The following is a 72,089-nucleotide window of genomic DNA, read 5'->3' on the forward strand; positions in this document are numbered from 1 at the left end:
GGTTTCCACAAGACAACGACGAAATATAAATCATGTAATTGGCCCACTGGCTTGTCACTTTGTCACAAATCTTTGAGTAGCAGCAGCGCTATAGAGAGAGATCTCTCTCTATAGCGCGCAATGAGGGCCTCTACAACTCTTTTTCCCGGGCTGAATCAGGGGCCCAGCATGTTCCTGCATACATGATTAAAACAAAAACATCCTATTCATCAAGGTCTACATATTAGCCAACAGGGGTAGGCAACCTTGGGCACGGGTGCCAACATTGGCACAAGGGAGGGTGATGACTGGCAGTCTGGCACACTGGCATAAGTGTGAGAGGTTGTGACGTCCACTAACATCTATATACAAATTACATCCTAGACATAATTCTACATCTATACAAACTCCAAACTCTGACTGGTGGGGAGGGAGTCTGGGAGATGTGAAAGAAAACATTTCTAAAGAAGAAGAAAAGGTTGTTATGTATGTATGTATGTATCAATCAAAACCAATTGGAAATATTACCATTTTGATGTGATGTCATAATTAAAAGTAGGCCTAATATTTATTTGGCACACTGACCAATAAGAACATGAAAACATGGCACTTTGTGTCAAAAAGCTTGCAGACCCCTGGCCTACATCATAATAAAGCAATAGGGAGCATGTTACAAAAGATCTACAAGCTCACAGTATGTTACATGGCAACATGTGGATCTGTTTTGGATTGCAGTGTGATCAAGGGTTGTACAAATAAACAAAAGTTCAAATAAAAGATAGAAGTAAAGTGAGTGCACATGTAATTGATTGATTGATTGATTGATTGATTGATTGATTGATTGATTGAATACTTTAAACAAAAATGTAAACATCACAATACAGTAAACTCTTACTAGGCTAAAAAAAAAGAAAAGAAAGAAAGAAAGAAAGAAAGAAAGAAAGAAAGAAAGAAAGAAAGAAAGAAAGAAAGATATAACGCAGAAAAGTCCCGGGGACCTAATAGGACCACAATTCATCAACAGAACATAGAATATAAAGGCTGTTAGAATAGCTAGCCACATGACATAACAGCCATTAGGGCTGTGAGAAAATAGCCAACGCGCACACGCACGAACACGCACCAACAGAGCTCTTACCTGTCCGGTCTTGTCCCGTTTGATTCCACCGCGGTTAACCTAGTGACCCAATTTCACATGTTTTGGCACCAGGTTTTTTGCTCCTCAATATCCTTCAAAAAATCTCTTAAAAACACATTTAAAATAGACACTGCTGCAGCCTGCAACCCAGAGAGGAGGAGGTGAGCCAGACAGACAGACAACCTTAAAAGAGCCTCTGCACCCAGAGAGCAGCAGAGGACACTGACACACTGTCTGACAAGAAAGACAGCGGTTATCAGTCCCTAAACATGACGTCACAAGTGGGTATGCAGATGAGATGGCCGCAGCTGGCGCCCCTTTCTCTCTCTCTCTCTCTCTCTCTCTCTCTCTCTCTCTCTCTCTCTCTCTCTCTCTCGCTCTCTCTCTGGCCCTACAAGGAAACACACACTTCCTGAACATAACTTTCATAACTTCCTCGTCCTCCTCTATTTTTATTATCAGCTTGGAACACAACAGGTCTGTCTCTGTCTGTGTGTCCTTCCCACGCATGTACACACACACACACACACACACACACACACACACACACACACACACACACACACACACACACACACACACACACACACACACACACACACACACACACACACACACACACACACCATCCATCCCCCTGCCCTGGCCCTATCCTCTCTTGCTGTGAACTGCAAGTGTGCATCTCTCTCTCTCTCTCTCTCTCTCTCTCTCTCTCTCTCTCTCTCTCGCACACGCACACGCACACGCACACGCACACGCACACACACACACACACACACACACACACACACACACACACACACACACACACACACACACACAGACTTGCGAGGCTTTTCAGGAACCTCGTTGACAGCACGTGAGGTTCATCAGCTGTCTGCTTGCCTTTGCCGCCCCCTGCAGGAATGATGAAGAACAGCATCCTCATTTAGTCAACATGGAGAGTTGCCTGGCGTTTCCAGACACCACTACCGCCAGGGGGTGTTGTTTTTCGGTCTGGTTTACCAGGCAACATGGAGAGACTATCATTATTGTCAGGTGGAAACCTAGTCCAAAACTGTTTCAGGAAACAAAAGAAAAACAGCTGTCTTTTTTCTGGTGACTCATACTACCCTCCTAAGTCCTAATACTTGAGCTGGTCATGTCTTTTTTTATTTAAAAAAATATTAAAAAGTTATCAAAAACATGGCCAGCTCATGTATTAGGAGGGTAGTTAGTATGAGTCACCAGAAAAAAAGCAGAGTGTTATTTTTGATGGCATTATCATGGTTAAAATGGAGTTTGAAGTTACAATGGGTGTGTATGGGGATCGGGGCCCTGGATGGTCTGGTCTGATAAAATCAAAATCAAATATCTGTAGGACCTATTGACCAAATGGTGTCATTTGGATAATAGGGCCTAACATTTTAATAACTCCCCAATCATTCCATGTACCCCCCTGCAAGCTGCTCAAGTAGGCCTACCCTTAGTTGGGAATCATTGCTTTATTAGACCAGCAGTGGTCCAGGGCAGGGACCACCATGTTGAACTGTTCAACTGGTGGTCCCTGCCTTCAACTTGTCCCTGGTGTTCAAGTTGAACACCGCTGCTCTAAAACATTTACACCCATAATTAAAAAGCCTCTACATCACAGTGCTGTGATAGGAGCTGCCATGTGTGCATGTGTATTGAAGTTAATCTTTCCTTGTCCTTTGGAAAGCAAACATAGTGGTGTTGAAAAGCAGAGGCGTCAATTGGGTATGGCAAGCTATGGCAGCTGCCATACCTTGGCTACATGTGGGGGTATAATAAAAATGTACTTTTCATTGTGCCTGTTGCTAATGGCAACATGACTGCATGGTGTCTTGACACCAGTCATGTTGCCATAGCTTTTGCTGAACTGACGCCACTGTTGAAAAGGCTACGGTCACCAGAACAATGTCCTTTAATGTTTACACACACACACACACACACACACACACACACACACACACACACACACACACACACACACACACACACACACACACACACACACACACACACACACACACACACACACACACACACCATAACCTAGCTTAATTCCTGCACACAAGGTTAGACTTCAGCAGGTAATGTTAACACACACACCTGCTGTCTTCTGTAAGTGTTCATCTTATAAGTTGGATTCTTAAACATATTTCAAACAAGTGGAATTTTCTGACAGCTGTCAATCAACAAGGATTCACTTCTGCAGGATTTGAGTGACATTTTCACAAGACCAAATCATTGAGTGAGAACACTTTGAAATGTAAGCTAATTATACAGGTAGGCCTGTCACATACAATTATCACATAATCACCTCCTCGCAATTATTTTTTTGCATAATCGTCATAATTGTTTCCATGTTAAAAAAAATCATATTTTCAATTTTAAAAAAAAGAGTAGCCGAGACATAGCAGATCTACAAGCTCCAAACTTGTCGCATCAATCTGCTATTTCCACTATAAAGCTTATTCTAAGTATAAGGGAATTACATGTTATTTGTCATATCTGTCCTGTGCACCTTTTGTTTACCAGGCCTAAAAGCCTGCCACATGTAAAATGTATTCATAATGTTCCAATAATGTTCAATGATAGAAAGACAATTAAATCATTAATCACAATTATTATTACACATTAATATTAATATTAATATTAATATCAATAATGTCATTGTGATAGCCCTAAGGCCTACATGTACACAGAAAATCTTTAGTTAATTGAAATCCATTTTTCTTTTCTTTTTTTTTTACTGTGGTGGATATTTAAGATTTGTAGGCCATGGCCATCTTTACTTTTTACATTGTCATATTATTTTATGGACTTTTGTGAGGAAAAAATTACATAATAAATAAAAATAAATTATAATCCCCACATATAGCCTATAGCTAATACCAGCTGCAACATTAAAACAATGTCTTACACTGCACGTTACACAACTACAATCCAATTATGTAATTGTCTAATGGAACTTTTTTATTTAATTTAATTTTTTTATCTTCGTACATGAGTTGGGACTGAGTTGGGAACCATTTTTTGAGCGGTGGTCACAACGCTCCTATACGTGGCCGTGTGTGTGGGTCTGTCTGTCTGTCTGTCTGTCTGTCTGTCTGTCTGTCTGTCTGTCTGTCTCCGGGTATGTAGCCTGCAGTAACCTTTTCTGACCACACATGTTAAGGGAGGGGCGCTGTTGTTCAGGATAGGCCAGGCATAGGCCAGGCACACTCACACACAAACACACACAGGGGGCACACACACACACACACACACACACACACAGGGGGCACACACACACACACACACACACACACACACACACACACACACACACACACACACACACAATCACGCGATTTGCGTGATTTTTGGGCAAACATTTTAGGAGCAGTGTCCATAAATGTGTTTTAAAAAATTGGCCTTAAGGGGGCGCTAAATGGGATAGATCCATGTTGATGACATGACTGTAAACATACTGTGTGATTTGCGTGATTTTTGGGCAAAAACTTTAGGAGCAGTGTCCATAAATGTGTTTTGCAAGAAACGGCCTCATGGTGGCGCTAGAAGATAGAGGGTCATGTGAGAATTGAGGGTGGAGGTTGTGGTTTGGCAGGCAAGGAGTGTGTGTGCAAAATTTGGCTTGGATCGGGGCAACGGTTGCGGAGATATGAGCAGGGCAAAAGTGTGACGTGTGACAGACAGACTGACAGACAGACAGACAGCTGGTCGAGGTTTAAGTTCCCGCAGCGCGCTGTGAGCTTGTATATCTGCTATTTTTCAATAGCTAAAGTATAAAATAATTAAGGCCCCTCCACCTTGGGGGCTTGGGCCCTAGTAACTCAGTCCCACTTTTCCCCCCCTTGTGACGCCCCTGCGTGCCTGCCTTCAGCAGGATATGTCGTCGTGCTCCTGTTGCTGCGTGCCTGGTTCCTCTTGGCTGTGCGCCAGCGGTGGGGCGGAGGACGCCAAGTGTCTGGTGAAGAGGAAGCAGTTTTCCTCCAGAAACACTGCTTCTGCTGCTCTGGAAGACCCACAGCCTGGACCCGATCTTCTAGAAGAAGAACCAGCCGCTGCAGGACCACAGGAGAACCAGCAGAACAACAACAACATGGACATAGAAGTTCTGAGGGAACAGTACCGCTGGACCAGAGCCCAGCAGAGAACCGAGACCAGGGTTGTGCTGTTCAGACAAGGTGAAGGCGCATTTATACACAGTTCCTCAAAGTAGTGGGGTCCTGGGTCCAGGTCACTTACAAGGACCAAGGTCTATAGTAGTAACTCTGACAGTGTGTTACTTATATAAATAATACATTATAAACCAGTGTAAGAACAGCTAGTCTAAACAAACTGTATGCCTGTATAGTTTCGCTGCTCACCTAGCTCCTTTCGAGCTACTGCTCACCTGACCCAAACAAAGAGGCGGTTATTTTAGGACCGGGGTTGTTGAACTTGAAACTTAAAGCATTGTTTATGGTTTTTCCCCGTTTATCTTTTTCCGCATTGGGAATAAGCCTATAACTCCCAACTGTTGTTGTGTAAAATCCACTTTTTTAAAGCATCAGAATATAAAATGACCAGAGAGAATCTTTGATTCAGACGGTAATATATAGGCTACCACAGTGATTTAGATTTCTTATCACTCTCACCTGTGTCTAATGTTAGACAGGGGTCTTCAACAGGGGGTCCGTAACCCCTAGGGGGTCCGCGGGGACACTACAGCGGGTCCCCGAAATTGTAAAAAAAAAAAAAAAAAAAAAAAAAAACACATATATTTTTTTTATTTAAAAAAAAAGAAAGAAAAAAATAATAATTATAATTTGTCTTTAAATATAACTAAAAACATGATTCTGTCTCTTTTGAATAGCTTTTATACATAATTATTGTGCAATTGACAGGTTGTTAGTGACAGATTGATAGTATTGACATTGGTTCTCAGTTAATAAGGTATGTTTATAAATGGCAGTCAGGCAGTGGTACGGCCTGCTCCATCTCCCCATCAGTTTGGGGGTCCCTGCTCCATCTCCCCATCAGTTTGGGGGTCCCTGGCCTGAAAACTTTGAAGACCCCTGTGTTAGAGTATAGTTATAGCTATAGTCAGCCAACAGTACTGAGTCATATGACGCTAGCCGAAAAGAGCAGATCTAGAAGCCCACATTGTTTGTTCAGCTGTTTTGTTTTGAAGTTTTGGTTCATAAAGCAGGTGTGTGGACGTTTTATTTTCATTTTACCATGGTAAAGTTGGTTTCAGGTTGGACATATTATTCACCCTGCCGGATATTCGAAAATCTTAGTGACCGTCAATGAATTAAGGATTGCAATCTTTTTAAAATGGAATAGACAAAAGCACTTGTCTTGAACAGACCAAAATACATCATAATGTTCTTGCCCATGCCTACATGATGCACACCATTTATTTTGAAATAAATAAATAAATACAAAATAAATGTTTTTTTTTTCTTGTTTTTTTTCCTCCGGGATTTCTGAAATTCAATAACCTTTTGGTCACATGACTTTGACAACCAATTCTTTGTTCAGATTGTCTGTCAGCCATGCCTACATTCTGTAAACCCCTTATTTTGAAAAATGTCTTTCAAAAAACTTTTTTTCATGAATTTCTGAGATTTAAGAAATTCAATACATTTTAGTTCACATGACTTTGACAGCCAAATCTTTGTTAACATTGTTTGTCACCCATGCCTATTGTCAACATGATGCTGATGCACACCCTTTATTTTGCAATTCTTTCCTAAAACTATTTTTCATGAATTTCTGAAATCTAAGAAATGTATAGTTTGTCCATCAGATGTTCAATGTTATCCCCTAAATAGGAATGCTATTTAAGTGGTTAATTACACCTGTAAGGAAATATTCAGGGCTGCGGGTAATACCCTGGCGCCCAGCCACATGGCAGAGCTTCTCAGACAATCTGAACAAAGATGTGTCTGTCAGTCATGTGACCTAAAACGTTGAACATTGAATTTCTTAGATTTCAGAAAATCATGAAAAATAGTTTTCCTAAGAAGAATGGTCAAAATAAAGGGTGTGCATCATGTAGGCATGGCTGACAATATGAAGAAAGATTTGGTTGTCAGTCATGTGAGCTAAAACTTCGAAGAAAAATGTCTTACATTTCAGAAATTCATGAAAAATATTGCAGGCATGGGCAAAAGAACAGTATGGTCTGAATATTTTGGTCTGTTCAGGTGCTTTTGTCTAGGAGAGAGTTCCCCCCCCCCCCCCCTTTCCCCCCCCTTTTTATCTATAATTTATTGACGGTCCCTAAGAGTTTTGAATACAACAGGGTGAATAATATCCAACCTGAAACCAACTTCACCACATTTTTAATGTTCCTGGTGCACTGATGGTGGGAGGTGCGTTTTAAACACGCACGCACACACAAACGCACATTCTGAACTGTCTGGAATTCAGTGCTGTGTACAAATGAAGAGAGATTTGTACTTTTTCTTACACAGACTACACTGACTGGGGGCAAATAACTCAAGAACCTCTTGAGCTATTTTCAGAAAATATACCTTTATTTTCACTATTATAATATTTTCACTACTTGTGACTGTATAAATAGTGAAAATAGGTGTACTAGCTCATCACGTGTCACATCGCAGTGAGGAAGCCACGCAAGGGGGCACCAACCTGCTCACCAGAAACGGTTAGACGCACAGTTTCTTGCAGTTTCCGGCTGTCATTAACCCAGTGGGGGACTGGGAATCAAACTGGGAACATTTCCGATTCCCAAGCAGCTAGCTGTTAGATTGGCTATTTCCCATTTCTTTACATCTGTTCTCGTTTAGTTGTCATATCTGACCCGTGAAATCTTTTACTTTTTATTTATAGGTTCCAAAGTTTCAAAATGTCAATACAGTGTTCCCGATAGGGAAAGTGGGCTTTCAACTCCCCAAAACCGTCTTTGTGAGCAGTGAAAGTGTAGTTTTCATTTTTACTAAGGCTGCAGAGCCTGGGGTGTGAGCGCAAGGGCTCATCGTCCCATAGCATTAACCCTTTCAGTGCCCAGAATCACCACTAGAGGGCGCCCAATGGCCATAGAATCCACCATAGACATATGCTGTATATGCACAAGCCCTGCCTGAACACTTTCCTTTGTGCATGAACAGGAACAGAATGAAGTTAGCTTGAAGTTAGCTATTGGCTACCAAGCATTTTAGAAGCCCTATTTTCGGCGATTTAGCCGTGATTAAACCTTGCACACCTCATGGATATGCATGGAACAGAGAAAATGAGCTCTAAAGATCCTGGATTGCATTGGAGTGGATGGCAAATATCGGCGGCGCGACGCTCTCGCGGGCCGTGTAAACAGATGACGGCCGGCGGCCCGGCTCAATTATTATTATTTTTTATTTAAAAAAAAAAAAAAATCGAGCTAGTTCGGGATTGGCACCCTGGACGTTAATACGGTCCAAACTATCCCGAACTAGTTCGGGATTGGCACTATAATATAAAGAGAACTCCTTCCAACGCTATAGACCAGAGCTATATTATATATTCTGTGTGTTGGTATTGTTATGTTATATATAATATTCTACATCAGGGGTCTTCAACAAGGTGTCTGGGACCCCTAGGGTGTCCTCAGAGTTACTACAGGGTCCTCCAAATCTTCCTATCCTTTTTATATTAACAACTTGAACCCTAGTGTCCATATTCTGAGAACTGTAGCCAAAAATAGCAGATCTACAAGCTCACAACGCCTCGTGCTGCGAGGCGTTGTGAGCTTGTAGATCTGCTATTTTTGGCAAAGAGGTTTGGGTGTAGAGGGGAAAAAGAGCAGACTAAGCACAGAGTAAAGGGTCAAATTTATTAGGTAATGACAGAAGTGGTTAAATATCTGAAAACACAAATTGACATGAAGCCAAAATACACCGTCAAACAATGAAACAATATGGAATCTATGAAAACGCTTCATCTCTCTTTCAACTAAGGGGTCTTTGGCCTGAAAACGTTGAAGACCCTTGTTCTACATGTTGGTATTGTAGGATAGGTTATATATAATATTCTATATGTTGGTATTGTAGGTTATATATAATATTCTATATGTTGGTAATGTTATGTTATATATAATATTCTATATGTTGTATCAGTGTCTCAGGAGCTGTGTGACGCAGCGAACATCATCCCTGTAGCCCAGGGTTTACCGGCGCCATGGAAACCCCCTGCTGCTAGCCCCACCCTCTGCGGCACGCCCCCGTTGACCTCCGACCCCTGGCACACTCATCTAGGTAACTGTCATTACTTTATCCATTACTCTCTTACTTCGAAGTGAAGCGGTGAACTGTTATTCTATGTGTTATAGAGTTATGAACTCTGTGATCTGTACATTACTTATATTCTGAATGAATGAATGAATGATTTTATCTGGAGGGCCGAATTGTCATGTGAAGCTTGACCAATCCTCAAAGTATCCAATCATCAGACCGGGACGGACACTACACACAATTCTGGACGTACGGGACAGATAAAACCTGTTCATTCTGGACTGAAATGACCATAAATGGACATGAGGTGACAGACATTTTTCTTTTTGATAAAACCTGACTGTTCATTCTGGACTGAAATGACCATATATGGACATGGGACACACATTTTGTTTTTGAAAAAACCTGTTCATTCTGGACTGAAATAACCATATATGGACATGGGACACACAAAGCCACACCTTGGAAGCGACTTTCACCGCTTCAAAAAGTCAGTGTGCCGTACCAGTAAGACGCCTATGGGCGAAAAGCGACCTCACTCCAAAGGGCAAGGGTGCGCAGGACGGAATTAATTTGCAAGTGTGATTCGAGTTGTGGTTGGTTGTTTAAGTTGGACAAAATGTGGACAAAATATTTCCCCAAATATGGATATGACTAACGTCTGACATCATAGATGTCTTAAGTTGGACAAAATGTGGACACAATATTTTCTCAAGTATGGATATGACTAATGTCTGACATCATAGATGTCTTATGTTAAAGACCACATGAGGACAAAGCCAGATGTTGGAGCTTAGTGACATAGTGAACTGTGACATCACTGTCAATATAAGAGAAGGTATGTTCATGCATCCGGTGCAGTTTGCAGTGTGTTGGTTCCAGAGAACGGTATATTAAGAAACTAAGTATACATTATACAGATAGCAATTAATATTCCGCAAACATGCAGATTTTTGTGAAGACACTCACAGGAAAGACCATTACCTTGGAGGTTGAGGCAAGTGACAACATTGAAAATGTTAAAGCCAAAATCCAAGACAAGGAAGGAATTCCCCCTGACCAGCAGAGACTGATCTTTGCGGGCAAGCAACTGGAAGATGGGCGCACCCTTTCTGACTACAACATCCAGAAAGAATCCACCCTCCATCTTGTCCTGCGTCTGAGGGGAGGAATGCAGATCTTCGTCAAGACTCTCACAGGAAAGACCATTACCTTGGAGGTTGAGGCAAGTGACAACATTGAAAATGTTAAAGCCAAGATCCAAGACAAGGAAGGAATTCCCCCTGACCAGCAAAGACTGATCTTCGCGGGCAAGCAACTGGAAGATGGGCGCACCCTTTCTGACTACAACATCCAGAAAGAATCCACCCTCCATCTTGTGCTGCGTCTGAGGGGAGGAATGCAGATCTTCGTCAAGACTCTCACAGGAAAGACCATTACCTTGGAGGTTGAGGCAAGTGATAACATTGAAAATGTAAAAGCCAAGATCCAAGACAAGGAAGGAATTCCCCCTGACCAGCAGAGACTGATCTTCGCTGGTAAGCAATTGGAAGATGGACGTACCCTTTCTGACTACAACATCCAGAAAGAATCCACCCTCCATCTTGTGCTGCGTCTGAGGGGAGGAATGCAGATCTTCGTCAAGACTCTCACAGGAAAGACCATTACCTTGGAGGTTGAGGCAAGTGACAACATTGAAAATGTCAAAGCCAAGATCCAAGACAAGGAAGGAATTCCCCCTGACCAGCAAAGACTGATCTTCGCGGGCAAGCAACTGGAAGATGGGCGCACCCTTTCTGACTACAACATCCAGAAAGAATCCACCCTCCATCTTGTGCTGCGTCTGAGGGGAGGAATGCAGATCTTCGTCAAGACTCTCACAGGAAAGACCATTACCTTGGAGGTTGAGGCAAGTGACAACATTGAAAATGTCAAAGCCAAGATCCAAGACAAGGAAGGAATTCCCCCTGACCAGCAGAGACTGATCTTTGCGGGCAAGCAACTGGAAGATGGACGCACCCTTTCTGACTACAACATCCAGAAAGAATCCACCCTCCATCTTGTCCTGCGTCTGAGGGGAGGGCAGTAAATGATTCCATGATTCCCCTGTCATGTGAATGGGGTCAGGACCAACCTGATAATCAATTACAATTACCAAAGAAAAAAATACAAAAAAAGTTGTATATTTAATAATGGTAATACAAAGTTTGATACAATTAAAAAAAATGAAAAACCATCTATTAAAAAGAGGCGGGCACGGTGTCTCACAGAGTAGTGGTAGTGCCATGATCACATGCATTATGTGCCTTGGGCAGATTCAAACCGGGTTCAGCTGCATGCAAGAAGGAAGGAAGGACTGGAGCTTTCTTTACTTTATATGGCATGTGCGCTTACTTGGTGACCCACTGAGGCACCAAAAAAAGAACATTTGCCTCTCAAAATCCAACCCTACATCCTCGCTGTGAGAGGTGGAAGCAGGTAATGCTGACTAATAGGGCTCTGGTAAAACATACATGGCTAATCACCTGTGCAGTGGAGGTAAATTAAGATTCCAAACTATTTTCAGTCCATAGACCCATTGAATCCCATTATTAGAATTTTGGAAAATATTAAACATGAAAATATATGTGTGGTAATAAGTGTGCCTACTGGTTTTCGTAAATTTCAACCATCAACTTTTCCATTGCAATTTCCTTTCAAAATAGATTCAAACCTTTAACACTGAACTTCAGTGTGTGTGAGGACCATAGCTTGTCATGTTGGTAGGTAATGCAAATGAGAAACAAGAGATGAATGATGTGGTTATTAATTTATACGCCATACAAAATTGTCGCTGATTTTGATTGTTCATAGGCTACGTAACGACCTTTACTTTTTCACTTCATCATCACTTTATCCATTACTCTATCCATTACTCTATCCAAGTTTATACACTCATCTAGGTACGAGCTATTACCCTTTACATTAATCTTTCAAATAAAAAAGAAGGTAAGTGTATTAATTTATTTATTAACAACTTCTAATATAAAGAATATTTCAATATCAATGTATAGATCAGAGGTCAGCAATCATTTTGAGACAAAGTACCATGTTTTCATTTTCTTGATAGTCAGTGTGCCGTACCAGTAAGACGCCTATGGGCGAAAAGCGACCTCACTCCAAAGGGCAAGGGTGCGCAGGACGGAATTCATTTGCAAGTGTGATTCGAGTTGCGGTTAGTTGTTTAAGTTGGACAAAATGTGGACAAAATATCTTCCCAAATATGGATATGACTAACGTCTGACATCATAGATGGCTTATGTTAAAGACCACATGGGGACAAAGCCAGATGTTTGAGCATAGTGAACTGTGACATAACTGTGACATCACTGTCAATATAAGAGAAGGTATGCTCATGCATCCGCTGCAGTTTGCAGTGTGTTGGTTCCAGAGAACGGTAAGTATACAGATAGCAATTAATATTCCGCAAACATGCAGATTTTTGTGAAGACACTCACAGGAAAGACCATTACCTTGGAGGTTGAGGCAAGTGATAACATTGAAAATGTAAAAGCCAAGATCCAAGACAAGGAAGGAATTCCCCCTGACCAGCAGAGACTGATCTTCGCTGGTAAGCAATTGGAGGATGGACGTACCCTTTCTGACTACAACATCCAGAAAGAATCCACCCTCCATCTTGTGCTGCGTCTGAGGGGAGGAATGCAGATCTTCGTCAAGACTCTCACAGGAAAGACCATTACCTTGGAGGTTGAGGCAAGTGACAACATTGAAAATGTAAAAGCCAAGATCCAAGACAAGGAAGGAATTCCCCCTGACCAGCAGAGACTGATCTTCGCTGGTAAGCAATTGGAAGATGGACGTACCCTTTCTGACTACAACATCCAGAAAGAATCCACCCTCCATCTTGTCCTGCGTCTGAGGGGAGGAATGCAGATCTTCGTCAAGACTCTCACAGGAAAGACCATTACCTTGGGGGTTGAGGCAAGTGACAACATTGAAAATGTTAAAGCCAAGATCCAAGACAAGGAAGGAATTCCCCCTGACCAGCAGAGACTGATCTTCGCTGGTAAGCAATTGGAAGATGGACGTACCCTTTCTGACTACAACATCCAGAAAGAATCCACCCTCCATCTTGTGCTGCGTCTGAGGGGAGGAATGCAGATCTTCGTCAAGACTCTCACAGGAAAGACCATTACCTTGGAGGTTGAGGCAAGTGACAACATTGAAAATGTAAAAGCCAAGATCCAAGACAAGGAAGGAATTCCCCCTGACTAGCAGAGACTGATCTTCGCTGGTAAGCAATTGGAAGATGGACGTACCCTTTCTGACTACAACATCCAGAAAGAATCCACCCTCCATCTTGTCCTGCGTCTGAGGGGAGGGCAGTAAATGATTCCATGATTCCATTGTCATGTGAATGGGGTCAGGACCAACCTGATAATCAATTACAATTACCAAAGAAAAAAATACAAAAAAAGTTGTATATTTAATAATGGTAATACAAAGTTTGATACAATTAAAAAAAAAAAAAAAAACATCTATTAAAAAGAGGCGGTGTCTCACAGAGTAGTGCATATACCATGATCACATGCATTATGTGCCTTGGGCAGATTCAAACCGGGTTCAGCTGCATGCAAGAAGGAAGGAAGGACTGGAGCTTTCTTTACTTTATATGGCATGTGCACTTACTTGGTGTGACCCACTGAGGCACCAAAAAAAGAACATTTGCCTCTCAAAATCCAACCCTACATCCTCGCTGTGAGAGGTGGAAGCAGGTAATGCTGACTAATAGGGCTCTGGTAAAACATGCATTGCTAATCACCTGTGCAGTGGAGATAAATTAAGATTCCAAACTATCTTCAGTCCATAGACCCATTGAATCCCACTATTAGAATTTTGGAAAATATTAAACATGAAAATATATGTGTGGTAATAAGTGTGCCTACTGGTTTTCGTAAATTTCAACCATCAACTTTTCCATTGCAATTTCCTTTCAAAATAGATTCAAACCTTTAACACTGAACTTCAGTGTGTGTGAGGACCATAGCTTGTCATGTTGGTAGGTAATGCAAATGAGAAACAAGAGATGAATGATGTGGTTATTAATTTATACGCCATACAAAATTGTCGCTGATTTTGATTGTTCATAGGCTACGTAACGACCTTTACTTTTTCACTTCATCATCACTTTATCCATTACTCTATCCATTACTCTATCCAAGTTTATACACTCATCTAGGTACGAGTCATTACCCTTTACATTAATCTTTCAAATAAAAAAGAATAAGTGTATTAATTTATTTATTAACAACTTCTAATATAAAGAATATTTCAATATCAATGTATAGGTCAGAGGTCAGCAATCATTTTGAGACAAAGTACCATGTTTTCATTTTCTTGATAGTCAGTGTGCCGTACCAGTAAGACGCCTATGGGCGAAAAGCGACCTCACTCCAAAGGGCAAGGGTGCGCAGGACGGAATTCATTTGCAAGTGTGATTCGAGTTGCGGTTAGTTGTTTAAGTTGGACAAAATGTGGACAAAATATTTTCCCAAATATGGATATGACTAACGTCTGACATCATAGATGTCTTATGTTAAAGACCACATGGGGACAAAGCTAGATGTTTGAGCTTAGTGACATAGTGAACTGTGACATAACTGTGACATCACTGTCAATATAAGAGAAGGTATGCTCATGCATCCGGTGCAGTTTGCAGTGTGTTGGTTCCAGAGAACGGTATACTAAGAAACTAAGTATACAGATAGCAATTAATATTCCGCAAACATGCAGATTTTTGTGAAGACACTCACAGGAAAGACCATTACCTTGGAGGTTGAGGCAAGCGATAACATTGAAAATGTAAAAGCCAAGATCCAAGACAAGGAAGGAATTCCCCCTGACCAGCAGAGACTGATCTTCGCTGGTAAGCAATTGGAAGATGGACGTACCCTTTCTGACTACAACATCCAGAAAGAATCCACCCTCCATCTTGTGCTGCGTCTGAGGGGAGGAATGCAGATCTTCGTCAAGACTCTCACAGGAAAGACCATTACCTTGGAGGTTGAGGCAAGTGACAACATTGAAAATGTAAAAGCCAAGATCCAAGACAAGGAAGGAATTCCCCCTGACCAGCAGAGACTGATCTTCGCTGGTAAGCAATTGGAAGATGGACGTACCCTTTCTGACTACAACATCCAGAAAGAATCCACCCTCCATCTTGTGCTGCGTCTGAGGGGAGGAATGCAGATCTTCGTCAAGACTCTCACAGGAAAGACCATCACCTTGGAGGTTGAGGCAAGTGACAACATTGAAAATGTAAAAGCCAAGATCCAAGACAAGGAAGGAATTCCCCCTGACCAGCAGAGACTGATCTTCGCTGGTAAGCAATTGGAAGATGGACGTACCCTTTCTGACTACAACATCCAGAAAGAATCCACCCTCCATCTTGTGCTGCGTCTGAGGGGAGGAATGCAGATCTTCGTCAAGACTCTCACAGGAAAGACCATTACCTTGGAGGTTGAGGCAAGTGACAACATTGAAAATGTAAAAGCCAAGATCCAAGACAAGGAAGGAATTCCCCCTGACCAGCAGAGACTGATCTTCGCTGGTAAGCAATAAGCCCTTTTGCAAATCCCGCCCCATTCTGCCCTGTTAATATGATAGGACATTTGACCCTGGGCAGATTGTTTTTATAGTGGCAGTGAATGGGATTTTTTTTCCCCTTCATAGCCTCATTACAGCTATATAAAGTACCAAAGGAAAAACATCTAGGTGATATTAATAAAAAGGGAAGACAAAGGTACAGTAGTTACATTGCAAAACAGGGGGTTTACCCGAAAATATATGTTTTAATTTGTTTAATCCCAGTGGGACAGAATCCTCTTTGCAGATTCTTTTATAGTGGTAGTGGATGGGATTTTTTTTCCCTTCATAGCCTCATTACAGCTATATAAAGTACCACAAAAAACACATCTACGTGATATTAATAAAAAGAGAAGAAAAAGGTACAGTAATTACATAGCAAAACAGTAGTTTTCCCCCCGAAAATAAATGTTTTAATTAGTTTAATCCTCTGGATCAGAAAGAGAATAGACCGCGCATTGCATCCTGGGTAGGAAGAGGACAGAACTATAATCCTAACCTCACATAATAGGCTGGCTTTTCGTAATTCTGCCCATTTAAAATATATGTACCCAATCGTGACTCTTAGACCATTGATATGGTCCATGTGAACTAGTTTGTTGAAGCTTATTCATTATGATGAGCGAGATCACGGCCGAGATCGCGGCCGTACCGGGCGATCGCCGTGTCGCGCACTGCGGACAGTTTTGAAAGCCACATTTAACATTCTCCACTGCACAAACTCCACCCCCGATAGCAAAAAGTGAATGTTTTTTTCTGGTTGGCCAGTCAGGGAGTCTCAGGGACCAATCAGAAGGCTGACAAACGGTCTATTGGAAGATGGACGTACCCTTTCTGACTACAACATCCAGAAAGAATCCACCCTCCATCTTGTCCTGCGTCTGAGGGGAGGAATGCAGATCTTCGTCAAGACTCTCACAGGAAAGACCATTACCTTGAAGGTTGAGGCAAGTGACAACATTGAAAATGTAAAAGCCAAGATCCAAGACAAGGAAGGAATTCCCCCTGACCAGCAGAGACTGATCTTCGCTGGTAAGCAATTGGAAGATGGACGTACCCTTTCTGACTACAACATCCAGAAAGAATCCACCCTCCATCTTGTCCTGCGTCTGAGGGGAGGGCAGTAAATGATTCCATGATTCCCCTGTCATGTGAATGGGGTCAGGACCAACCTGATAATCAATTACAATTACCAAAGAAATAAATACAAAAAAAGTTGTATATTTAATAATGGTAATACAAAGTTTGATACAATTTTAAAAAATGAAAAAACATCTATTAAAAAGAGGCGGGCACGGTGTCTCACAGAGTAGTGCATATACCATGATCACATGCATTATGTGCCTTGGGCAGATTCAAACCGGGTTCAGCTGCATGCAAGAAGGAAGGAAGGACTGGAGCTTTCTTTACTTTATATGGTATGTGCACTTACTTGGTGACCCACTGAGGCACCAAAAAAAGAACATTCTCCTCTCAAAATCCAACCCTACATCCTCGCTGTGAGAGGTGGAAGCAGGTAATGCTGACTAATAGGGCTCTGGTAAAACATACATGGCTAATCACCTGTGCAGTGGAGATAAATTAAGATTCCAAACTATCTTCAGTCCATAGACCCATTGAATCCCATTATTAGAATTTTGGAAAATATTAAACATGAAAATATATGTGTGGTAATAAGTGTGCCTACTGGTTTTCGTAAATTTCAACCATCAACTTTTCCATTGCAATTTCCTTTCAAAATAGATTCAAACCTTTAACACTGAACTTCAGTGTGTGTGAGGACCATAGCTTGTCATGTTGGTAGGTAATGCAAATGAGAAACAAGAGATGAATGATGTAGTTATTAATTTATACGCCATACAAAATTGTCGCTGATTTTGATTGTTCATAGGCTACGTAACGACCTTTACTTTTTCACTTCATCATCACTTTATCCATTACTCTATCCATTACTCTATCCAAGTTTATACACTCATCTAGGTACGAGTCATTACCCTTTACATTAATCTTTCAAATAAAAAAGAATAAGTGTATTAATTTATTTATTAACAACTTCTAATATAAAGAATATTTCAATATCAATGTATAGGTCAGAGGTCAGCAATCATTTTGAGACAAAGTACCATGTTTTCATTTTCTTGATAGTCAGTGTGCCGTACCAGTAAGACGCCTATGGGCGAAAAGCGACCTCACTCCAAAGGGCAAGGGTGCGCAGGACGGAATTCATTTGCAAGTGTGATTCGAGTTGCGGTTAGTTGTTTAAGTTGGACAAAATGTGGACAAAATATTTTCCCAAATATGGATATGACTAACGTCTGACATCATAGATGTCTTATGTTAAAGACCACATGGGGACAAAGCCAGATGTTTGAGCTTAGTGACATAGTGAACTGTGACATAACTGTGACATCACTGTCAATATAAGAGAAGGTATGCTCATGCATCCGGTGCAGTTTGCAGTGTGTTGGTTCCAGAGAACGGTATACTAAGAAACTAAGTATACAGATAGCAATTAATATTCCGCAAACATGCAGATTTTTGTGAAGACACTCACAGGAAAGACCATTACCTTGGAGGTTGAGGCAAGTGATAACATTGAAAATGTAAAAGCCAAGATCCAAGACAAGGAAGGAATTCCCCCTGACCAGCAGAGACTGATCTTCGCTGGTAAGCAATTGGAAGATGGACGTACCCTTTCTGACTACAACATCCAGAAAGAATCCACCCTCCATCTTGTGCTGCGTCTGAGGGGAGGAATGCAGATCTTCGTCAAGACTCTCACAGGAAAGACCATTACCTTGGAGGTTGAGGCAAGTGACAACATTGAAAATGTAAAAGCCAAGATCCAAGACAAGGAAGGAATTCCCCCTGACCAGCAGAGACTGATCTTCGCTGGTAAGCAATTGGAAGATGGACGTACCCTTTCTGACTACAACATCCAGAAAGAATCCACCCTCCATCTTGTCCTGCGTCTGAGGGGAGGAATGCAGATCTTCGTCAAGACTCTCACAGGAAAGACCATTACCTTGGAGGTTGAGGCAAGTGACAACATTGAAAATGTAAAAGCCAAGATCCAAGACAAGGAAGGAATTCCCCCTGACCAGCAGAGACTGATCTTCGCTGGTAAGCAATTGGAAGATGGACGTACCCTTTCTGACTACAACATCCAGAAAGAATCCACCCTCCATCTTGTGCTGCGTCTGAGGGGAGGAATGCAGATCTTCGTCAAGACTCTCACAGGAAAGACCATTACCTTGGAGGTTGAGGCAAGTGACAACATTGAAAATGTAAAAGCCAAGATCCAAGACAAGGAAGGAATTCCCCCTGACCAGCAGAGACTGATCTTCGCTGGTAAGCAATTGGAAGATGGACGTACCCTTTCTGACTACAACATCCAGAAAGAATCCACCCTCCATCTTGTCCTGCGTCTGAGGGGAGGGCAGTAAATGATTCCATGATTCCCCTGTCATGTGAATGGGGTCAGGACCAACCTGATAATCAATTACAATTACCAAAGAAAAAAATACAAAAAAAGTTGTATATTTAATAATGGTAATACAAAGTTTGATACAATTTAAAAAAATGAAAAAACATCTATTAAAAAGAGGCGGGCACGGTGTCTCACAGAGTAGTGCATATACCATGATCACATGCATTATGTGCCTTGGGCAGATTCAAACCGGGTTTAGCTGCATTCAAGAAGGAAGGAAGGACTGGAGCTTTCTTTACTTTATATGGTATGTGCACTTACTTGGTGACCCACTGAGGCACCAAAAAAAGAACATTTGCCTCTCAAAATCCAACCCTACATCCTCGCTGTGAGAGGTGGAAGCAGGTAATGCTGACTAATAGGGCTCTGGTAAAACATGCATGGCTAATCACCTGTGCAGTGGAGATAAATTAAGATTCCAAACTATTTTCAGTCCATAGACCCATTGAATCCCATTATTAGAATTTTGGAAAATATTAAACATGAAAATATATGTGTGGTAATAAGTGTGCCTACTGGTTTTCGTAAATTTCAACCATCAACTTTTCCATTGCAATTTCCTTTCAAAATAGATTCAAACCTTTAACACTGAACTTCAGTGTGTGTGAGGACCATAGCTTGTCATGTTGGTAGGTAATGCAAATGAGAAACAAGAGATGAATGATGTGGTTATTAATTTATACGCCATACAAAATTGTCGCTGATTTTGATTGTTCATAGGCTACGTAACGACCTTTACTTTTTCACTTCATCATCACTCTATCCATTACTCTATCCAAGTTTATACACTCATCTAGGTACGAGTCATTACCCTTTACATTAATCTTTCAAATAAAAAAGAATAAGTGTATTAATTTATTTATGAACAACTTCTAATATAAAGAATATTTCAATATCAATGTATAGATCAGAGGTCAGCAATCATTTTGAGACAAAGTACCATGTTTTCATTTTCTTGATAGTCAGTGTGCCGTACCAGTAAGACGCCTATGGGCGAAAAGCGACCTCACTCCAAAGGGCAAGGGTGCGCAGGACGGAATTCATTTGCAAGTGCGATTCGAGTTGCGGTTAGTTGTTTAAGTTGGACAAAATGTGGACAAAATATTTTCCCAAATATGGATATGACTAACGTCTGACATCATAGATGTCTTATGTTAAAGACCACATGGGGACAAAGCCAGATGTTTGAGCTTAGTGACATAGTGAACTGTGACATCACTGTCAATATAAGAGAAGGTATGCTCATGCATCCGGTGCAGTTTGCAGTGTGTTGGTTCCAGAGAAAGGTATACTAAGAAACTAAGTATACAGATAGCAATTAATATTCCGCAAACATGCAGATTTTTGTGAAGACACTCACAGGAAAGACCATTACCTTGGAGGTTGAGGCAAGTGATAACATTGAAAATGTAAAAGCCAAGATCCAAGACAAGGAAGGAATTCCCCCTGACCAGCAGAGACTGATCTTCGCTGGTAAGCAATTGGAAGATGGACGTACCCTTTCTGACTACAACATCCAGAAAGAATCCACCCTCCATCTTGTGCTGCGTCTGAGGGGAGGAATGCAGATCTTCGTCAAGACTCTCACAGGAAAGACCATTACCTTGGAGGTTGAGGCAAGTGACAACATTGAAAATGTTAAAGCCAAGATCCAAGACAAGGAAGGAATTCCCCCTGACCAGCAGAGACTGATCTTCGCTGGTAAGCAATTGGAAGATGGACGTACCCTTTCTGACTACAACATCCAGAAAGAATCCACCCTCCATCTTGTGCTGCGTCTGAGGGGAGGAATGCAGATCTTCGTCAAGACTCTCACAGGAAAGACCATTACCTTGGAGGTTGAGGCAAGTGACAACATTGAAAATGTAAAAGCCAAGATCCAAGACAAGGAAGGAATTCCCCCTGACCAGCAGAGACTGATCTTCGCTGGTAAGCAATTGGAAGATGGACGTACCCTTTCTGACTACAACATCCAGAAAGAATCCACCCTCCATCTTGTCCTGCGTCTGAGGGGAGGAATGCAGATCTTCGTCAAGACTCTCACAGGAAAGACCATTACCTTGGAGGTTGAGGCAAGTGACAACATTGAAAATGTAAAAGCCAAGATCCAAGACAAGGAAGGAATTCCCCCTGACCAGCAGAGACTGATCTTCGCTGGTAAGCAATTGGAAGATGGACGTACCCTTTCTGACTACAACATCCAGAAAGAATCCACCCTCCATCTTGTGCTGCGTCTGAGGGGAGGAATGCAGATCTTCGTCAAGACTCTCACAGGAAAGACCATTACCTTGGAGGTTGAGGCAAGTGACAACATTGAAAATGTAAAAGCCAAGATCCAAGACAAGGAAGGAATTCCCCCTGACCAGCAGAGACTGATCTTCGCTGGTAAGCAATTGGAAGATGGACGTACCCTTTCTGACTACAACATCCAGAAAGAATCCACCCTCCATCTTGTCCTGCGTCTGAGGGGAGGGCAGTAAATGATTCCATGATTCCCCTGTCATGTGAATGGGGTCAGGACCAACCTGATAATCAATTACAATTACCAAAGAAAAAAATACAAAAAAAGTTGTATATTTAATAATGGTAATACAAAGTTTGATACAATTTAAAAAAATGAAAAAACATCTATTAAAAAGAGGCGGGCACGGTGTCTCACAGAGTAGTGCATATACCATGATCACATGCATTATGTGCCTTGGGCAGATTCAAACCGGGTTTAGCTGCATTCAAGAAGGAAGGAAGGACTGGAGCTTTCTTTACTTTATATGGTATGTGCACTTACTTGGTGACCCACTGAGGCACCAAAAAAAGGACATTTGCCTCTCAAAATCCAACCCTACATCCTCGCTGTGAGAGGTGGAAGCAGGTAATGCTGACTAATAGGGCTCTGGTAAAACATGCATGGCTAATCACCTGTGCAGTGGAGATAAATTAAGATTCCAAACTATTTTCAGTCCATAGACCCATTGAATCCCATTATTAGAATTTTGGAAAATATTAAACATGAAAATATATGTGTGGTAATAAGTGTGCCTACTGGTTTTCGTAAATTTCAACCATCAACTTTTCCATTGCAATTTCCTTTCAAAATAGATTCAAACCTTTAACACTGAACTTCAGTGTGTGTGAGGACCATAGCTTGTCATGTTGGTAGGTAATGCAAATGAGAAACAAGAGATGAATGATGTGGTTATTAATTTATACGCCATACAAAATTGTCGCTGATTTTGATTGTTCATAGGCTACGTAACGACCTTTACTTTTTCACTTCATCATCACTCTATCCATTACTCTATCCAAGTTTATACACTCATCTAGGTACGAGTCATTACCCTTTACATTAATCTTTCAAATAAAAAAGAATAAGTGTATTAATTTATTTATGAACAACTTCTAATATAAAGAATATTTCAATATCAATGTATAGATCAGAGGTCAGCAATCATTTTGAGACAAAGTACCATGTTTTCATTTTCTTGATAGTCAGTGTGCCGTACCAGTAAGACGCCTATGGGCGAAAAGCGACCTCACTCCAAAGGGCAAGGGTGCGCAGGACGGAATTCATTTGCAAGTGCGATTCGAGTTGCGGTTAGTTGTTTAAGTTGGACAAAATGTGGACAAAATATTTTCCCAAATATGGATATGACTAACGTCTGACATCATAGATGTCTTATGTTAAAGACCACATGGGGACAAAGCCAGATGTTTGAGCTTAGTGACATAGTGAACTGTGACATCACTGTCAATATAAGAGAAGGTATGCTCATGCATCCGGTGCAGTTTGCAGTGTGTTGGTTCCAGAGAAAGGTATACTAAGAAACTAAGTATACAGATAGCAATTAATATTCCGCAAACATGCAGATTTTTGTGAAGACACTCACAGGAAAGACCATTACCTTGGAGGTTGAGGCAAGTGATAACATTGAAAATGTAAAAGCCAAGATCCAAGACAAGGAAGGAATTCCCCCTGACCAGCAGAGACTGATCTTCGCTGGTAAGCAATTGGAAGATGGACGTACCCTTTCTGACTACAACATCCAGAAAGAATCCACCCTCCATCTTGTCCTGCGTCTGAGGGGAGGGCAGTAAATGATTCCATGATTCCCCTGTCATGTGAATGGGGTCAGGACCAACCTGATAATCAATTACAATTACCAAAGAAAAAAATACAAAAAAAGTTGTATATTTAATAATGGTAATACAAAGTTTGATACAATTTAAAAAAATGAAAAAACATCTATTAAAAAGAGGCGGGCACGGTGTCTCACAGAGTAGTGCATATACCATGATCACATGCATTATGTGCCTTGGGCAGATTCAAACCGGGTTTAGCTGCATTCAAGAAGGAAGGAAGGACTGGAGCTTTCTTTACTTTATATGGTATGTGCACTTACTTGGTGACCCACTGAGGCACCAAAAAAAGGACATTTGCCTCTCAAAATCCAACCCTACATCCTCGCTGTGAGAGGTGGAAGCAGGTAATGCTGACTAATAGGGCTCTGGTAAAACATGCATGGCTAATCACCTGTGCAGTGGAGATAAATTAAGATTCCAAACTATTTTCAGTCCATAGACCCATTGAATCCCATTATTAGAATTTTGGAAAATATTAAACATGAAAATATATGTGTGGTAATAAGTGTGCCTACTGGTTTTCGTAAATTTCAACCATCAACTTTTCCATTGCAATTTCCTTTCAAAATAGATTCAAACCTTTAACACTGAACTTCAGTGTGTGTGAGGACCATAGCTTGTCATGTTGGTAGGTAATGCAAATGAGAAACAAGAGATGAATGATGTGGTTATTAATTTATACGCCATACAAAATTGTCGCTGATTTTGATTGTTCATAGGCTACGTAACGACCTTTACTTTTTCACTTCATCATCACTCTATCCATTACTCTATCCAAGTTTATACACTCATCTAGGTACGAGTCATTACCCTTTACATTAATCTTTCAAATAAAAAAGAATAAGTGTATTAATTTATTTATGAACAACTTCTAATATAAAGAATATTTCAATATCAATGTATAGATCAGAGGTCAGCAATCATTTTGAGACAAAGTACCATGTTTTCATTTTCTTGATAGTCAGTGTGCCGTACCAGTAAGACGCCTATGGGCGAAAAGCGACCTCACTCCAAAGGGCAAGGGTGCGCAGGACGGAATTCATTTGCAAGTGCGATTCGAGTTGCGGTTAGTTGTTTAAGTTGGACAAAATGTGGACAAAATATTTTCCCAAATATGGATATGACTAACGTCTGACATCATAGATGTCTTATGTTAAAGACCACATGGGGACAAAGCCAGATGTTTGAGCTTAGTGACATAGTGAACTGTGACATCACTGTCAATATAAGAGAAGGTATGCTCATGCATCCGGTGCAGTTTGCAGTGTGTTGGTTCCAGAGAAAGGTATACTAAGAAACTAAGTATACAGATAGCAATTAATATTCCGCAAACATGCAGATTTTTGTGAAGACACTCACAGGAAAGACCATTACCTTGGAGGTTGAGGCAAGTGATAACATTGAAAATGTAAAAGCCAAGATCCAAGACAAGGAAGGAATTCCCCCTGACCAGCAGAGACTGATCTTCGCTGGTAAGCAATTGGAAGATGGACGTACCCTTTCTGACTACAACATCCAGAAAGAATCCACCCTCCATCTTGTGCTGCGTCTGAGGGGAGGAATGCAGATCTTCGTCAAGACTCTCACAGGAAAGACCATTACCTTGGAGGTTGAGGCAAGTGACAACATTGAAAATGTTAAAGCCAAGATCCAAGACAAGGAAGGAATTCCCCCTGACCAGCAGAGACTGATCTTCGCTGGTAAGCAATTGGAAGATGGACGTACCCTTTCTGACTACAACATCCAGAAAGAATCCACCCTCCATCTTGTGCTGCGTCTGAGGGGAGGAATGCAGATCTTCGTCAAGACTCTCACAGGAAAGACCATTACCTTGGAGGTTGAGGCAAGTGACAACATTGAAAATGTAAAAGCCAAGATCCAAGACAAGGAAGGAATTCCCCCTGACCAGCAGAGACTGATCTTCGCTGGTAAGCAATTGGAAGATGGACGTACCCTTTCTGACTACAACATCCAGAAAGAATCCACCCTCCATCTTGTGCTGCGTCTGAGGGGAGGAATGCAGATCTTCGTCAAGACTCTCACAGGAAAGACCATTACCTTGGAGGTTGAGGCAAGTGACAACATTGAAAATGTTAAAGCCAAGATCCAAGACAAGGAAGGAATTCCCCCTGACCAGCAGAGACTGATCTTCGCTGGTAAGCAATTGGAAGATGGACGTACCCTTTCTGACTACAACATCCAGAAAGAATCCACCCTCCATCTTGTGCTGCGTCTGAGGGGAGGAATGCAGATCTTCGTCAAGACTCTCACAGGAAAGACCATTACCTTGGAGGTTGAGGCAAGTGACAACATTGAAAATGTAAAAGCCAAGATCCAAGACAAGGAAGGAATTCCCCCTGACCAGCAGAGACTGATCTTCGCTGGTAAGCAATTGGAAGATGGACGTACCCTTTCTGACTACAACATCCAGAAAGAATCCACCCTCCATCTTGTCCTGCGTCTGAGGGGAGGGCAGTAAATGATTCCATGATTCCCCTGTCATGTGAATGGGGTCAGGACCAACCTGATAATCAATTACAATTACCAAAGAAAAACAATACAAAAAAAGTTGTATATTTAATAATGGTAATACAAAGTTTGATACAATTAAAAAAATGAAAAAACATCTATTAAAAAGAGGCGGGCACGGTGTCTCACAGAGTAGTGCATATACCATGATCACATGCATTATGTGCCTTGGGCAGATTCAAACCGGGTTCAGCTGCATGCAAGAAGGAAGGAAGGACTGGAGCTTTCTTTACTTTATATGGTATGTGCACTTGGTGACCCACTGAGGCACCAAAAAAAGAACATTTGCGTCTCAAAATCCAACTAGATCCTCGCTGTGAGAGGTGGAAGCAGGTAATGCTGACTAATAGGGCTCTGGTAAAACATGCATGGCTAATCACCTGTGCAGTGGAGATAAATTAAGATTCCAAACTATTTTCAGTCCATAGACCCATTGAATCCCATTATTAGAATTTTGGAAAATATTAAACATGAAAATATATGTGTGGTAATAAGTGTGCCTACTGGTTTTCGTAAATTTCAACCATCAACTTTTCCATTGCAAATTCCTTTCAAAATAGATTCAAACCTTTAACACTGAACTTAAAGCTATACTGTGTAAGATTCTCAACTAGTGGTCAGTAGCCATATAGCAAACCGCGGTCGCGTTCGCGTCTTTCGCCCGTTTTTCGTACCTTCACACCCCCGCGTCTGCCTCCACAACGCCGAGAGCTATCTTTAGAGGGGTCCCTGGTTCCTGGGCGTTCAGGCATTCCGGAGAAACGGACGACTTCACCCTGCCTGGTAGGCGAGATTACTTTTTGAGTAAAGAGACACACGGCGACTACAAATATGGCGACCCCACTTCAAGACCAGGGCAGATAAGCTGTGATTGGCCGGTAGTGTACCATGTGTGCATGATCGGCGATGTGATTGGGCAACGTATACACAACGTATACAGATGATGCAGATTACGTCATCATGGCGCGAAATTCTCCCCCCCTCACGGCTCATAGAAAACATATAAAGAGAAGGCTTCAGAAGCTGAAAATAACGGAGTGGGTGTTCTAAAACTTTAGCAATTTAACAGTTAGGACAATTTTAAGATTTGTTTTATAAAAAAAGTTACATAGTAAAACTTTAAGTGTGTGTGAGGACCATAGCTTGTCATGTTCGTAGGTAATGCAAATGAGAAACAAGAGATGAATGATGTGGTTATTAATTTATACGCCATACAAAATTGTCGCTGATTTTGATTGTTCATAGGCTACGTAACGACCTTTACTTTTTCACTTCATCATCACTTTATCCATTACTCTATCCATTACTCTATCCAAGTTTATACACTCATCTAGGTACGAGTCATTACCCTTTACATTAATCTTTCAAATAAAAAAGAAGTGTATTAATTTATTTATTAACAACTTCTAATATAAAGAATATTTCAATATCAATGTATAGATCAGAGGTCAGCAATCATTTTGAGACAAAGTACCATGTTTTCATTTTCTTGATAGTCAGTGTGCCGTACCAGTAAGACGCCTATGGGCGAAAAGCGACCTCACTCCAAAGGGCAAGGGTGTGCAGGACGGAATTCATTTGCAAGTGCGATTCGAGTTGCGGTTAGTTGTTTAAGTTGGACAAAATGTGGACAAAATATTTTCCCAAATATGGATATGACTAACGTCTGACATCATAGATGTATTATGTTAAAGACCACATGGGGACAAAGCCAGATGTTTGAGCTTAGTGACATAGTGAACTGTGACATAACTGTGACATCACTGTCAATATAAGAGAAGGTATGCTCATGCATCCGGTGCAGTTTGCAGTGTGTTGGTTCCAGAGAACAGTATACTAAGAAACTAAGTATACAGATAGCAATTAATATTCCGCAAACATGCAGATTTTTGTGAAGACACTCACAGGAAAGACCATTACCTTGGAGGTTGAGGCAAGTGATAACATTGAAAATGTAAAAGCCAAGATCCAAGACAAGGAAGGAATTCCCCCTGACCAGCAGAGACTGATCTTCGCTGGTAAGCAATTGGAAGATGGACGTACCCTTTCTGACTACAACATCCAGAAAGAATCCACCCTCCATCTTGTGCTGCGTCTGAGGGGAGGAATGCAGATCTTCGTCAAGACTCTCACAGGAAAGACCATTACCTTGGAGGTTGAGGCAAGTGACAACATTGAAAATGTTAAAGCCAAGATCCAAGACAAGGAAGGAATTCCCCCTGACCAGCAGAGACTGATCTTCGCTGGTAAGCAATTGGAAGATGGACTTACCCTTTCTGACTACAACATCCAGAAAGAATCCACCCTCCATCTTGTCCTGCGTCTGAGGGGAGGAATGCAGATTTTTGTGAAGACACTCACAGGAAAGACCATTACCTTGGAGGTTGAGGCAAGTGATAACATTGAAAATGTAAAAGCCAAGATCCAAGACAAGGAAGGAATTCCCCCTGACCAGCAGAGACTGATCTTCGCTGGTAAGCAATTGGAAGATGGACGTACCCTTTCTGACTACAACATCCAGAAAGAATCCACCCTCCATCTTGTGCTGCGTCTGAGGGGAGGAATGCAGATCTTCGTCAAGACTCTCACAGGAAAGACCATTACCTTGGAGGTTGAGGCAAGTGACAACATTGAAAATGTAAAAGCCAAGATCCAAGACAAGGAAGGAATTCCCCCTGACCAGCAGAGACTGATCTTCGCTGGTAAGCAATTGGAAGATGGACGTACCCTTTCTGACTACAACATCCAGAAAGAATCCACCCTCCATCTTGTCCTGCGTCTGAGGGGGGGAATGCAGATCTTCGTCAAGACTCTCACAGGAAAGACCATTACCTTGGAGGTTGAGGCAAGTGACAACATTGAAAATGTTAAAGCCAAGATCCAAGACAAGGAAGGAATTCCCCCTGACCAGCAGAGACTGATCTTCGCTGGTAAGCAATTGGAAGATGGACGTACCCTTTCTGACTACAACATCCAGAAAGAATCCACCCTCCATCTTGTGCTGCGTCTGAGGGGAGGAATGCAGATCTTCGTCAAGACTCTCACAGGAAAGACCATTACCTTGGAGGTTGAGGCAAGTGACAACATTGAAAATGTTAAAGCCAAGATCCAAGACAAGGAAGGAATTCCCCCTGACCAGCAAAGACTGATCTTCGCGGGCAAGCAACTGGAAGATGGACGCACCCTTTCTGACTACAACATCCAGAAAGAATCCACCCTCCATCTTGTGCTGCGTCTGAGGGGAGGAATGCAGATCTTTGTCAAGACTCTCACAGGAAAGACCATTACCTTGGAGGTTGAGGCAAGTGACAACATTGAAAATGTCAAAGCCAAGATCCAAGACAAGGAAGGAATTCCCCCTGACCAGCAAAGACTGATCTTCGCGGGCAAGCAACTGGAAGATGGACGCACCCTTTCTGACTACAACATCCAGAAAGAATCCACCCTCCATCTTGTCCTGCGTCTGAGGGGAGGGCAGTAAATGATTCCATGATTCCTCTGTCATGTGAATGGGGTCAGGACCAACCTGATAATCAATTACAATTACCAAATAAAAAAATACAAAAAAGTTGTATTTAATAATGGTAATACAAAGTTTGATACAATTTAAAAAAATGCTAAAAAAGAGGCGGGCACGGTGTCTCACAGAGTAGTGGTAGTGCCATGATCACATGCATTATGTGCCTTGGGCAGATTATAACCGGGTTCAGCTGCATGCAAGAAGGAAGGAAGGACTGGAGCTTTCTTTACTTAATATGGTATGTGCACTTACTTGGTGACCCACTGAGGCACCAAAAAAAGAGAATTTGCCTCTCAAAATCCAACCTTACATCCTCGCTGTGAGAGGTGGAAGCAGGTAATGCTGACTAATAGGGGGGCTCTGGTAAAACACGCATGGCTAATCATCTGTGAAGTGGAGATAAATTAAGATTACAAAACTATTTTCAGCCCATAGACCCATTGAATCCCATTATTATAATTTTGGAAAATATTAAACATGAAAATAAATGGTAATAAGTGTGCCTACTGGTTTTTGTAAATATCAACCATCAACTTTTCCATTGCAATTTCCTTTCAAAATAGATTCAAACCTTTAACACGAACTTCAGTGTGTGTGAGGACCATAGCTTGTCATGTTGGTAGGTAATGCAAACGAAAAACAAGAGATGAATGATGTGGTTATTCATTTATACGCCATACAAAATTGGCACTGATTTTGATTGTTCATAGGCTACGTAACGACCTTTACTTTTTGTTCTTTAGAATTTCTGAAAGATTCAGAGCTTTTGTAAAATACTCTGTCCAGGAAAATAAAAGAAGACACATCACACATTGTTTTCTGCTGTGTTGCTTTTCGATGTGTACACTATAGGTTTGTATCCAAAGAGCAGAAAGTATGTTTGAACGTGCCAAAGTATCACAAGACTGTCCATCATTGCCAGTTTGACAACCAAATCTCACTATCGAGCCTGAAACGATACCTGCAGCAGTTCAGATGCCTCTTATCTCAGGTTGTTTTGTGGTCACTGGTTTTTCAATGTGCACAGTAGGCCTACGTCATTTTATTGTCTTCTTTTTTATTCCTGAATCGATTTATTATGACAAAGGTCACAAATGAATCGTTTAGAAATATTGTTTGTTCATAAGATGTTCCAGCCGGCTCCATTCTCTGCAATGTATTTCATTGAACTTCCGGTGCGAGTTTACTTGATTAAAAATAGACATTCTACAATGCTATTTTCATTATTTATGCCATGTTTAAACATGTTTTGTGCGTGAAGTTGATTTAAGTAAGATGATTTAATTTAAATAATCTATCAAATTGATTAGTTGAATTAACCTTTGCACCGCTACATCCTAGGCCTGCACAGACGAGCCTGCCTTCATGTTGGAGGAGGTGTTACACTCAAACCAGCTTCCCCTGAAACTGGTACCAGCTTCACCAGTTCCTCCACATGCTCCTGGTTAGTTGGATGTGTGTTTCTCCTACACTGTCTCTCCCCCTCAGCTGTCGTCCTGTCTGTCTCTCCTACACTGTCTCTCCCTCTCGGCTGTCCTACTGTCTGTCTCTCCTACACTTTCTCTCCCTCTCGGCTGTCCTACTGTCTGTCTGTCCTACACTGTCTCCCTCTCAGCTGTGAGCTGTCCTACTGTCTGTCTCTCTATACACTACCTCCCTCTTGTAGCTGTCCTACCCTCTGTCCTACACTGTCTCCCTCTCAGCTGTCCTACTGTCTGTCTCTCCTATACTGTCTCCCTCTAGTAGCTGTCCTGCTGTCTGTCTCTCCTATACTGTCTCCCTCTAGTAGCTGTCCTACTGTCTGTCTCTCCTATACTGTCTCCCTCTAGTAGCTGTCCTACTATCTGTCTCTCCTATACTGTCTCCCTTTCAGATGTCCTAATGTCTGTCTCTCCTATACTGTCTCCCTCTCAGCTGTCCTGCTGTCCATTTCTGCTACACTGTCTCCCTCTCAGCTGTCCTGCTGTCTCTCTCCTATGCTGTCTCCTTCTCAGCTTCTCAGGTCTGTCTGTCTTTGCCCTCTGAGTCTATGGAGTACTTTCCACGTGGCTGCCATCAAGTGTATTAACAAGCACTGAGCTGATGCACTACATGGGCCTAGTGTATGACACTATTATTGACTTCTATTCATCTACACTGTTATGCTGTATGTCTGCCATCTACCTATGCTGACCAATAAATACTGCTTTGCATTTTTTGTTATTGTGGCAAATCTCTCTTGCACCACATGTAAAGCGTCTTTGGGCACTCAGAAAAGCGCTATATAAATTTGAGATATTATTATTATTATTATTAATTACTTATATTTAAGTAACCTTTTCAAATTAAAAAGTACTTCTGCTGTGTCTAACATTTATGGGGCGTATATTCCAAGCTGAAGAAGCTCTATGAAGAGCCGTTATCATCATACTATTTGTTTGTGGTCTTTCTTGGCACCGCCAGATGACCTGAGCTCACTTGATGAGTGTTCCGTCCATGACAAAAACCTGAATATAAAACCTTTAAAACGTTGGTTATTGATTCTTGTTGTGTTGTGTTTGTTCAACAGGCCAGACTCCTCTCCCTCAGACACTACCAGCTCCTCCCAGCAGGGGGCCTCCTCTTTCTCAGACACTACCCGGCCCTCCCAGCTGGGGGCCAGATTCAGATGTTCCTCCGTTGACTCTGCCACATCCAGGAGCTTCATCTCCTCCTCGGATGTTTCTGCTGGAAGCTCACTGCACAGCGGCACAGGAGAACACATCTGCAGCTCTTCCAAGGTGAAGTCATCTGAGCTGATTACACCAGTGGTTCTCAAACTCTTTAATTTCAAGGACCGCCATAACTCTTGGCAAAATGGAAGACACCGTCACGCAAATACGTTTTTTAATATAGGATTGTAAAAAATGGCAGCGTTGTGAGCTTCTCCTCCGGTCTCCTCTGTGTCGTGACCTCTGTTGGACCAAACGAGAGCAGCAGCGCTGCTGGGCCCGCCCATGGGTTCCCAGAATTCAAGTTTAGTACTTCCTCAGGAGCAGGACCAAAATAACGACTGAAACTGGGCCCTGCGCTATATGGAAACAAAACCACAAAAATAGGTTCAGGTTCTGGAAAGTTCTGGTTCCGCCTCTTAGTGGAAAAGGGGCTTTAGAGTGTACAAACGGAACCAAATTTGGAGTAGGATGGAGTCTCAACGTTCTCCCGGTGGGGGCTCCTCACTGGCAGGTGAGCCAGTAGGATACCACAGCAGTGACAAGTTGAAACACACAGCAATGTATGTGGGGAGGAATTCATTGGCATCAAGACTAAATATTAGGTAAAAAGCATCAACAGAAAAGAAAACACATGACATGTAGGCTTTTCACAGTAGAAAAAAACATGATATCAAAATGATAGAAAACAGACAGAGACTTATTTCTATTGTAGTCTTCGGTCTTGGACAAAAAGAAACTAACCAAAGGCATTTGTATATAAAACAATCCAAAAACAAAACTGTTCACAGCATAAATTAAATGAATTCATTCCTAGATGTAATTTATTTTCAACAGTGATGTTGATGAATGCATTGCATTGTTTTACGCGACGACACCACAAATGAGTTTAACCACTCGATGTATTTTTAAGAATAAATAAATGTCCAATGAAAATAAATGAGACAAGCATTCTGTGCTGTTCTGCCATGTTTTCTCAAAGCCACGATCTGACCTTTTTTAGGCAACAGAACCACATGATGACCGGTCTCCTCGAGGTTCCCCGGGAGGTCCCAGAGACGCTGCTGCAGAGCTCCACCATCCCACACACCTCTCAAGGTTAGCACGGTTTCACACTTTACATTAGTTCATAAAGAAATAAATACTAGATCTATGTATGAAACATATTGACAAAGACTTAAACTGAGTACATGTTCATTATGATTGTAGTTAGTTTTGTAAATGCACGTTTCTGTTTTGTGAAGTCTCATTTTTAATTATAACTGTTAGCTAAAATGTTCATTCAATTCCAGTTTTCATTACTTTTTCTTAACGTTTTGAGATGTTATGAGTTTAAAAAAGGACCACAATTGAAACGAGCCCAAAAGCTTTCTTCTGGTGTATATCCTTTTAGTTTACCTTGTATCACTGAACTGTACTGTCATTTACCTTTTCCTTTGCAAACTTCTAATAAAGCCTTCAATCAATCAACCTTGTCACCTCTGACAGTTAGTTTGAGTCAACTATAATAACCTTGTCACCTCTGACACTTGGTTTGAGTCAACTATAATAACGTGAAGAATAATTTAAGCAAAAGAAAACGATCAACGGTCAGGGTTGGGCTTGTGATTCGCAGGTCATGGAAATAAACAAATCAATCAATCAATCAATCAATAACCTTTTCACCTCTGTGGTGGTTCCAGAGTGCCATCGGTGGACGCGTCCCCAGAAGGTTCCCTCGCAGGTTCTCCACAACAACAACAACAACCTCCTTCCACGTTCCCACGCTACGCCTCCAGGGAAGAGGAGGAGCAGGAGGAGATGGACAGCTCTGTGAGCGCGTCTAGGGACGGTTCCGCGGGCGGTTCTTCTCCCGGATGCTCTAAGGACGCCTCTGGTGAAGGTTCTGCCGGCAGCTCTGACGAGGGCTCCACCCCCACGCCGAGGTCCGTCTGCAACTCTACGTCTGGCGGGATGGACAGCCATGGCGAGCAGGAGGACCACTCGTTGGACAGGCAGGTTTTTCATTGTTTCATAAATGCTCCACAATATTTTACCCCGTTTCCAGGCCTATATAGCAATAATACAGCACAATTTCTTTTTTTTTTTAATTTGTTTTTGGGCTTTTTATGCCTTTATTTGATAGGACACAGTAAACTGACAGGAAATGGGGAGAGAGATGGGGAATGACATGTGGCGAAGGTCGTCCGGAACGGAATCGAACCGGCGATGCCAGCAGGCATCATAGCCTAGTATGTGGTATGCCCCTAGACCACTAGGCCAGCGGGCACCCCGATACAGCACAATTATGAGGCTCTTACTTCAGTTGGGGTTCCTTTTATGGTGGTAAAAACTAGTACGACACCTCAGGGTGACATGGCCATCTGGCCAGTGATGTATATGGAGACCCCTGCATGATAGTCAACAATGTTATTTAAAAACATGCCCATATATGGGCATTACCAATATGGGCATTCCCAGATATGTCCTTAATATTGATAACATAATATCCTTAATAATGTCCTTAACACCTTCTAAGCCAGGGGGGCCCCTTAATGTTAAAACCGTACTATATCGCACATCCCCCCAGGGACTCTCAGCCACGTCGTACATTCCCGGACTTTGTCTTTAAAACCGGAATAAAAGCTTTTGATCCGAAAATCGGCGATCGTCTAACCTTCCCTAGTCACCACTCGTGCACTGATGGCTCATGCAGACCGTGCATGAAGCAGAGGTGACGTCAGCGCCTCTCCTTCTCCAAGGCACCTTCCACCCATCCGTTTACTGTCTACACACTCGAGCTCCTCCTGCAGCCATGCTTGGGGCTATGCTAGCGAAACTTTTCAGTTCTGTTCTTCAGTCACACATGGACTATTTGCGGGGACATTTACGTGAAAGGATCGCGCACGCGAAACGCACGGGGACATCGACGATCGGCCAAAACCCCCATTCTATCCCAACGGAGATCGAGAAAATCATGGTGAGTTACTGGCCTGGGGGAAAAAAAAAAGAAAAAACAGCGGCGCTGTTCAAGATGGAGGGGCTGCGGGGTCATGTTTATAAACATAATATTATGTCTCAGATCACAATACAATAATAGAAATTTCACGGCTAATCTACCAACCACCATTCTATTTCGGACTGCAACGTGTTAATATTGATAATATAGGAATCTCTATATATGGGCATAAACGTATGTTAATTAGTAAAGTCAAGCAGGGCCTTGGCGAGTTAGGGCCTGGGTTTGATGCCTGGGGATCTCCATATATGGGCGTAAGAAAACCTCAACACCAGACACTGGTGTCAAACATATTGACAGGAAAGAGTAGAGGACAAAATGGTACAATCAGGGGAGGTGTTGGTGGGCATCAAGGCCACTGGCTGAGGGTGAGGGGCAGCAGTGGCCCTGGTTGGGGTTACTGTAGGTGTAGCGGATCTCCATATATGGGCGTAAGAAAACCTCAACACCAGACACTGGTGTCAAACATATTGACAGGAAAGAGTAGAGGACAAAATGGTACAATCAGGGGAGGTGTTGGTGGGCATCAAGGCCACTGGCTGAGGGTGAGGGGCAGCAGTGGCCCTGGTTGGGGTTACTGTAGGTGTAGCAAAAACAGAAGCATAGAATATAATATGTAGAATTGTACCTTTGTGTCTACACAGTACAGTAGGACTCAGAATTAATTCCATATTCTGTGCTACATCACCTATCCCAGGGAATATTACACTGGAGTAATTCTGCCATCACGGCGTTCAAGGAGTTTAATTATGTTCACTTGTATGTTAAGGACAGTTTGAGTTTGGATAGGGAGTCTAGATCTTTAATGTAGTAGAATGCTTTTTATGCTTTCATGTAAAATGATTTTACGCATATTTCACCTAATGTTAGATATTTGTGGGACATGACTTTTATTGTTTTTCATGAACAAAATCAACAGTCCAGACCTTTTCCAGTCCTGGACGGAAAACGGTTTGCTCATTTTATTTATTTTTCATTTTCTCCCAGGAATGTCCTGACTGCGGGAAAACTGGACAGAGACAACAACAACACCGTCGCCATGGCAGCGCCGGAGGCGTTGCCAGACAACCACAGCCAATGGAACGGCAGAAGGAGTTCCAGGAAGCTGTCAGCCCCCTCCCTCACCCGGCAGTCCAGTCTTGGGGGCTACCAGGGGGCTACCAGAGGGGCTCTGGGGGGCTACCAGTCCCCCCAGACCCCCTCAGCCCCTAACCTACACCAACACTACTACCCCTTCCCCAACAGGAAGACCCCTAGGAAGTCTGAGGCTGCCAGGAAGCTGGGAATGTACTCCTCATTCTAAAACTCTGGTTCTCAAACTCTTCTCTTGTGTCAAGGACGCGTGATTAGTTCTCAGTTCTAGGATAGACCCGCCTCACCTGTGTCTTGTTTGGCTCCCTGGCAGGCATAGTCTTACTGAGGTTAGGGTTAGGCATAGTCTTACTGATGTTAGGGTTAAGGCCTGTCCATACTTTGACTGAAATGTTCGGTGAGTTGGACTTACCGACGTGCAAATTTACGAACTCATTCGGTCTAAGGCTTTTCAGAAGTCGCGAGTGACGTCATTTTGTAGTCGAACCGGACCTTTTGACCGAAAAGGGCGGTTTCGGTCAAAGTATGGACAGGCCTTTAGGCCTAGTTTTACTGAGGTTAAGGTAAGGTTTAGGCATACCTGCAATATGACAACTGTCAATCAAAGAGATTTCTGACCAGTCACAACCGGGTTTGCCTAGAACTGATGTTGGATCCATAATAACGCATCAAGGACCCCCCCAAATTAAAGGGATAGTTCACCAGTCTCCATGAATTCAACACTTCATGGGCTGTGTAAGTGATCAAAAATAAGTACTTTTTGGGGTGAACTATCCCCTTTACATTCTGTGCCAGCTATTTCCGCCCTTAGGTGGTCCGTACACTGCCAGGGATTTTCATAGATTTCCCTTGTTTTGAAGGGCCCACAGAAGTTGTGCAATCATACTTCCTTCCATATGTCTTTTTTTACTTGTCTTTTTTTTTCTCTCCCAGAGACAGATTAGACAGAGCCTGGTAAAAAAAAAAAAAAAAAAAAAAAACATTCCTCGCCGATCTCCGCGATCTGGAGATAAATATCAGCCCATGGCTAGACTGGGAGCGGATGGAGCCGGCACGCTTAATGACGCCACCATCGCCAAAAGCAACATTGGAAATGAAGTTCCTGCACATGAACTGGGACAGTGGACTGCGATATGATTTAAAACAGTAATAAGTCCAATTGGCACAGAACCGCCTGTGAATGAAATGAGGTGTATACTCCTCAATGGCATGGAATGTCATTGAGGAGTTCACATCTGAAAAGAGTTTTAGACTTTGCACCAGGGCCACCCCATACAATAATTGGGCAGTTAAAATGTTTCTAAGAATATTCCCAATTTTGTAAATATTGTCAAGATTTTTTGAAAATAGCAAATAAATGGAAACAAGTTCCAAATCAGTTCCTTGTACTGACATGCAGATCTGTGCTCAAAGTCATTATTTTAGCACACGAACGAGCGCTAACATAAACTGAATTCTGATGGTTACAAAACCCAATGCAACTGTTTTCTTTGCAGGTTATTGACTGGATGCATGTCAATCCACACCTATATACATCTATCATGTGAGGTTCGATTTTCTTGTCTGCACAACCACACATTATTTAACCCTTTTCAACATGGTGACAATATTTTGATAATGTCATTAGCCTAGGTGAACAAAAAAAAAAGAAGAAAAACTATCTAAAACATAGCTCAAAGGAGCAATAACAGGGCCAAGCAGAAAAAAGAAAGGGAAAAAAGTTAGAAGAGAAAGGAGATTAAAACAAGAGATTAAACAAGAAAACAAACTGTGCATGATATGCTTATGGTAGTTAAGGTGCTAGAAAAACACACACAAAAGACCAAAAAGTCAGTCTGTTGACAGTAAAGTGCAAAATGTCAGTGTGTGAACCGCATGTACTAAGCAATGAGAAACAAATGTAGCCTATGTATGCAATATGCACAATAAGCCATTTTGAAACAGACCTGTTTACTTGAAGTTGTACAACATGCTCACCAGCCTCTGCTGGCAGATGACATCTCATTTGGGTAAAGGCCATTACTATGATGGGATTGTTCAAGGTTCAAGGTTGTACTTTATATTGTTAGGTCTTTTGTACAGGTACATAAGAGTAAAATGTATTTTTGTTCAGCATGCTTACAGTAGAGATGAGGGCGGTGATCTTTCACACTCCAATGTTTTAAAACCAAGCTTATCAAGTTTTGCATGCAGCTGCACCTGACAAGTGATTGTATAATATGCATACCACCGGGATGCTGCAACAGTTACATTAATAGAACTGTACCGGCTGGTTCCAGCATACCTGCGGCTGCTATGGTTACAACAAGCAGCTGCATGTCCATGGTGATGTGAATTCTTTACACGCAAGCTACACTACTTGTTCTAGGTCCCCATTTGAATATACAGATCCATCAATATTGTGTAAAAAAGCATTGCAGATGCCATAGCACCCCAAATCATAACTGACTGTGAGAACTTCCCACTGGACTTCAAGCACCTCTTGACTTCAGAAGGTTGACATTTCTCTATTATAAATCCTTGTTTTGAGTGGTCTCGTGTAATATTGAAACACAAAAGGTTTGGAATAACTCACTGCATATGCAATGTATCTAGAATATATGAAAGTTCAAAGAAATATATGAAAGTTTCAAGAAAATGTACTTCACTTCATTCATTCTGTGCTGTAAAAAAATGCATTTACATAATGCTTTTATCCAAAGCACTTTACATAGATTGTGCATTACATTCACTCACACACCAATGGAGGAAACCAACCTGCTCATCGGGAGCAGGTGTTCAGTGTCTTGCTCATGGACACTTCGACACTATTAACTCAGGGGAGCCGGGGATCGAACTGGGAACCTCACAGTTCCCATCTGGCCACTCTACCGGCCATGCAAACCTCTAATAAAATCTTCAATCAATCAAAATAGTGGATTTTAGTTTTACTGCACGGAATGAATTGCCCTGCACCTTCACAAAAACACCAGCAGGTGGAGCCGTATCCTTAACAGTCGCACTGGAGCCAGTTTATTGTAATGCACAGATTGTTTTTTAACCTTAAAGGAGTAGTTCACCCCCAAAATGACTTATTTTCTATTGATTACGCACGCCATGGAGACTTGACTTCAATAAAAAAAAAATGTTTTTCGTCTCATTCCAAAGACAAAAAGGTCTTAGGAATGCGACAAAACTAAAAATATTATTAAACTCAAGTCTCCGTGGCGTGAATAATCAATTGAAAATAAGTCATTTTGGGGGTGAACTACTCCTATAAAGGGGAAGACCACCCATTTTCAATATTGAACTATGTCATTAATATACCTTACAGGGGGAGTTGTGTGGAAATAGAAAAAAAGTTCCCTCCCTTCTGTGTTGCCTAGAACTGGAAGATTGATTTGGGGGTTTGTATTGTAAAGTACAATGGTGTGATGTCATCAAGTTGTACTTTACAATACAAACCCCAAAATCAACACATTTTGGGGTTTGGGGTTCAACAAATATAACAATACTAACATCATGTTACAGTCAGAAATCAGAAATAAAAAATTCTGTACAGAAATACAGAAATAATATAAATATGTAGAGTGAATAGTATAAAGACTGCACTCTGTTGAGGTGCCAACTTGCGTCTTGTGCACTAGCGCAAGTTGGCACCTCAACAGAGTGTTGCGTGCGGTGAGCTGGACGACCCTCTGAGCAACAGGGACGTGCAAAGAATGTTAGAGAGGCAGGGGCTGAAATTTCAAAAAAGGCGTTTGGGGAAATGTTGAAAATAGCAGACCCCCAAGCTCAACGTGTCGCGCTGCAACGTGTTGTGAGCTTGGAGGTCGGCTATTTTCGGTACTTGATACCACACTGAACTAAATCAAGTCAATATACACTAATACTACACAAAGAGGGCGATTCTTTCAACATTAGATGCTGCTTTCAAGTTCAGGAGAGTTTGGACAAGGCAATTCTCTTGAATGCTGCCTTCAGGTATGGCATGGAAAGGGGGGCATTTGGATTTCTTTCACCACAGTAAAAACTGCATTCATGGTCCGGAGAGAGCACTTTTTACAGATTGGTAAAAGGGCAGGAGCTCAAGCCCCCTTTGATGTCTATGTGCATAGACATAGTCTTGGCCATATGGAGTGTCCATATGAGCATTGCCAAATATGGGCTTAATATTGATGACATCGGGGATCTCCAGATTGCCAGAACAGGCTGTCTTGGTCATTGAGTCATGAAAAAAGGGGAGATGACATGCACATCCAACCCTAGTTGGGCAGGTGCTGAGCGAACGAGTAGATACTAGAAAAATAAACAAAAACACTCGCACACTGTGGGCTCACATGCGAAAAAGTACTTTATTGCACCAAATAAATGTTGTGACGTTTCGAGCAACACTGCTCTTCTTCAGACTGAAGTTGGAATGGGAGGAGCACATAATTATACAAACACCAAACATTCAATCACGATCACATGGGATACAGCTGTGGATAGTTATGTGGCCATAACACTGCCACCTGAGTGGTCAGAGATATCAAAAGTTAAGACATAATTAGACTTAATTATGTCTCTTAACTTTTGATATCTCTGCAATAAAGCACCTTTTCGCATGTGAGCCCACAGTGTGCGAGTGTTTTTGTTTATTTTTCTTGGTCATTGAGTCAACAATGTGATGTCACAACAGGTCAGCTATAGACATTGAGACTTAACCCAATGACGTACGGACAGGATCATCCGGGTTTCATAGTAAACTACATCTGGTCGCAATAACCAGTAAGACGCCTAAGGGAGCAGGACGCAGGACGGAATTCATTTGTAAGTGTGATTCGAGTTGCGGTTGGTTGTTTAAGTTGGACAAAATGTGGACAAAATATTTTTCCAAATATGGATATGACTGGGGTCTGACATCATAGATGTCTTATGACATAAAACTGTTATAGACCACAGACCACATGAGACTCTAAGTCCAGGGCCGTACTGGGACATAAATTCTGGCCTGGCATCTTGGCCCAGACCGGCCCACCACAACCGGCGCAAACCGAACATAGAAGATCTACAAGCCCACAACGTGTGCCGTGGAGGCAGCGAAGCGTTATGGGCTTGTATGAGCTGTTATATGTTTGGGTGGGACACCTGGGCCACAGTAGCCTGTGATTGGCCAGTATTCAGATGATAGACAAGCTAGTGGGCCAATCATGTGATGTCTCTCTGCTCTGTGGGTCAGTGCTACTGAAGGATTGGCTCTCTCCACTTAGTGACCGCCCAGCCCAAAAACGACTGTAATCCTAAAATGGTGGCAAATTCATGGGTTGCATTTGTAGTCCTAAACCGGCCATATTGAGGACCAACACAGGTGTTCAACTAGTCTGATTGGCATAGAACCAATGTTCTACGTTAATCAAAACACCTGTGTTGGTCCTAAAAATGGCTGGTGTAGAACTACAAATGCAACCCATGAATATTATGCCATATATGTGCCATATTATGCCATATATGGAGATCCCTGATGTCATCAGGGATCTCCATATATGGGCATACAAGGGACAAGGACGGAATGTGATATCACAATGTGATATGATCACAATAATGTGATGTCATAGGTCAGCTATAGACATCCAGGCGTTACCCGGCCTCTGACAGGCGTTACTGACGTGACAAGATGTTATGGTTTTCATAGTTAACTGCGAGCTATGGTCCCAACTAGTAGGCCTACAGTACATGCAGTAGGCAGTGGTTGGAGGTAGTCTCCCTTTACTCTTTCATGAGACAGTTATGTGTCAGGTATGTAGGACACCATCTGGTTGACAAGTAGTCAGTGGTGGAAAAAGCACTCATATTTTACTTACGTAAAAGTATCAATACTGCAATATAGAAATACTCAGTTAGGCTTCAAGTAAAAGTCTGGAACTCAAAATGTACCTGAGTAAAAGTATGAAAGTGTTAGCATCAAAATATACTTAAAGTACCAAAAGTAAAAGTACAAAATGTTTGGAAAAATAGCAGATCTACAAGCTCACAACGTGTCTCGATGTGACGCGTTGTGAGCTTGTAGATCAGCTATTTTCAAATGGCCAAGGTATAAAATAGGTCTAAAGTGGTTTATGTTTTATGATATTATAATTGTATCTGCAAAGTAACAAGTAACTAAAGTTTTCAAATAAATGTAGCGGAGTAAAAGTACAATATTTGGATCCGAGATGTAGTGTAGTAGAAGTAAAGGATTGGAAATGGAAATACTCAAGTACAAATAGGCCTACCTAAGAATTGTACTTAGGTAAATGTACTTAGTTACTTTACACCAATGCAAGTACTGTAGTTCTGTCTGTAGCGCATACTGTAGCACATACATAACACTTTATGTATATAATGTGTGTATATTGTTTGGCACTGTGTTGATTAGTAGTTCCCAATGTTTGAATGAATGGACCATTGTGAGTGCTTTTAGTTTGCAATATGCTTAGAAAAGTGCTATAAAATTGCAATCCATCCATTATAGAAACTTTAAGTACTAGGCCTACTATTTTTTGTTGTGTTGTGACTTTTTCAACTGTTCTTGACACTTTATATATTTTTTTAACCTAGTTTGCTCTGTATGGTCGATTGTTCTGAATTGTTGTTTCTTCTTGTTTGTTTTAGTCGCTCGGCTGTACACAACAGTCCTTTTTCTTTTTCATACTTTCCTGTAACTTGTAACCTTAACTGTGGTGCCCTCTGGGCAACTTAATATCCCCCTTGGGATAATAAAGGTATCTATCTATCTATCTATCTATCTATCCATCTATCTATCTATACTGGAGTGTTGAGAACCCAAAAGCCGGACAGCCAGGCAGGTTGTAGTGCAGGTTACCATCAGGTTGGGTGTTACGTTACCAAATGCAGTCCAGAACAGACATCATAAACATGCTGACATGATGCAACACCAAACAATGAACTGACAAAGACTGACTGGGGGAACACGACTAATATACCCATGAGGGCTGATTTACACACAGCTGCTGGGAATAGATAAACATCACCATGAAAACTAGAACATGGACATAACATAGAAATGTGAGACCTAGACAAGTAGGTGAGGCACACAGACCTTTGAACAACCTTAGTTCTTCTGCGCATATATGTGATGCATGTCTTTCCTTGACCATAAGACTGGTCTGGTTGCCTACCTTTTCTCTGTAAAGGCCTGACCGCACTAATGCAACTAGTCGCAACTCTGTGAAACCATTTAGTGGGAGAAATATGTGAAAAAGGTGTTCACTTCCGGCAGAAAGCGTAAAAATTTGCACTTAGGGGTATTTTTGTGCGCTGAATTCATTTCTCTAATTCACTTACCTAGGGTTAGGGTTAGGAAAAAAGACCCCCCAAAAATCTTCTTTAAGTAGCATGTGAGGGGTCTATCTAGGGGGTTTTCATGATTCTGAATCCATTCCAAGCATTTGTTTTGCACAAAAACATTCCTTGGGCAAGAAATGGACCCCACAAAACTATGGTTTAGTGATGAGTCATCACTTTTCACAGTTGTGTAGGGTCCATTTCTTGCCCAATGAATGTTTTTCGTGCAAAACAAATGTTTGCAATGGATTCAGAATCATGAAAACCCCCTAGATAGACAACTCACATGCTATTTAAAGAAGATTTTTTGGGGGGTCTTTTTTCCCTAGTATGGTAAGTGAATTAGAGCCACCAGATCCCATGGGAAAAGTGCTTGGGACCGTCAATTTTTGAATTCGGCACACAAAAATACCCCTAGGTGCAAATTTTCACGCTTTCTGCCGGAAGTGAACACATTAGCCTATTTTTGTTACATATTTCTTCCACTAATTATCTCCAATAGTCTGGAGGATAGTGACGAAAATCGCTCACTTTTTCATACAAGCGTGATATTTGGTACATTTGTACAGTTTGGGGCCCTGAACATTTTCAGATATGGAGCCATCGCAAAACCGTCCCCCTGGTGGCCATGACAGCCATGTTACTTTCCACCATTACCAATTAATGTATTTTGCATCATAACTCCTAAACAAAACATGATAATACAGAATAGTTGATGTCTAGACCTATGTTTTTATGGTCAAGGATTCCATTGATATCATATACAACATCATAAACTGTTCAGGTGAATAGTTAATGGTCAATTTGGTGATGTTGTGAGGTAGTCTGCTGGTTTTGTCTGAACTTTTTTCACTTTTTCATAAAAGTATGAAACTTGGTACACTTTGGGACGCTGAACATTTTCAGATATGGAGCCATCGCAAAAACGCCCCCTGGTGCAGCCATGGTGGGCATTTTAATATCAGCCATTACCAGATAATGTATTTTGTGTCTTATCTCCTGAACCATACATGATAATACAGAATATGTGATGTCTACACCTATGTTTTGATGGTCAAGGATTCCATTGATAATCTGTACAACATCATAAACTGTCCAGCTGAATAGTTAATGGTCAATTCAGTGATTTGAGAAGGAAACCACAATATTTTGCCTCTGTTGAATACATTTGGTTTCATTGTCTTGTTATGTATTTCTTAAGCACATATATTTCATGTTTTTTGTTTGACTGATTGATTGATTGTTGTTGTTGATGATGATGAATCTATTCTTAAATCTTCACTGTCTCCTTCACAGCCTCCTCCACATTGACACTTTGCTGTGTGTGCACTATTAGGAGTTTCTTCCTTTTTTTCTTTCTTTTTTGCATTTGTAATGCCCCTGGCAGCCTTTCTTGCAGCCACAACTTAAGAGCTGAAGGAGAGATTGTCTTGCCTGTGGAAGAATTGACCACGATGGCATTTCTGGTGCCACCTCAAATGCTTGTCCCCAACAGTGTACTCCTTGGTACACCGTACACTGCTCTTTTGAGGTGTTGCACCAGTGCATCCTTTGGGGGTATTTGCTCTCCTCTTCCTTTTTTGTGAATAACTCAAGACCAAGCTTGCTGGGTGGCATTTGCCAATCAGAGAAATGTAAATAATTACTTCATAACATGAAGGCATAAGAAACAACTGCAACAGAAGAATCCATAAAAGACATGGATGCTATGCAGATGAAATATGATTCCATCTGCAGCCTTTGAAAAAAATACAGTGACGTTTGCTCTCCTCTTCCTTTTTTTTGTGAACTAGCAATTCTTGGCCATCTGGCCAGTGATGTACATCAGACCAGTTACCCATATATGGAGACCCCTGCATGATAGTCAACAATGTTATGTCAAATTAACATGCCCATATATGGGCATTATCAAATATGGGCATTCCCAGATATGTCCTTAATATTGATGACATTGGGACAGGGATCTCCATATATGAGCATAAAACGTATGTTAACACTCATTGACTGCCAAGGCCGGAGTTTCCCGAGTTATTACAGTACCCCCAGACTGCCATGGCCCGAGTTTCCTGAGTTTTCCCGTAAAAAAAAAGAAAAAAATCCCAAAATGATTTCTTTTCAAAACATTTTTTTTCTAAAATGCCTAAAATGTATTAGGCATGATCGCAATCGCGAAATTGCATGTTTAGCCCCATAACAAACACATCTTTCAAAATGGCAGCCATGTTTGTTTACATTAAGACTTTGAAGGCTTCTATCTCATGAATGCCTGAATTTTCAAGCGGATTTTTTTGTTTGAAAGCTGTGAAAAGGTACTACACATGGTGCATGATCTAGGCATAGGCGTGCACGGATCATTGATCAATGCACTAGAAATTTAGGAACTTGGGGGCCATTTTGAAAAGGCAATGAATGAGTTAATTCGGAAAGCCAAGCACGGCCATGGCGAGTTAGGGCCTGGGTTTGATGCCTGGGAATCTCCATATAGGGGCATAAAGGGGTATCCTAACATGGAATCATCTGGGAATGCCCATACTGTATGAGTATATGGACATTTTATTTATTTTATCCTTCATTAATATATGTCCATATACATATATGGACTTAATATTAATGTTTTCGGGGAAGGTAGGGTGTAAATCAAAGTAAAACAGGCTCTTGGGCCAGTCAGGGCCTGGGATTTATGACATAAGACATTTCCATTCATGGGCAAAAAGTGATTTTGTTCCTGGGAATGCCCATATATGGACTTTTTATTTTATTTTATCCTTTACTAGAAATGACGTCATGTCAATATGTCAATCTCAGAGTGTTGTTAAACCATCGTTGCCCCTCGCGTTAGAGCACCTACAGGTAAAGGGCTCTACACTTTGTCACACTGTTTACACACAAAGGGTTTTTCTCCAGTGTGGGTACGCTGGTGTGTCTTCAGGGTACCTAACTCACTGAAACCCTTGTTACACTGTTTACACTGGGTTTTGAGCGGTGGTAAACAGCTCCATAGAGTGGCTGTGCGTGTGTCTGTAGCCATTTCTCCTCAGCGTTTTGCCATAGCAATGTGTGTGTGTGTATGTGTGTGTGTGTGTGTAGCCTGTACATCCTAGACTTATATCCTAGTCTGAAGACGTTATGCAAGCACGACAACCGCTCACTTCACATTGGGTGTGATTTTTCTCCACTGTGGACACGCTGGTGTGTCTTCAGATTGTCTAGCTTACTGAAACCCTTGTCACACTGTTTACACACAAAGGGTTTTTCTCCAGTGTGGGTACGCTGGTGTGTCTTCAGGTTTCCTAGCTGATTAAAACCCTTGTCACACTGTTTACACACAAAGGGTTTTTCTCCAGTGTGGGTACGCTGGTGTGTCTTCAGAGTACCTAACTCACTGAAACCCTTGTCACACTGTTTACACACAAAGGGTTTTTCTCCAGTATGGATACGCTGGTGTGTCTTCAGAGTACCTAACTCACTGAAACCCTTGTCACACTGTTTACACACAAAGGGTTTTTCTCCACTGTGGACACGCTGGTGTGTATTCAGGTTGACTAGCTTACTGAAACTCTTGTCACACTGTTTACACACAAAGGGTTTTTCTCCAGTGTGGGTACGCTGGTGTGTCTTCAGGTTTCCTAGCTTACTGAATCCCTTGTCACACTGTTTACACACAAAGGGTTTTTCTCCACTGTGGACACGCTGGTGTGTATTCAGGTTGACTAGCTTACTGAAACTCTTGTCACACTGTTTACACACAAAGGGTTTTTCTCCAGTATGGACACGCTGGTGTGTCTTCAGAGTACCTAACTCACTGAAACCCTTGTCACACTGTTTACACACAAAGGGTTTTTCTCCAGTGTGGGTACGCTGGTGTGTCTTCAGGTGACCTAGGTGATTAAAACCCTTGTCACACTGTTTACACACAAAGGTTTTTTTTCCAGTGTGGGTACGCTGGTGTGACTTCAAGTGACCTAGCTGATTAAAACCCTTGTCACATTGTTCACAGTGGAAGGGTTTTTCTCCACTGCGGACATGCTGGTGTATCTTCAGAGTCGATACCTCAATGAAGCTCTTCTCCTTCCTGTGTAATTTATCAGATGTTTCTGTACTTCTCCTGGCTGAGATGAAGTCCTCACAAGATCTTGGATGGTCTGTGTCTCCTCGTTTCAGACTGGTTACAAAGGAAGATGAGGGGAGCTTTCCATTTCTCATCATTTTGACAGCAGAGGTTGTTGTGGCTCCTGATGTCTTCATGTCTTCATGGAGGAGAATCTGAGATGTGAAGGCGTATGGAAACTACTTGCACTGTTAATTGGAAGGCGTTTCTTTGTCAATTGTGAGGTGGAAAGATTTGGTTTTGATATATTCTCTGTCAATCTTTGTCTCCTTCTCAATTCTCTACATATCGCTGTGTCACTCTTTCAAAGATCTCTCTTGGTCATACCCAGACTAAATGCAATGTTTAAAAACTGCATCACATCTTATTTAGGCTGACCAGAGATCTGGTCTTTGATGTCACAAAACATAAACCGTTGACATCATTCCTAACAACACCGATTTACACAGACGCATCCATTAGGCCCTTTTATAGTCTGGTTAGCTGAAATGTCATGTGAGGCTCACCAATCCACCAATCCCCATGAACGTTTTCGAACACTTATGCGGAAACCGCATGAGTGTCTGCAGGACACACTTTATAGTAAGATATTATGATGTCACGTGAAGCTTGACAAATTCTTGAGACTGGCCCATAGTCTGGTTGGCTGAAATGTCATGTGAAGCTCACCAATCCGCCAATCCTCAAGATTTTGGACATGTGCCCGTTTATGCCCATTGGATTGGCTCCGGGCATAGAAGGCCCCTCTCGTGGCCCTTATTTATGGCCTGGGATGTGAACTGGGTGATGTCATCACCCAGTTAATGACATCGCTCTGTGTTATTTCAAGGGTTTTCCCATTGGATGACATCACCATGTGTTTTCTCAAGGGCCTCTGGCGTTAATTAAAGCCCAGACCATTATGGTGGTGTCCAACTTGTAGATATCATTCGCGTATCCAGTTGTATCACGGTTGACCCCTCCGCCATGAATATATATGACCATTAACTATTCACCTGGACAGTTTATGATGTTTTACATGATATCAATGGAATCCTTGACCATCAAAACATATGTCTAGACATCATCTATTCTGTATTATCATGTTTAGTTCAGGAGTTATGATGTAAAATACATTAATTGTTAATGGCGGAAAGTAAAATGGCCATAATGGCCACCAGGGGGCGTTTCTGCGATGGCTCCATATCTGAAAATGTTCAGGGCCCCAAACTGTACAAGTGTACCAATTTTCACGCTTGTATGAAAAAGTGAACGATTCACCTAAAATCTGGTCACTATCCTCCGGACTACAATGGCAGTTGCAAGGAGTTGCTTTGGTGTGCATGGACTGGCCTTAAAACTGTTTTGTAGTGATTCGTGATGAACTGGGATTGAACCCGAGGCTCCCACTCATCAGACCGTCGCACAACCTGTTGTGCCAATAAGCCTGAGCCCGTTTGGCAGCAGGGCTGTTGTGCGCCAGGTCTTGGCTGTACTAACTATGGGGGCTACAATATGCACATTTGCAGGAGAGTTAATTTCATTAAAGACAGGGTGCTGTGATTTTCCCCAAAAAAATCATAATCATCAGGTATGATGATTAGGCTATACTAGAAAGATTCCTTTTCAAAAAAGTGTACAGAAAGTGTTAAAATAATGTTTTTATGCGGCCACACCCACCTGTTCATTAAGTATACCTGGTTCTCACCTTAGCACAACCCAGCTGAAGTTAGCCACGCCCACAGCTGTCATGTGATGATGAGATTATGATTTCAGTGTGTCACTAAAGCAGGGTATTTCGATTGGGCCTCAGAGGCTTTCAGGTTTCAGAAAGAAACCAAAAATACACAGGGAAGACATATTTGCATATATTATATTTTTGCCAGACCCATGAAATGGGTAGGCCTACATAAGCAAATGTCGGTCCGGGTTTTCTATATAAAGGGTATATATGATGATGACATGATGATGACATGCCTACAAAAGGCATGATGTCATAAATGATGATGACAGACAGGGGGTCTGGCACAACCAGGTTGACCTGGTCTAGTTATAACTACACCTGGGGGTCAATTAGAGTGTTAACTCCGTAGACACATACAATACAGAAAAAAGTACAAGAATGGCACTATAAGCGTTCCGCGAAGCTTGGCCAATGTGGGATGGGGGCGGGATATAGGCTACGTATATACAGACACGGGACATACAGTACGTACACACGGACAAAGCCAGATGTAGGAGCGGTTAGCACTGCGCAAAAATGATGTAACATCCATTCATACCTAGTCCTACACCTACCTCCATAAGAGCGTGCCTCGAAAACCACATTCACTGCTGACCATAGTGGGTCAGCAGTGCAGCGCAGCAGTTGTAGCTTCTGACTCATCATCATCATCATCATGAATTTTAACTGTAAATTTAGATTTTCTGTCCAGTTGTTTGAGTGTTGAATGTTTAATGAACCACAATGGAAACAAGCCTTTGGCCTTATGTGTCATCCATTTGGATATGAAAATAATAATAACTAGAGAAAAAGTGGCAGAAGAATAGTGAGAAAGTACAATATCAATGAGTGGCCTTTGCCACTTCGTGGCTTGGCCACTAATAATAATAATTAAATATAAATCAATCAATAGCTTCCTCCTGTCCTGACAGCTGCACCTGCACGACTGACAGCCCTGGGTAGGCAACCCGGCCTGGTGGAGACTTGCCCTTTTGGCACTCGCCCTTACTGGGCTTTTTTCCCCCCTTTCTTTTCTTCGCAGAGTAGGCCTATATTGTTAACTATTTCCCCACTCTAATCTGACTAAGTGGAGCTGTTCTCCACGTCTGACATACCATCACTGGCTGCTGCTTTTTCCGTTAGGTAGTTTATGGGCCGATCACAAGGTTGCGAAATGCGCTTGGAGGGAAACGCACGCACGCGCGCGCGCACGCACGCGCACACACACACACACACACACACACACACACACACACACACACACACACACGCACGCACGCGCGCACACACACACACACACACACACACAGCACACGGTGGTGGTTTAGCTACAGAAGGCAGGGCTAGAGAAAATGAGAGACAGGCAGGCAGAGCAGAGCAGAGACCGCTGTTCTTCTTCGGTGTGCAGTGAACTCCCTTTTCTCCGCGAAACAAGACACAACAAACTTCAACATGTGAGTTTTATAAACCTTTTACGTGTTAACCTTTCCTTTTAGAGCTGCGTGGACTTTGTGTTCAGAACTGTGTGTGTGCGTGCGACGGTGTGTGTGCATGTGTGTGTGTGTATGTATGTGTGGTCGTGTTTGGACTGTTTGTAGCGGATTAACCAAACTTGGCGAAGAAAGTGACCAGAAAAAAGTGTCATCTGTGTACAGCCGCGTGTACTTATTACCTCATAGTCATATGTTATGACTTATTAGCCTACGTAGCAGTAGCACATTACGATATGATTTGATATAAAATGCATCTTTAGGCTACATGCTTGTACTTTATGTGCCTTTATGGAATTGGTTGCTGCTGGGGTTTCTGAAGTCGCGGGTTTCATGAGCCGACATGAAGGAACAGAGAATAAGAAAGAGATATAGCCTATGTCTGTGGTCTGTGTGTGGACGTCTTCGGAGAGAGAGAGAGAGAGAGAGAAGGGGGGGGGGGTTACTTTGGGAGTGGGACAGTGGTTCTTAGTGCACATAGGACCCCCACATAATGCTATAATCTAGGCCAGTGTTTCTTAAACTTTTACATTTCAATGTCTCCCCCGACAGTTTACAAATGGACCCGTTGGTTCCATCATTGTCAGAGTTACAGACCTGTATGGGTCCATTTAGACTCCCATAAAGTGGGATCCACTTTGAGAAACACTGACCTAGGCCTATTTGGCCATCAGGGACCCCCATAAGACAGTGCTTCTCAAACCTTTTCATGTCAAGGACCCCCCCTCCCAAAGTTGACACTTGTCAGCCTGCGGACCCCCATTTGAAAAAGATATGCCAGCCCAAGGACACCACATAAGAGAAGATTTTTATGGCTCTATCTATATAATGTAGCAGTATAGCATTTAATTTCAAAGACCCCCAGACATGCATTAGGCTGTACGGACCCACATTTAATGGCATTTCTATCTCTGGGACCCCAAATTTATATTGTAAAATCAATGTTACAATTTACAATTTAGGTATTTATAGCAGACACTTCCGTTCATTTAAATCTGAGAGTGTACATTACAAATGGAACCAGCACTCTGAGTTACAGACCCGGGGCGGCATATAGCTCAGGGGTAGAGAAATCGTCATTAGAGCACGAAGGGTTCCCAGTTCGAATCTTGGGCTCCCCCTGAGTTAATGTCGAAGAGTCCTTGAGCAAGACTCTGAACACTTAGTTGCTCCCGGTGAGCAGGTTTGTGCCTTGCATGGTTTTTGTAATGCACAATCTATGTAAAGCGCCTTGCATAAAAGTGCTATATAAACGCACCATTTACCTTTTACCATAAGGGTCCATTTTGTTCCTGTCATTTAGCTGGGGACCCCCTGGTACTCCCTCAAGGACCCCTGGGGGTCCCCGGACCCCACTTTAAGAATCAACGATCTAGGCCTATTTGACCGTCAGAGACCCCCAGGCCATAAGATATGTGTCAACATTTTTAGAAAACAGCAGAAAACTAACAGCTAGGGCTTAAAGAGTGAGAACTGTTTGTTGGGACCTCCTGGAACCTCCCAGGCACTTTGATAAGCACTATAGGGAGACACTTTGTTCTTTCTTTAAATCCCAGCATCCATATTCTCGGAGGGAACAGTTGCCAAAAATAGCTGGTCTATTTTTGGTCAAGAGATTTGATTAGGTGCAAACAAAAGTGAGTCAGAGTAGCCTATACTCTGTCTACAGAGTTCAGTTGAGTCAGAGTGCATGGTTAAACCTATACCTACCCTCTGTCTGTCTTAGGCCAGTCAATCTAAGCTAAAAAAGGGCCTGACCCAAAGGAAATTGCAATAGTAATGGTTCAATGTTTTTTTATGATCCTGAGGGTCATCCAAATAACATATTAAAAGTTGTGAATGATATATTTAGTGGATCAAGGTAAATTCAGGGGGTTCACGTTTGGGTCCATTCACTTAATATACAGGAAAAAAAGACCCCCAAAAATATTCTTTAAGTAGGCATGTGAGGGGTCTAACTAGGGGTTTTTCATGATTCTGAATCCATTGCAAGCATTTGTTTTGCACAAAAAACATTCCTCAGGCTAAAAACGGACCCATAGAACTAGGGTATAGTGATGAGTCATCACTTTTCTGGGGTCAGCTCCGGTTTGTGGTGAACGTTTTTAACCCGACGAATGTTTTTTGTGCAAAACGAATGCTTGCAATGGATTCAGGACCATGAAAAACCCCTAGTTAGACCCCTCACATGCTACTTAAAGAAGATTTTATGGGGGTATTTTTTTCCTGTATAGTAAGTGAATGGACCCAAACTTGAACCCCCTAAATTTACCTTGATCCACTAAATATATAATTCACAACTTTTAATATGTTATTTGGATGACCCTAAGGATCATAAAAAACATTGAACCATTACTATTGCAATTTCTTTTGGGTCAAACCTTAGATTGACTAGCCTATCTGGTTAGAAGGAAAATTGCATTGTGTGTGTGTGTGTGTGTGTGTGTGTGTGTGTGTGTGTGTGTGTGTGTGTGTGTGTGTGTGTGTGTGTGTGTGTGTGTGTGTGTGTGTGTGTGTGTGTGTGTGTGTGTGTGTGTGTGTGTGTGTGTGTGTGTGTGTGTGTGTGTGTGTGTGTGTGTGTTACTACTTGCGAGGGCCAGAGGTTCCCTCAAGTATAGACTTTGAGACAAATAAATGTAGTCTAGTAAAAGTACAATATTTGTATCCGAGATGTAGTGGAGTAAAAGTATTGGAAATTTGAAATACTCAAGTACAAATACCTCAAAATTGTACTTAGTAAATGTACTTTACTACTTAGTTACTTTACACCACCGCTCGCCCGGCTACCCTCCCCCTAAACGGGAGGCTCTCTCCACTCCGAAATTGACTTCTTATTGTCGGAGTGGCGACACTCCCATGGGGGTTCGGTTTAGGGTTAGGGTTAGAGATAGGGTTAGTGTCGGAATGGAGACATGTCGGAAAGGAGACATGTCGGAGTGGAGAGATGCACTCCCCCTAAACACGTGGCAATAGTGTTTGTGGAGAGACGTTCGACAAAGCCGGCTGTACAGTGGTGGTACCCACAACCAGGGGCGTCACAAGGGGGGGAAAAGCGGGACTGAATTACCAGGGCTCAAGGTGGAGGGGCCTTAATTATTTTATACTTTAGCTGTTGAAAAATAGCAGATCTACAGAGCTTGTAGATCTGCTATTTTTTAAAAGTCGTGAAAATGTGTGCAAATCTTTGAATATATGTATTTTTTAAGCAAACATTTGTAACTCAAATTTTGCTTCTGGGGGGTCCCTCCCTGGAACTAAATGTTTTGAGATGGGGGTCCGTGGCCAAATACATATCATTTTGGGGGTCCTTCACATGAAAAAGTTTGAGCACCACTGACATAGGTTTTTCAAAAAACCTTTGAAGGATTTGAAATATTCAAAGACTTGCACAAATGTTGTCGATGTAAAAAAAAATGGAAGATCTACAAGCTCGCTGAGCTTGTATATCTGCTATTTTTCAATAGTTAAAGCACAAAATAATGCGTTCAGGTTAGACCTATTTTATTTATACTTTGTGCTGCGATGCCACATACCAAAAAATAGATGATCTGCAACCTTGTAGATTGGTTATTTCTGTCTATTTGAGCTGTTTTCAATGCTGTCCTAGAAATGTACAAGTTTGGAAATACAAAGTAAACGTGTGCGTGCCGTGCCTGCATCTGTGTCCGTCCATCCGTAGCTAATCTCACAAACCAGTGCCAAACCTTGTGCGCATGCACGCTGCCAGGAGGAGGCCACACAATTACCCCCACTAATTTCTTTTCGCATGTGTTTGTGAAATACTTAACTTTCATAATATCATGGTGAAAGTCAGTGGGGCTCTGTTGGTATCTTGCCTACATTTGCAGCCATACATCCTAGATATAACATAGACTGTTGCCATAGACAGTGGTGGAAAGTATTGAACTATTCAGGGGTTTCAATTGTAGTCCTACACCGGTCATGTTGAGGACCAGCACAGGTGTTCTGAATGATTGGCGTAGAACATTAGTTCTACGCCAGTCAGAAACACCTGTGTTGGTCCTCAACATGGCCATGGACTACACTTGAAACCCATGAATTGGCTCCACTACAAGGGGTAGAGGTAAGTCAGGGACAAGCACCGGCAAAGGAACTGGGACACACTGGGCACGGGCACAGAGGCCGTGACCATGAAAGTGGTCACACCACCCCCCACCACGCCAAAGGAACGGCTTCCAGATGCCCCACCGGAGGGACCAAGCAGGGGGAACCTCTGGAGAATGTGTGTGTGTGCAAATGAGTGGCTACAGTACAGTAGGTGGGCTGTAAAGCGGATGTGAGCGTAGGGCAGTAAATAGAAAGCAGGTTTTGCACAGTTACTGCGGAGAGCCTGCTGACGCCAGTTTTACCTCTTTAAAGTTCACACACACAAAAACACAAAACTGGCCTGATGTCACATCCTGTGTTGATAGAATCAGCAGTGTTTGTGCTGCAGTCGTTTCTCTCTTCTGACTACTAGCACAAGCGTGAGAAATACTGTGTTAAACTTGTGTTGCACTGCTGTACACTGTCGTGTGTGTTGTATTTGTAGTGTTGTGTGTTGTGTTAGTGTTATGTTGTGTGTGACAGTGTACTATGCAATGTTGGGCAAGTATGTCATAGTTACTAATACTGCGTTATAAACATAACTAGTTACGCTACTTTAGTTACTTTTGTGTTACTCTTACTCTTATTTATTTATTTAATTTGCTTCAAAATGTGTGTATGCATTTACATGCTGCTGCAGTACAAGATGACAACTCAACTTTCATCTACTGTAGCTCACTAGATTATAGGAATCATGTCTTCAAAAACAACAAGGTGCAGGTACTCCTACGGGCTGGGGCGGCACCTGTCAGCGGGGAGTGTTGGGCGGGAGGAGTAGGACGAAAGTCCTGCGGCCCCCCGGTGGGGGCTCCTCACTGGCAGGTGAGTCAGCAGAAAACAACGGCTGACAACACAGAAACTTGTGTGGGGAGGATTTAATTGGCATTAACAACGACATTGGGGAGTAAATGGGGGTAAAAAAATCACTGATGTATATGGTCTATTTAAGCAAAGCAGACTCATATTCACTCTTAACTAGGCTTAGTTCAGACTAAAGCTGTGACAGATTGCCATTTCCATAGCAATGGCATTGTCACTGTCCCTCCGGGACATGGGATATAAACGGATGGGACTACCTAAAACGTGTACAGTAGTCACAAGATGACGAGCAGAAATTGTTCACGTTTCCACATCAGCCTATTATGAGCATCATGACATCATCCACACATCTCAAAGGCAGATGTGTGTGGTAAAAAGAGCCACATCACTTGTGTGTGTGTGTGTGTGTGTGTGTGTGTGTGTGTGTGTGTGTGTGTGTGTGTGTGTGTGTGTGTGTGTGTGTGTGTGTGTGTGTGTGTGTGTGTGTGTGTGTGTGTGTGTGTGTGTGTGTGTGTGTGTGTGTGTGTGTGTGTGTGTGTGTGTGTGTGTGTGTGTGTGTGTGTCAGAGAGAGAGAAGACAACGTGTGAATTTGTAAAACATTCGTGCGAGCAACCGGTTTTGTGTGCCCTGCAACTTGTTGATTGTGATTGTTTTGCAAGAGATTAAACCAATCGCAAGCAATAAGTTGAATCTGTCTTGCAACACACAACCAGCATGTGCTGACCTGCACAGAGGCCATCCAGCCTGCTGGCGTTTCGGTCTAAAGTAAACCCTAAGCTTTAATTATGTTCAACATGTCACTCCATAGTAACAGCTCACCAGTAATCAAACTCCCTCCACCTCCTCCTGTACTGTAGCCTGTAGTAACTTTTAACTCCCTCCACTTCCCCAGAATGCTCCTTTTTGGAGCGGTGAAAGCGCTCCCAATAGACAGGTATGTCCGTGGGTATGTCCGTGGGTGGGTGGCTGGGTGGCTGGGTGGCTGGCTGGCTGGCCGTGTCCGTAGCCTGGCAATACCTTGAGTGGCCACACACAACACACTAGTTAAAGGAGGGGCGCTGTTTTGTGCAGGCCAGGCACACTCACCACTCACTCACAGGCACAGTTTACAGTTTAGGCATTTAGCAACACACACAGGGTATAGCTGCTCAGATTCACCGCTCCACTTCGAACCGAGGTTTGATTTTTTTAACAACAGTCCCTATTGTGAGGGGAACATTAGTACAATATGTAGTGGGGGGCAGGTAAAGACGGATATGTAGACAAACCAGATCAGACCAACTCACAGCTTGTCTGTCTGTCAGTCAGTCAGAATGACACAGCATGCTCGGTCTTCAACCGGCCAAATCTCCCCCTTCTCCACTCAATCCATTGGCTCCCAGTTAATGCCAGCACAGAGTACAAAACAGAAAACACTGATGTTGGCGTACAAAGCAACCAAAGCTATCGCAGGCCCATGTCGTCAAAGCCTGATCCAACCCTCACTCAAGAAACACAGTGAGAACCTTCCCTAAAACATCCGGGACAACGCTCCACACGTCGCAGACTCTTCTCCCTTCTGGAAGAACTCCCCATTGCAGTTACAACTGCAGACTCACTCCCGATTGTCTGCGGTAATATTAGTCCGAGCGTTTCGGACAAAAATTGTGCACTTTATGAAAGAAGCATGAAATTTGGCACACAGTTAGAACATGCCCTATGGAACATTTTTTGGATATAGAGACATCGCAGATTTGCCTTGGGAAATGTGTGGGAGCCAATCAAAGTTGGGCTCTCATAGATATTACTATACAGTAAAATAATACAAAAAATAAATATGCTTTAAAGGAGCTATAGTCAACTTTTTCATTGTAGGTGTACATCCTAGTCTACAGACTAGGATGTAAACAAAGTACGGGCCCTGTAAATGTAAACAAAGGGCCAAAATGATTATTTTATCATTATTTTACGCTTTTTGTGGTCATTTTTTAATTGAAACACATATATGAAGTTTATTTTTTTATAAAATATTTTCGAAACATTATTTTTGTTTTAGCATCCGTTTTTCAAGAAAAAGTTGACTATAGCTCCTTTAAGTAGCATGTGAGGGGTCAAACTAGGTGTTTTTCGGGATTCTGAATCCAATGCAAGCATTTGTTTTGCATGAGAAACGGCCACCACAAAACTGTGAAAAGTGACTCATCACTAAACCATAGTTTTATGGGGCCTGTTTTTAGCCCAAGGAATGTTTTTCGTGCAAAACAAATGCTTGCATTGGATTCAGAATCCCGAAAAAAAACTAGTTTGACCCCTCACATGCTACTTAAAGCATATTCTTTTTTTTTATTATTTTACTCTATCCACGAGTTTCCTACGCCCCATAGTGCATTGCGCAAACGTCTGCACCGAGGTTCCGCCACCGATTTACAAGCTCACAACGGGTTGCACCTGCGACGCGACGTGAGCTTGTATGTCTGCTGTTAAACCCGGAAGTTTGGTCCTGATAGTCTCCAGTAAACTCCCACGGAAACTTGTGGATAGTAAAGTCTATGAGAGCCCAACTTTGATTGGCTCCCACAAGTTTCCCAAGACAATTCTGCGATGTCCCTATAGCCAAAAAAATTCTATATGGCATGTTCTAACTGTGTGCCAAATTTCATGCTTCTTTCATAAAGTGCACGATTCCATCAAAGTACTGCCCGAAACGACCGGACTACTGTATATGAAGACTCACCCCTTCAGACTCCAACTTAGCCCTTAGCACTTGCTGTAGCACTTTCCCTGGCCTTGAGGACCTTGCAGGCCTATGCAAAGGCTAAAATGTCATTTTAATTATTTATTTTTTATATATTATACCGTTAAGACTGATGGTGTACCTATGATCCTAGATTACTATACATTGTAAATTGTCTGTGTGCGTGCGTCGATAAAGACTGTGGACTAGCAGTGAGTCAGAGAAACAGACGGAGAGAGTGAGCAAACTGCTGTGACTCACTATAAATACTGTTTTGGTGCTAACGACCTGCTGAATCATTGTGTGTGTGTGTGTGTGTGCGTGTGCGTGTGTGCGTGCGGGATTGTGTGTGTGTCACTGATTTAATGACTGGTAGATGGCCTGGCTTATATCTGTCACATTCACTACTGCAATGAATCCATTGACATTAGGGTAGCAGCAACACTGTCTCCCTCTCAGCTTACAGTATCTCTCCTACACTGTTTTTCTCTCAGCTTTCCTACTGTCTGTCTCTCCTACACTCTCTCTCTCTCTCAGCTTTCCTACTGTCTGTCTCTCCTACACTGTCTCTCTCTCTCTCAGCTGTCCTAAGATCTGTCTCCAAAACTGTCTCCCTCTCAGCTGAGTTTTTTAACTTTGTTAGGAAGTTAACTTTCTGGAACACACCAAAAACACAAGGAGAGAGAGAGAGAGAGAGAGAGAGAGAGAGAGAGAGAGCAGGAAATGAAAGAGAGAGAGAGAGAGAGAGAGAGAGAGAGAAGGCAGGGGACGAGACAGTGAGAGCCAGAAGGAGAGGGGGGTAGGGTAACATACTGAGTCATGGTGTGTGTGTGTGCGCGTGTGTTTGTGCGTGTGTTTGTGCATGCTCGTGGCCTTGCATGCGTGTGTGAGTGTGTGAGACAGAGGGGGGGGGTTCCGTCCTCAGCAAAAGGAAAGCCCCCCCCCCCCCCCCCCCTCCTCAGTTGGATTGACTTTACTGAGCTTCACTGGCAGGAACTTTAAAAGACATGAAAGACACAATGCTGGCCAAGCCATTAGGTACACACACACTTTACATACTGTATAATTTACATGTTTAATTACATGTAAATTAACATTGTCTTCCATGTAGCAAAATCTTAATATACTGTACTTTAGAGTTCTCAACGGGCCTGAAAATTAAGGCCCGGCCCTAACTGGGCCGTAACTGGGTCGGCCTAGTTAGCATAAATTTTAGGCCCTACCCTACCCTAAATGTCGGGTCGGGTATTGTCGGGTTCTCATTACTCTATCACAGAGTAATAGTAATAAAAAAATGTTTTTTCTTTTTTCATTGAGCCCGAGGCCCTACCCGGGCAGAATTTGAGATTGTAATTTCTACTGTACTTTCAAACATTTTCTAAAAGTGAGAATGGCAAATCTAGAAGCTTATGATGCGTTGTGAGCTTCTAGATAGTTACAGGCCGTTCACAAACTCACTATACACTTTTCTTTTTAAATACAATAATTATGATGTCATTTGGTGTCTGCCTGTCTGTCTTTGTCTCTCTCTCTCTCAGACCAGGACTGGGGGTGTGGCCTCTGACACGAAAAAAGGACAACATTTCCTGTTCTTTTTCCTTTGTGTGCTTTCCTGTGGCCTAGGGCTGACACACACGCACACACACGCACGCACACACGCACCCATGCCCGCACGCACAGATGTGTGTTGCTGACTGCAGGCTGGATGGAGAGATGAGAGAGGAGAGAAGGATGGATAGATGATAAAGGACAGGAGCTGGCCTCCACCCATCCATCCATCCATCCATTTTATACCTTCATAAATCCTTCTATCAGTCCGTCCCCCCATCCGTCCATCCATCATGGTGGTCAGGAGGAAGATGTGTGTGGTGGTGCTGGCCACTGCCATCCTCTTCCTCATGATAGCCAGCCAGACCATAAGCCCCTCCCTCTTCCAGTCCCTGTCCCTGTCACTGGCCACGCCCGCCGCCACCGGGCGCAGCGAGATGACCACACCCCTGGCACTAGGACCCAGCGGACACCCTGGACCCAGCACGCCCCAGCGAGACGGTAGGACTGTCACCGTTATGACATAATCACCAGATTTGTTTTGATCATTGTTATAGATCATCGCAATTATTTAACATAACTAGCCCTTACCCGTTCAAAGATATGAGCTCCGAAATGATGTGCAGTGTGTGGATTATGGGATGTGCACTGTGCACACAGTATATGAGGGATGGAAAGTAACTTTAACTGGTGCTTGCATGCTAATATGTAGGAGCATCAATGTAAGAAATACCCGTTCCATTTAACGGCTACAGAGATACTGTGTACCGATCTGCATGATTTTGGACAACATCTGTAACAGGGCCAGAACCACCCCCCCCCCCCCCCCCGCCCGCCCGCCTGCCCGCCTGCACACACACACACTCCCCCCCCCCCCCCCCCCCCCCCCCCGTGTGTGTGTGTGTGTGTGTGTGTGTGTGGGTTTGTGTGTGATTGTGCATGGCCTGAACAACAGCGCCCCTCCCTTAACATGTGTGGTCACAAAAGGTACTGTAGGCTAAATAGATATAGATACACCGTAAAAATGCAATTATACAGCATACGATTTGTGAAAGTGACAAACGGGCTTCACAGTTATGTCAGGTGTGTTCATATGCTGATGGTGATGCGATTTCAGATCAATTGCTCCAGCCACTGAGGAGAAACGCGGTTTCAGACAGACAGACACTCAGACAGACAGACAGACATTCGGAAAATTATATGTTAGATTGTCTATTTCCACTATCTTTGAAAACTGTGCGGCCCTCACATTTACGTCACACCATAGCGATCTGACCATTATGTCTGAGACCACTACAGGGCCGAACCATAACACGGCCAGAACTTTCCAGAACCAAGAACTTTCAAGAACATGTGAAGTTCCGGGACCAAGTTCTGCTTAGGTTTCCATATAACCAGACCTAACCGGGAAGTTTAGTACTACATCAAGAGCAGGACCTAAAAAAGATTCCCAGAACCTTGTCTGAAACCGGGCCGTGCGCTATGGAAACAAAACCAGAACCAAAAACATAGGTTCAGGTTCTGGAAAGTTCTGGTTCCACCTCGTAGTGGAAAAGGGGCTATGGAGACTCCTGTTACTGAACAAACACTCTATAGCAGGGGTTTTCAAAGTGGGTGACGGGGCACCCTGGGGTGCCGCGACGGCAGTCCTGGGGTGCCGCGAGATGATTTGATAATATTTGGAATTTATTTGGACACTTGAAAAAATATTAAGTATCATTTTAAACTTTAAACTTAAGCTATTATCTCAACGTTTTCCTCGCAACATAATCACTAAAATATCGTCACTGTCAGGCAGAAACCTCGTATCTCCAAGTTTCAAATGTGTACGTCTTTTGGTAAAGCAAAGCCCTGCTTCATCATACAAGACTGTGGCACAAAACTAGTGAAAACAGCCGATCTCTGTGCTTGTAGATCTGCTGTTTTCACTAGTTTAGTACATTTTATAGATGATAAATACAAAACGAACGGTTTTGGACATACAAGATTTCCACCCGACAACGACGATATGCTATAAATATAAGGTGCTGGGAGTGAAAACTATAATGTAGGAGTGCCTCGGATTAAAAAAATATTTATGGGGTGCCCTGAGACAAAAAAGTTTGGGAACCCCTGCTCTATAGCAATGAGTAGGCTACTATCAGAATGTACAGTATGTAGAACTATTTAACGAAAATCACATGGGTAATGTTAAATAGGACCTTTGCAGGAAGCATGCTCTTAAAAATGCACGCAGCCCAACCTTCTGACCTAAACTACACATTCTCACAGCCTTTATGTCAAAGGGTGACGTAGAAATCCTACTTAATTTATGGACTTTATGACTAAAGCCCAGCGGAATTGAAGACTCTCAAAAGATCAGTAAACCTTGACTCCGATACGATGTTAAAAGATAATAGAAAACATTTATTTACAGCGCTGTAACAGTCACACAACATGAACTTAACATCCTTCTCCAACGACAGACAAGACAAGACTCCCTTGCCCTAGCCTGACTCTCAGTTCATAATTGGCTGAAGCAAAAACCATAACACATTCTTCTCTAACAGCTCAAGTTAAAAGCCAAGAACTTGTCTCTTTCACACAGCAATAAAACAAAGGGGCCGCTGACTGGCAGTGGCATCTATGCACTCTCTACCTCTCCTCCCTCATCCTAGCTTATCAGCAGCTGTGATTCAGGGTCATGTTCTGAAATATACAACTGGTGGTGTTAGAGTCAAGTTCTCAGGACTCAAACTAGCAAATGTATTCACTACTAAGCAATAATATAATTGCACCTCATCAGGTTCCCAGAGACCTTGTCTGAAGTCCGTTCGCTATGGAAACGAAACCTGAACCAAAACAAAAATAGGTTCAGGTTCTGGAAAGTTCTGGTTCCACCTCGTAGTGGAAAAGGGTCTATGGATTATGTTTATGTTTATTAAAGGATCCCCATTAGAGACTCTCGAATGAGCCTCTAGTCTTCCTGGGGTCCTGAATGAAGCAAATACAATACAATATACAATTAAAAATACAAAGTAATGTAAAAAATAAAATAAAAACATATAAATTAATACAGAAAAACAAATTAACAAATCAACTCCAACAGTCCAGTGAAATTTACAAATACACAATAAAGTTGCATAGTTATGTTACTTGGCAAGATAGTTCTTGATATGTTTTCTGAAAGGCAGAGCATTCCAGAGTTCTATTGATCTATATATACCAGTAAGCTTAAGAAATATTGATTTTGGTGTTCTTAGTTTACCAGAAACTGCTCCTCTGGTGTTGTACCCATGCTCAGAAGTCATTATAAACTGTAGAGCCAAGCTAGATGGCTTATTGGTGCTAATAATGTTACGTAGTAGCAATAAAAGACTCACAGATAATTTCTGTTAATGGAGACCCCTGTTACTGAACAAACACTATAGGCTACTATCAGAATGTACTGTATGTAGAACTATTTAACGAAAATCACATGGGTACCCTACCTTTTAATATTAAAAAGAAAAGAAATTGTGTTAAATAGGAACTTTGCAGGAAGCATGCGGCCCAACCTTCTGACCTAAACAACACATTCTCACAGCCTTTCTGTCAAATGGGTGTTGGCCACATATTATGTGACCATACAGCACTTTTTGAAGTTTCAGGTTTTCAGAGTTCCCCACAAATAACCACAAACCAAAAATAACACAGTAGCCAATAATGCAGTAGTAGACAATAATGTATACAAATATTATAAATATACTGTATTTTTCTTTAAAGGAATGGTGAGGACGGCTCTGGGAGAGGGTCCCAAAGGTGTGGGGATTGAAAGCGAGGCCCCCCGTGCAGAGGGGTCCCAGTCTGGAGAGGCATCGGTAGGGAGGACCTACGACACAGAGCAGTCTGACGCAAGGTGAGCACCTTCAAGAACACCACCATACAGTGAGCTTCAGATTCACTGTTTTATTTTTATTTATTTTTTTATTTTTTTCTAAATACAATTTAACGTTAACTCTTTGAGTGCCCCCTTTTTCACCACTAGAGGGCCCCAATGACCAGAGAATTCTACTTAGACAGTGCTGGTATATGCACAAGCCCTGCAGCCATGACATGCCTGAACACTTTCCTTTGTGCATGTACAGGAAGAGGATGAAGTTAGCTTGAAGTTAGCTATTGGCTACCAAGCATTTTAGAAGATCTATTTTCTGCAATTTAGCCACGATTAAACCTTGCACACCTCATGCATGGGAAAAAAACAGAGAAGAATGAGCTCTAAAAAATCCAATGCAATCCTGGATTGCATTGGAGTGGATTTGTGCAGTTTGTTCACAGCTTTCAAACAAAAAAATCCGATTGGAAATCCGTTCAGGCATTCTTGAGATAATAGCCATTATGTTTTACATGTTATGTAAACAAAAATGGCTGCCCTGTATGTTAGATGGGGTTGTATGGGGGTGGAACATGCAAAATCGCGATTGAAATCATGTTCACCAGATTTGATGGGGTCCAAAAAAAAAAATCAAAAAAAAAATTTCAATTTTTTTTTTTTTTTTTTTTTTTTTAAAGCCGAACTAGTTCGGGATCGGCACTCTGCGATACGATAATAAAGCCGAACTAGTTCGGGATTGGCACTCAATGAGTTAAAAGAATAGCTAAAATAGCTTATGTAATTTACTTTTGTGTGGCACTGTATTATGACGAGTTAGGGCATTAAAGGTAGGATAGGTGATTTAATTTAAGTTGCAGTTTCTCCAAACATGATCAATAAGGCCTTATTGGTGCACGTAAGGCCCGCCCCCACTCGACCATGATTGTAGGAAACCCTCTAACTGAAACTGCTTTTGTCTCCTCACAGGGGATAAGGCTTAAGTCCAAATATGGACCAAACACTATAATAACTAGTACTATCAGAACATAGACCCATTTTGTTATTATTTGAATTAAATGAAATTACTTACCCTACCTTTTTAAAGGAGAAGTTCTCAAACAAAACAAAATATTATCTATAGGGCAGAGACTCAGAGTCTGCCGGTCATCAAATTATCGAAAAACAAAAACAAAACATGAATTCTAGTTTCATGTTGTGTGTAATTGATAAAAAACTACTGCTTTAATTTACAAAATATAATAAGGAGACAAGAGGTTTCTGCCCAACAGCAACGATATCAAGCCTTAACTTTTGTCTGATAGAAAAGGTTACACACAGTAGGCCTATATCGTTGTTGTCCGATGAAAACCTTGTATGTCCAAAACCGTTCGTTTTGCATTTATCATTTAAAAAATGATTTAAACTAGTGAAAACAGCCGATCTACACCGCGAGGCGTTGTGTGCTTGTAGATCGGCAGTTTTCAATACTTTTGCGTGACGGCCTTGTATGATGAAGCAGGGCTTTACTTTGCGAAAGAACGTACAAATTTGAAACTTGGAGATACGAGGTTTCCACCCGACAACGACGATATGACTAAGTAAAAGAGTACCATTTCCACCACTGAGTATAGTTGTTGTTTGTGTCCCATAGCTCCAAGGCGGTGACCCCTGACCCCCCCAGACCCTCGGGAGCCCAGGGGGGCTCGGGCAGGATGTGTGGTTGCACCGAGTCGTGTGTTTCTGAGCTGGACGGGTCAGCCTGGTTCAAGCAACGTTACGACCCCCAACAACAACCTCTCCTACACGACTCCAGCAAGATAGACGCCAGCGCTCTCAAATGGTGGCTGGTAAGTCTGAGGGTACAATCCACCTCTGCAGATGAAATGCTACAACTATCAAAGTAACAGTTGTAGTATTCTGTGCTTTAGAAAGAAATCAAAGTCTGAAGAAGAGCAGTGTGCTCGAAACATCACAACCTTTATTTGGTGCAATAAAATCACTGTGTTCGCATATGAGCCCTCAGTGTGCTAGCGTTTTATTTTACTCTTTAGTATCTACTTTTTCAAGTATTCTGTTCTTTGACACAGTAGTATGGAATAATCCTTCATTAACACGTTAACGTTTCTTATATTAAACCGTAGCCGCGGCTCCACGGCACACAGCACTGAAGCAAAAACTCACATCCCCATAATCCATCGGGAGAAAATGGAATCAGGAAGTGAAATTCACCGTTACAAGCAATGAAATGATCTGTAGGAAAATGGCTTCATCTCGGAATCTATCTCCAGATTGCGTTCTTGTTTAAAATTAGCCCTTCTCTGCGGACCATAACAAAAGTACGGATGTCCGTGGTTATTTTTCTTTACCGGGTGAAAGAAAAGACGAATCGCCGTTCATCCAAATGTAATTGGATTACTTCTGTGACCAGTGGTGCATTCAGGGAGCCTCGAAAATCTGGTAAAAACAATGAAAAACCCTGGCAGAAGCTACTGAATTAGTTAATGATATACCTGGCTGATGAGTCTGCGGTGGATGGTAGGTGGACGTCATGAACGTAACATCTGGACTTGTGAGGCGCACTGTTGCTCCAATCCACACTGAACGTGCTACGGACCCCCATTTAATGGTATTTCTATCTCTGAGAGCCTAATTTATATTGTAAAATCAATCTTCATTTTACTCAGGGAGTGTACACATGGACACTCTCAGAGTTACATACCCATTAGGTACCCCCAGGAACTCCCTCAAGGACCCCTGGTGGTCCCCGGACCCCACTTTGAGAACCAATGCTGTTGTGGACATCAACAGAATAACAGCCTACAGTCAGCCTACAGTGTGTGCATGTATGTGTGCAAGTTTGTGTCACCCGGTGACAGTTTAGCTTGCGGTGGCACTTCTAGCTAGCTGTGATAACTATTATCAGCCCTGTGCAGAGAACCAAATTAGCACCCACCAACCGCCATTCCTCTCTGGAATGCTAGATAATAAAATACTTTCTATGAGACGTTATTCTCTGTCTTTGTGTGTCTCTGTCTCTGTGTAGTAGGGCATTCACCAAATATTCGAATATCAAAGTCACTATTCGATGTTGTTCACCGAAGTCGAATATTCGATTTTTTTAGTTTAAAAAAAAAAAATATATATAGTTTTTAAAGCTTGGCTAGATAGGAAGTCATAAGAATGAGTTGTCAATGCCCCTGGTGGATGAATTTGTTAATGCTCTATACCAGGGGTTCTCAAACCTTTTTAGGCTGTCACCCCCAAAATAAACATATTTGAACTGGGTACCCCCACCCTGACAAGCACTTGGAATTGTAGGTATTACATTTAATGTGACTCGGTTCCGCAGATAAATATTGTGAAAATAGCCGATCTACATGCTCACAACGCCTCGCAACGCGAGGTGTTGTGTGCATGTAGATCGGCTATTTTCACAATGCTCACCTCTCGCTTACTTAATATTTGACAGTTTGGCCAGTCCTGTCGAATATTCGACTATTTGAATACTTTGAGGTTGAATAATTCGAATACTAAAAATCACTATTCGTGAATGCCCTACTGTGTGCTATGAAACCCTTTTGGTCTAGGGATGACAGGGAGACAGACCACACAGGTTTGAAAATGTATGCACAAGCCACTCAATAAACCAAAAACAAGCCACCACTACCAGGGGACATGGATATTGCCAAAAAAACAAAAGAAGCAGCTAGCGAAAACAAAACTATTTTTTATTTAAATTTTTTGTTTGGGAGTAGTAGCAAAAAAGTGCTTTTTGCAAACACTCCTACTACTGTCCAAACCTGACCCAAATCGGTACAACCCCTGTAGTAATGTGATCAGGGGCCCATTTTGCACAAAATGCCACAAGCACCTCTGTGATCGATCGGTGGGAAACTTTGAACTTCCATTATTCCCAGTATAGGCCAAGGAAGAACCTCCGCCTATACCGTGAGAAGAGAGAGAAGATAAAGATATTTTTTCTGGATAGATTACCAGACCAACAGTGGTTTCATTTCAGAATGTGTCACCTAACCTTTTTCAGCCCTTCCTGAGTTTTCAGGTCACACTCATAAAAGAGAGAGTGACAGAGAGAGAGAAAGAGAGAGAGAGAGAGACACACACACACACACACACACACACACACACACACACACACACACACACACACACACACACACACACACACACACACACACACACACACACACACACACACACACACACACACACACACACACACAGAGAGAAAGAAAGAGAGAGAGAGGGGGGGAGAATTGCTGTATGCTTAATGATGCTAACAGTGTTGTGAAATGCATTAGTAGATTACATTTAAAAAGGTGCTGACAGCATGGGCTAGGCTACTCTCCCCTGCCAGCTGGCAGCCAGTGGGGACAGACCTGACCAGCCGAGCCCAGACACCAGGCACAATCAATCTGTTTCTGCTTGGACTAGGGCTGTCACAATTATTACATAATCGTCTAATCGTAATTATTTGACAAAATCGCAAATATTTGTTCCTAATCGTCATAATCGTGAATGTTGAAAAATTTTCATACATTGATGTCGCGATGCGACGTGTTGTGAGCTTGTAGATCGGCTATTTCCACTACCATTGTTATTTTTGAAGTAGAAAGTTGTCAAATATGTCAGTCATTTCTTTGTATATTTAGGTTGTGTCATATCTGCCATGTAAAAGCTGAACAGAAATGTAATTATCAACGACAAAAACACAATTAAATCGTTAATCGCAATTATTTGAGCGACAATTAATCGTCATGTAAAATGTCATATCGTGACAGCCCTAGCTTGGACCTGAACACCCCTCCCCTCCCCTCTCCTCCCCTCTCAGGGTCTCCAGCGCAGTGACGGTCAGACTCTGGAGGAAGTCACGTCAAAGCTGTTCCGCATCATTTCCCCTCCCAGCGTGGACATCAGGCCCCGGCCCTCTCGTTGCCACAGCTGCGCGGTGGTCGGTAACTCTGGCAACCTGAGGCAGTCGGGACACGGTGGCCTGATCAACTCCCACGACTCTGTTATCAGGTACACGCACATACACACATACTGTACACACATGCACGCACACACGCACGCACGCACACACACACACACACACACACACACACACACACACACACACACACACACACACACGTTTTTTACTGTATGTATTACTAATGTCCCTGTGAGGACGCAGATTCTTTTTTCTTATGCCTTTTTTTTATCAATAATCCTAAAGCCAAAAATAGCTGACGTACAAGCTCACAATGTGTCGTGCTGTGACGCATTGTGTACAGGGGTCTTCAACGTTTTCAGGCCAAGGACCCCTTAGTTGAGAGAGAGATGAAGCAGGGACCCCCTCAATCTGTTCATAGATATAGTTTAATTGTTTGACAGCACAGCATCAGTGTATTTTGGATTCATGTTAATGTGTGTTTGCAGATATTTAACCACTTGAACCGTCAATACTTAATAAACTTGTCCTTTCACTCTGTACTTAGTCTTCTCTTTTCCCCCTCCAAAGCTCTTTGCCGAAAATAGCCGATCTACAAGCTCACAACGCCTCGCAGCGCGAGGCGTTGGAGGACCCCCTGAGTCACTCTGAGGACCCCCTAAGGGTCCCGGACTCCCTGTTGAAGACCCCTGATGTAGATCATTTTGACCTATAAATCTAGCATAACTCCAACCCTAACCCATGAACCTAACTTTTAAATGTCGAACCCCAACCGCTAACTCCATCGTTTACTAATTATCATGAGCCTAAAGATTGGACAAAAACAGACATTTATCTTGGGAGCAGAAATATCCCTTTATTCATCAAATACTACTATTATTTGTGGGGACATTTGGCACTCACAAGTATAGGCTATACTAATGCACGCACTCACGCACACATTCCTCTGTTATCAGACAGGAACAGACACACACATACCTCTGTTATCAGAGAGAAACTCACACTGACACACACGCACGCACGCACGCACGCACGCACACACACACACACACACACACACACACACACACACACACACACACACACACACACGCACACAGTACCAAAAGTAAAAGTACAAAATGTTTGAAAATAGCAGATCTACAAGCAAGCTCACAACGCGCTGCATCGCGACGCGTTGTTAGCTTGCAGATCGGCTATTTTCAAATAGCCAAGGGATAAAATAAGGCTAAAGAGGTTAATGTATATGTTTTTAATATTATGATTTATATCTGCAAAGTAACTAGTGACTAAAGTTTTCAAATAAAAGTAGTGGAATAAAAGTACAACATTTGGACCCGAGATGTAGTGGAGTAGAAGTAAAAGTATTGGAAATTGGAAATACTCAAGTAAAGTACAGGTACCTCAAAGTTGTACTTAAGTACAGTACTTTTGTTCAATATCTTTATTCATGTCACATATGCATCAACAATTTACATTAAACATCAATTAAATCTTGTAAAGACATTTTTTCTTTTTTTCTCCCTTTCCCCAACCCTCCCCCCATATTGCTTTAAGTACAGTACTTAAGTAAATGTACTTAGCTACTTTACACCACTGCACACATACATCATAGCAAGCTCTCTCTCTCTCTCTCCCTCTGTGTGTCAGGATGAACAAAGCGATAACAGCGGGTTTCGAGCAGGACGTCGGGAACAAAACGACGCATCACTTCCTGTATCCAGAGAGTGCGGTGGACGTGGCGTCGGGAGTCAGTCTGGTGCTGCTGCCCTTTAAGCTGCGAGACCTGGAGTGGCTCGCTAGCGCCCTCTCTACTGGAGAGATAAAAACGTAAGTTACCCCGCTAACTAACCAACTAACTAACTGACTAACTATAACCAGCCCATTAAGACCTGGAACGCATTATTACTTTAACATTATTTTATGCTTTGACTATTGAAAAATAGCAGATATACAATCTCACAGCGCGGCACCGAGTGCCGTGCTGCGCGCTTGACTGTAGATCTGCTTTTTTTTTTTTATCGTGACAATTTGTGCAAGTCTTTGAATATTTTTCACCCGATTCTATAAATGTCTTCTAAATCCATGGCATGTGTTTTGGAAAACACATGCCACTGACATAGAACCACTGTTTCTATGTCAGTGGTTCTCAATACTTTTTCATGTTCGCTTCTACCTATGTTTTTAGATGACTGTTTCTATGTCAGTGGTTCTCAATACTTTTTCATGTTCGCTTCTACCTATGTTTTTAGATGACTGTTTCTATGCATTTGATATATTACCTTGTGCTGTCCTTGCTTGTTGTAAGTCGCTCTGGATTAAAAACGTCTGCTAAATGCCTAAATTGAAAATTAATAAAGCATATTTAATGTAAATTACACAACTAACTAACTATACCAGTAAGACTCCCTAAATCGGGAGATAAGCGACCGCCAGGTCGCATACACAAACTTTGGAAGGCAATGGTAGCCAATCAGGAGGGGAAATGGGACAGATCCATGTTGATGACATGACTGTAGAGATACTGTGTACCGCTTTGCGTGATTTTAGGGCAAAATCTGTAGGAGCAGTGTCCAAAAATGTGTCTTGCAAGAATTAGCCTCATGGTGGCGCTAGAAGAGGGCCTTGTGAGAAATGAGGGGTGGGAGTTGTGGTTTGGCAGCCAAGGAGTGTGTGTGCAAAGTCGGGCATGGGTCGGGGGCCTTTCGGGGCAACGGTGGAGATATGAGTAGGGCAAAAGTGTGACGTGACCAGACAGACAAACAGACAGACAGACAGACAATAAACATCTGACTATCCAAACTGTGAAATCACAATATAACAAATCTATATAACATGTGCATTGTTTTCATCTTCAGGACTTATATGAGAGTTAAAGACAGAGTGCAGGCTGACAAAGACAAGGTAAGAATGACCCTATGCTTTATCCACCTGTTTCCCCAAGACTTTACTGTAGCATTATCTGCGGGACACTTCCGGTTAACAACAGACATACAAGCTCACGTCGAGTCGCAGATGCAACCGTTGTGAGCTTGTAGATCACACTCGGCTGTGACGCCGGAAATGCCGC

The 72,089-nt window shown here is 42.3% G+C and overlaps 2 protein-coding genes across 2 annotated transcripts in view; both read left to right on the top strand.

Moving 5' to 3' along the window:
- Positions 1-5,012: 5,012 nt before the first annotated feature.
- LOC308286939 (uncharacterized protein) lies at positions 5,013-36,654 on the top strand (the record flags this gene model as incomplete). Its single annotated transcript, XM_080728061.1, has 7 exons — positions 5,013-5,310; positions 9,229-9,366; positions 31,005-31,107; positions 32,212-32,422; positions 33,357-33,451; positions 34,036-34,347; positions 36,339-36,654. The coding sequence occupies 7 exons, from the start codon at positions 5,013-5,015 to the stop codon at positions 36,652-36,654; spliced, it is 1,473 nt and encodes a 490-aa protein (XP_080584187.1).
- Positions 36,655-50,876: 14,222 nt separating this feature from the next.
- The window catches only part of st3gal8 (ST3 beta-galactoside alpha-2,3-sialyltransferase 8), a 22,675-nt gene continuing 1,462 nt past the window's right edge, over positions 50,877-72,089 (top strand). Inside the window, exons 1-7 of the mRNA XM_080727410.1 lie at positions 50,877-51,012; positions 60,227-60,737; positions 63,981-64,113; positions 65,720-65,915; positions 68,918-69,108; positions 70,670-70,849; positions 71,878-71,923. Coding sequence (XP_080583536.1) covers positions 60,530-60,737; positions 63,981-64,113; positions 65,720-65,915; positions 68,918-69,108; positions 70,670-70,849; positions 71,878-71,923 — 954 coding nt within the window. The 5' untranslated portion in view covers positions 50,877-51,012; positions 60,227-60,529. The remainder of the gene's footprint in view (positions 51,013-60,226; positions 60,738-63,980; positions 64,114-65,719; positions 65,916-68,917; positions 69,109-70,669; positions 70,850-71,877; positions 71,924-72,089) is intronic.

This window comes from Nannobrachium achirus (genome assembly GCF_963921795.1).
Source record: "Nannobrachium achirus genome assembly, chromosome: 6".
In the NCBI taxonomy this organism is placed as follows: domain Eukaryota; kingdom Metazoa; phylum Chordata; class Actinopteri; order Myctophiformes; family Myctophidae; genus Nannobrachium; species Nannobrachium achirus.